The sequence below is a fragment of the Nelumbo lutea genome, chromosome 4 (assembly GCF_056320005.1).
Source record: "Nelumbo lutea isolate HS-2025 chromosome 4, American lotus-T2T, whole genome shotgun sequence".
NCBI lineage: Eukaryota > Viridiplantae > Streptophyta > Magnoliopsida > Proteales > Nelumbonaceae > Nelumbo > Nelumbo lutea.
Genome location: NC_142687.1, coordinates 10232828 through 10304309, shown reverse-complemented (window position 1 = coordinate 10304309; position 71482 = coordinate 10232828). Strand labels below are relative to the sequence as shown.

Below are 71482 nucleotides of genomic sequence, written 5' to 3'. Positions count from 1 at the left end.
ATGCCATGCCATGCCATGCCATGTCATGCCAACCCGTGGACATAATACCCCAGACTCAAAGATAGCGCCAAACTTGACATGACCCACAGACTATCGTAACAAACTGCAGGCGGCACGTTCCAATTTACATCTCTAACAATAACGAGACCGGATATGCTGTCACAGGCGCCATACAAACCCATCCTACCATCGCGAACTCTCTTATACTTATTAATTATTATTCACGGGAGATATCCTCAATGCACGGTGGATATGCATGTGAGGCGTCCATTTGTGAAGAGGAGATCCGGACTCAACAATTACCGACTCTACAGCTTCATTGCATCTCACCAAGGATGGATGATACGGTATGTTATGTCTACGTGGCGCAATCACACTGCTTACTATTTATTAGAAGATGTTGGACCTAGATTCTATTTAAAAAAAAAAAAATAGAGCTTCATATTTTCCTGCACGGTTAAAACTCTGCACATTGTAGTCCTACTTACCTCCCCTGTCCACACTAGTACATCTGAAATTCAACGATTTCAGCTGCTTAAGTTTGCTGTTGCTCATCCCTTCAACGATTTCAACGTTTAGGTTAGGTGTGTCATGCTCTTAACTTCGCTTCTATAAGTAGAACAGAGACCTGACAGTTTTCATTTCCGTTAAGACCTCTCCTGCGTTTCTCTTTCTACTTCAGACTTCATAGGTGTAGTTTCCATGTTCAACTTCTTCGCTTTTTCTAACCAGAGCATGCTGCCATGTCTTCCTCCCTGTGTTTTATTTGTTTTTCTTTATGGCTTTATGATATTGGTCTTTGTTCTACTTGTCTGTCTTTTTTTCCTTTCTTTAAAATTTACTCTTTTTTTTATACAACCTTCCTATTTTAGTTCTCTCACTTTGAACTCCGGTCATCTGGGTTTAATGTCATTTCGAGAATCGTTTTTTCCTCGAAGATTATGTGAACTTGTCACGAGTCTCTGTTTCAGTTCTTTTGTATTTATTATCCTTGATTCTGATATTTCTCATTTCGTTGTTCTATTTCTCTATTCGATTTTTTTCTTGAATTTTTGTCATCGGAATATGCATGCACATCTATTTAAGAAATTTTATTCTCATGACTGACGTTGTCCAAACAGGTTAAAGGATGGCACGGAAGAAGATCAGAGAGTATGATTCGAAGCGGTTGTTGAAGGAGCATTTTAAGAGGCTCTCTGGTACAGAATTAGGCATTAAATCGGCACAGGCACGTCCGACTCCAATATATGAGTGCTGAAATAGAACTTTTGCTTTTTTTTTTTCTTTTCCTTTTCTTTGTTGGGTGATTATAAGGTTAATGCTAAGAGCTCTGCATTTCTATTACCTTACTTGTTTGTAAATATCCTGAGCAGAGTTAACTTTGTTGCTTTACTGTGTCATAACTTTAATTTCAACTAAGTTGCAGCTTCATCACATGGAGGAACTACCTTATATGCTTGTTCTCACGTAATTTCAACTCAGTTATCTATGTCAACTTCATTATGTAGGCATCCTCATCCAACTGTATCTCAAAAAAATATTTTGAAATTTGAACTTCTATCTGTTGTTTTTCTTTTGCTGTGAAAGAAAATTTGATGAATTTAACAAATAATATATGAAGGACTGATTGTGATATTTGGTTCTTCATCTAACTACAAAGATGCCTTTACTTTCTATTTGGTGCTTAGATTACGGAGTCGACTGATTTCAATGAGCTAGCAGAAAGAGAATCATGGCTTTTATCGGGAAAACTGGTTGTGAAGCCTGATATGTTGTTCGGGAAACGTGGGAAGAGTGGTTTAGTGGCCTTAAATTTAAATCTGGCTGAAGTTATTACCTTTGTCAAAGAGAGGCTTGGAAAGGAGGTATTTAATGTTATCGGCTCAATTCTAATGAGTGGTGATTAACCTTGTGCATCATCCTATATAATATCAACCTATTCCGTTTATATTTATCTCTGAACATCTATAGGTGGAGATGGAGGGTTGTAAGGGTCCTATAACAACATTCATTGTTGAGCCCTTCATTCCGCACAATGAAGAATTTTATCTCAATATTGTTTCAGAGCGGCTTGGATGTAGTATAAGCTTTTCAGATTGTGGAGGAATTGAAATTGAAAAGAACTGGGATAAGGTATGTTCATGGCCTGAACATTGTGTACCTATATATCAATATCTGCATGCATACACCCATAAATGCAGTGTACATAGCTTTCATTTGTTGTATGCAAAAGAATGTGGGCTCCTCATTCCATTGAACTCCTAAAACATCAAAGTTGCTTACTGATAATCTTCTGAGATTAGACGCCTGAGAAACAAGCTTTTGGTGATATTTTGCTGCTGAGTTTAGATTATTTTTCTATATTTTGAGTAGAGGACCTGATTGTGGGCATTGGGTAATCATGGGTCTTTTTTTTCATATGCATTATACTGGGGATCTGTACTTTTTCATAATTACACTGATATGTTAATAGACTACTTCTACTGTTTATGATAAAAGAAAATTAATATAATGATTAAGACAAATTTACTAATGTATACAATTTGATACATTTCCTTCTAAGCATCTTAAAAAAATGATTGGAATTTTGTCCTATAATACTTCTTTTACTTTTTGCCTCTTCTGAAGATATCTACTACATTTTTTCAGGTAAAGACTGTATTTATTCCAACTGGGGTGCCATTAACATCAGAAACATGTGCTCCGCTATTTGCAACTCTTCCCCTAGAGGTAATTTCCCTGTGCTATCTGTAACCAGGTGGACTCTTCATCTATTTCTTATTATTTACAATGGGCATGCCTAATATAAATATTATATAGTAAATGCTTTAAACTGGCAGTAGAAATTTTTTCCCCTCTTTTTAATCCAGTGACAAGCCTAAGTTTCTTAATGCACATTTGGAAGTAGTGGTACATATTCCACACATCTTTTGATATGATTCTACATATATCTTTTGATTGCTTGGGAAATTTAAACATACTATTTATAATCTGTAAATTGTAAATTGTGGCGCTTACTCTATTGATACAGATAAAAAATAAAGTTGGGGAGTTTGTCAAAGTGATTTTCTCTCTATTTTCAGGTATGGTTTTTTACTAATTCATTTGACGTTTCATAGAATTATTTCAGCAGCAACTCTAGTAAGTAGAAATTAATTTGCAAATTCAATTTTACCCAGATCTGGATTTCACTTTCCTGGAGATGAATCCTTTTACTTTGGTTGATGGAAAGCCTTATCCTCTGGATATGAGAGGGGAGCTGGATGATACTGCTGCTTTCAAAAATTTTAAGAAGTATAATTTCATTATCCTGTGGGGCTACTGATTTTATCTATGATACATTGTATAAATCAAATAAATCAGTGCATTTCTATTTGCTTTTACAGGTTAAAAGCTCTAGTATCTGTTTCATATCAGTTTACTTGTGCAGGTGGGGTAATATTGAGTTTCCAATGCCATTTGGAAGAGTTATGAGTCCCACAGAAAGCTTTATTCATGGGCTAGATGACAAGGTAGATAATGAAGTTAAAGTATTTCATGTCTTTTTTGGCATTATATGCACCTTTTGTTGATGTAGTGAAAATTTTCTAAGCACATTATCACATCATGAAATAATTGGTTTCAAATTCTCTATGTAGACTCCTATTGGCTTTCTATTTCTTGATAGTCCCTTCTAATTCTTTTTAATTCTTATACTATTTGGGTTCACATAAATCCTACTACCTATTTTGTTCCATGTAGGGCCATATAATTGAAACCTTTTTCCTGTTTCATAATTTTCTGCATTTTTATTTCATTATTTACATGGCTGTAGAATATTCAGATGAATATGTTTAATCTGTTCATCCACAGTTTCATCAGTTGAATAAAGGCCATTACCCAATGCTGGTCCCAGTGGTCTGGGGTATTGGGAGGGGTAGACCTGGTAAGATCCTAAGTTTTCAGAAAGTGACAGCCCTAAGATCCCAACCTTTGTTAACAGGTCCTGTAGCAGGGTGGATTACACCTTAGTTCAGTGAAGGTATGTGGGATCAGGGTTGTTTCCATTTCAGCTTTCCAAGCCGGATTACTGGTTTGGTGGAATCTGATCCCATAGACATCAGTAGAGCGTCCTTGTGTTCATCTACTCTCCGTCGTAGTTAGTTGTTTCTCTTTGTGTTTGTTCTAGTTATGTACTGGTTTTATCTATCTTAATGAATTTCTTTTGTGAAAAAAAAAAAGAAAAAAAGACTTGAACCTGCTTCTCACGCTTGCCAGCCCAAGATTTTACCTACCAGTTGAATTAGTCCTCTAAAAGAAGAGAAAAAAAAAAAGAAAATGTAACTTTTTGATGCTGTTCGAGCTGAAGTGGGCAAGCAGCAGATGAATTTGTTGCTGAGCTGGACGAACTGAGTTGGTTCAACGACCTACACACATAGAAGTCAGAGGCCCTGAGGTGGTTCCCTAGGGAGGAGTACTCCAATGCTCAAGTCAGTGGGAGAGAGTGGTGGTCAGGTAGGCCGATCTGATCTTATCCTTACGAGCTGAAGTAGGTGAGCAGGAGAGCAATGTAGGGAGTTCAAAAGCTAGAGAGTGTGAAGAAAATCTCACCTTGGGTGGCGTGCCCTTATATACCTGTTAGGGAGTGCTGTTGTGCTCTTCATTTATGGGACACATGTCAGCTTCCGAGGTGATTAGCAACTAGGGTTTGAGGGGCGTGCACCCTACGTCCCGAGTGTGAAGCTCTGGGGTGTTGGTGCCAACCTTGGTGGCATGGCAGGCTTCGCCTGGTGTTCGGCACATGTCCCCACTTCACTTGAGGGTTGCAGAGTGAACCAACATTAGCCTTTGGGGCATATGCACCATGTCACTGTTCCTCGGCTCATCCGAGCTCTGGGCACGTGGTGGTCTTCGGCTTGGCCAGGTGTCACTTCATCATGCTTCCTCATGGTGGTCCAACGCAGGCCTGATTCTTGATCCCATCTTTTATTTTTTTCATTATTCAGTTACCTACCGTTCTACTTGGATCTTGCAAGGCTTTCCATTTGGCTGCATTTTCTTTCATGTAAAAGGGGTGGAAGCCATTGCTTTACCTGTGAAGGGTCAGGTATGTAACAGAAATATTTCAGATTGAAAAGCTTTACCCTTTTTAAGGTGAAAAATGGAGACATTAATTACTTCGCAGGAATATATGCCTCTTTGGAGATCAACTTCGAAATTCTTGTCTGCAATCTTGGAGTTCTATATATTTTCCCAATGTCCTATTGCTAACAGTAGAAACAATTCATCCATGATAATGGCATAGAAAAACAGTATAGTTGTTTTGAATAAATTAATGCAATAAAGCCTTTTTAACCTATACATTCATTCTTGTCAGACTAGCGCATCTCTGAAATTCACAGTATTGAACCCAAAAGGAAGAATTTGGACCATGGTAGCTGGTGGAGGTGCTAGTGTCATCTATGCAGATACCGTACAGCTCACATCCTCCTTCATTGGAATCTCTCTCTCTCTCTCTCATTATTTACTTACACCTGAAAATATTTTATAACCAGGTTGGTGATCTTGGCTACGCTACTGAACTCGGGAATTATGCAGAATATAGTGGAGCCCCAAATGAAGAGGAGGTGCTGCAGTATGCCAGAGTCGTAATTGATGTAATTCTTTCCTACTTTCCTGTTCTTGGATGATTTGAAATAAAAAGTCCTCTATATAGTTAACCTACTAATTTGATTACTCTAATTCTAGTATGCTTTTGTTAAACTATATAGTGCACAGATGGTACTAGTTACAGTAATCGACTGCTTCTAGGCATCTAAGACAGACTTAAAAATGTAATAATTGATTTCTCATAGCTTTCTCTTTGAATTATCTGGAACTATACAGTGTGCAACTGCAAATCCTGATGGCCGCAAGAGAGCTCTTGTAATTGGAGGTGGAATAGCCAACTTCACAGATGTTGCTGCTACATTTAGTGGCATAATTCGAGCCTTGAGAGAGAAGGTGAGCTTTTAATCTGCCTCGGTTTCTTGTATGAAGCAACAAATTATTTCATGTATTCAAAGGCAAACACTGAGGATTGTGTTGGAATAACAGGAAGCAAAGCTTAAAGCTGCAAGAATGCAAATATACGTGAGGAGAGGAGGCCCGAATTATCAGAAGGGTCTAGCAAAGATGCACACACTTGGAGAGGAAATTGGCATTCCTCTTGAGGTAATGAAACCTGACATGTGATCTCACAAACCATTTTATTGTTATGGATGCATTGGTGTTGAAACAAACTAAAGTAAAAAGAGCTGCTAATTGATGGTGAAACAAAGTTAATAAAAAAAAGGCTTCTAAGAGACTGAGCGCTTCATTGTCCAACCAGATCCTCATAGATGAAATCAGTTTTTAGACCTCCTTCCTGTTTCATGTTCTATGATACATATTAATATAAACTCTATGCTGCTCACTATATAGCTAATCAGGCTAGATGTTTCATTCTTTGTGTTCCTTTTGGTTTTATCATATGAGTGAAATTTGCTTAAGCAAAGGTTAAAAAAAAACTTCGAAGAGCATTCCAATTTTGTTTTCTTTTACAGGTTTATGAACCTGAAGCAACGATGACAGGCATATGCAAACAGGCAATTGAATGCATCACTGCCGCTGCATAAAATTATCAGAACTAAATAAAAACGCCATTGATTTTTGTTGTTTCTTTTCTTCCATTAAATAAGTTCTTAGCCTCTTACTACCACTCTGTGATCTGTACCGGTATTAATAAGAAGTCTCTGGAAATATGTTCTACACTTCTACTTCTACCCTGTTTATTGCTGGTGCGTCTTCTTTTTGCCATTCAACCAAAGTGCCGAGGACTCAACACTTCCACTGAACTTACGGATTATAATCTAGTGAACATGAAAGAGAACAATATTCATCACTTCATCAGCGGAATCGATACATTATGGAAACCCCAAAATGAAGTCATAACAGATCTTTCTTTTTTTTTTTATTTTTTTTTATTTTTTTAACTTTTTGAAGGGCTATACAATGGGGTCTACCCCATCCTCCAACCCATAATCAGGTGCATGCGGGATATGATCCCACGTCTCCACTACGACCAGCAGAGACCTTACCAACCAGTTGGTTGGCACCTTGTTAAAGTCATAACAGAATTGTAATCTGAGTGGAATTCTCATGGCCCGCGCCCCACATGCGCCCCAGGGCACATCATTGGGAACATCTCCCATAGCCCATTTGAAGGAGTCTGGATCTGTTCTTCACAGAGCGTGCCTCACACCAACCTTACAGCATGTTCTGGCCACACATCTGAAACATCTCTTGTACTTGTATTTATTATTCATACAGAATAGGATGTGATTGTGAGACGCACTTGGTGAGATCCCAATTCCATCTGAACTCAGTAATGGAAGGTCAGAGTGCAATCCATTTTAACAGTAGGGCCCTAAAATGATAATGGTTTGTCATGTGTTAATGCATCATTATTAATTTAAGAATATTATCTAAAACTTATGACTTTTGGTAGTTAAACTCGTCATAATTTTTCAAAACCTTTCGGTGAGCTTTTATTGTTCGAATTTGTCACATGATCATTTAAACAATTTATTTGTCCAAATTACCCCTGAATAACTCGTCAACCTTATTAAATGCTCACAGACATCTTCCCTTTTCCTTTCCCTTCCTCACTCATCTGTTTCCGTTAGAGTTAGGCAGTTTTATGGTTTAAACACTGGCCATGTATCTTCTCGAGGAAATTGAATGATATACCACCATGCCTGGTTTGGATGGGATCCCAAAGCTCTGGAATAGTGGCATAAGTCGTTCCTCACAGTCTTCTCAAATAATGCTATTTGTCCATTGAAGGTTATCTGTGCTCCCTTTAAATCAATAAAAATAAACAGCATTTAAAATGATACGGCCGCTCTGCAAATCTTCATGTGCTTATTTTTGAAATGGAATTGCTCAAATATGCAAGGGCAAAACTTTCCTTAGGATTGACATGTCTTTTACTTCCTATCTTTTCTAAGGTCCGGTTCGTTTGCTGGTAAATATGCATGGGAAAGTTGGTCAAGGGATAATTTTTTTTTCATTGACCAACTTTCCTATGTTCTTTTTACATTAAGCAATGGGCCCTATAGTAAAGTTACCCTTACTTTTTAGGGTAAAACATACCCACTCCCAGGTGGGTAAGTAATTTTTTCAGTTGTGAGAAATTTTTACAAAACATAATATTATTCATTTTAATAATTATTTTTTGTGGGTAAAAATGTTATTTTATTATTTACTTAGGAATCCTAAAAATCAAAAGAACACGGGTAAGTGCACTTACTGAAATAAGTTGCACTCTTACAAATGAAAAAGGCCTAAAAGTAATTCTCTTTCTGAATTAAACTTGCATTATTTTGATGTCCTGTGAAAGTACAAACGAAAAGTGAAATGAAATGAAAAAAGAGAAAAAAAAAAGAGACACAAATCTTTTCTTTTTTAAGAAAAGGGTAGTGATTTATATGTAGGCTCCATTTGATGGTAGGAATAAGGGGTCTAAAATCTGAATGGGCTATTTCGATTCCAACTGTTTGATTGGATAGAAATGGAATCTCATTCTCATTCCTACTAGAATGACATTCCCCCATTTGAGGGAATGACCATTCCTTGCCCTTCCCTTGGGAGTGAAATCTCATTCCTATTATTCTAATTCTCATTCCCATTCCTGACCATATTCCAATTCCGAAAGATTTTGATTCCGATTCCAGCTATAAACCAAAAAGGCTCGTAGTTCTTACTACATTCATCATGGATTCTAGCCACTGTCGATGCATAGTTGATTCCTTTTAATGTTGAACTCAAATTCGATGGTATGAGTTGTAAGCCCAATAACCTTGCTAATATTAATGGAAATTAAAGAGATAGAAAGATACGGTGAGCGATATGACAGAAATGAAGCAGTAGGGAGAACAAACTAAAAAGAGAAAACAAATTCAAAAGAATCTGAATCCAATCACCCCAGGGTCATCGATTTATATTATAGCATATGTAAATGGATGAACTTTTGGGAGTATTTTTGGAGAACAAATAGTAGAATAATTGCTATAGTACATGTCAATATAGTACATTAAGGATTAAATAAAGAGGCCGGATCTGCTCCTTACACCGAACTCACAGCATGTCCTGCCATACATTAGGAATATTTTTTGTACTTGTATTTATTATTCATGGGAGTTGTTTCCAATTAATACACAGTGGGATGTGGCTGTGAAGTTGATGTGAGAGGAGTGCTTTGTGAGGAGCAGATCCCAAAACTAAACTAAATGCTCTTAAAGGTGAGTTTTTGGTATGGAGCGCTTTAAGAATTAAGAGAAAAGTGCTATTGAACGAGCTTTTTCAAAAGTGTTTTTTTTTTCAATAATCACATCTAAGAAAGCACTTTTAAATCTGCTTGATAAGGTGATTTTTTAGGGTGTTTTTTTTAATGAAAATGCATTTTTTTGACACAATGCTTGGTTCAAAACAGGCTTTTGCCAATATAAAAATATCACCCTCCATTGTGTATAAACATAAAAAACATGTATAAACACTACTTATGCCCGCTAAACATCATTTTCTTTGCTGCAAATAAATTACCAAGTCAATAGATGTTCTTACACTAGCTCCACACGGTCTAATTGACCCCAAAACACATTTACTCAAACATGGTTGTAGCGTGATGGGATCTGTTACTCACAAATGGGCGCCTCACAGGCACATCCACCGTGTATTGAGAACATTTCCCGTGAATAATAACTAATAAGTACGGAAGAAGCCAGAAATCGCCCACTGCCTTCTTTTTCGATGCAAAAGAGCCATTTATTGCCTTTTCACCAAACGCTTTTGGGGGTGCTTTTGATTTGTAAAGCACAATATGTGAGAAAAGTGCTTCAACTGTTTCATTACATAAACTAGCCACTTCATCAACTATTTAAGCCCCACAAAACCAAACATGGAGTAAGTTCAATCTAGCCACTTCAACTGTTTCGTGAATAAAACAAACAACAAAGACATGGACCAATTGTGGTCCTCATTACAAAAACTAACAATCCAACTAGGACAATGTAAACAGAGCAACCAACTTCAACAAAGACTTATAACCCCAATTGTTTACAAAATCCCTTATGTTTGGTTTGAAGGAAAAAAATAGGGAAAGGAAAGGAAAGGCAAGAAAATCTTTACAAATCTTGAATAGGTTTTGATATCTTTCCCTACCTTTTCCTTCAAACCAAACATAACTTTATAGTATACAATTCTGTGCATCTGATTGTTGTAACAAGTAACATTTGTAAAACCTAATTTTTCCTTTATCCATCAATGACAACAGAAGTCCTTCAACCAACAACTTGGCCCTTCCAATTGGTGTCGTGGTTCTCTCTTATTTTCATCTTGTTGTTAATAGTTGGTTCTCTCTCTCTCTCTCTCTCTAAATTTTCAAAATGTGCATCTACTATTTTTATATGGAAAAATTGCATTAGTGGTTCCTTTCCTTAGTTGCTTTTAATATTGAAGGTATGCCAACCAATGTGAAGTACTTTTGAAACCATTAGATCAATCAAAGAGTCCAACTAGTCAACCACATTAGGTATTAACTAAAGATGAGCAAATAGGTAGATTCTACTTGGAACCGACCTTGAATTGACCTTGAATTGATCCTATCCAGTCTGTTTTCGGGTAAGATCTGGTTCAAAATTCTTTGAACCAATCCCATTCAAGCTGATTTTAGGGTCTAGGGGTTTTCTCTATCTGAATTGACTCAGAGAAGCAGCTTGATTGGCCTTGGTGAAAACTGCCTTCATAGGGTAAATTCTGGTCCCAAAAACTTAAAACCAACCCTATAGGGTAGGTTCCAAGTTCAACTTTGGTGTCGAATTAAACCAGTCCATACTCACCCCTAATATTAATCCTAGGCCTTTAATTGGTGCATTCTAGATTCAAACAATAACTTTGCAGAAAAAAAGGGAGTGGATTCAAATAAACACACTAAATGAGCTATTCGTCAACCCATTTAGGCTTGATGCTAGACCATTCAGGTACGTGCAGACGTCAAGCCGATTATAATCTCCGCGGATGTCAAAACACATGCTAAACTAATTTCAACCTCGGGAGGCATGTAACCGATCGTGTTGATCTTGACCGTTGATTCCTAGATATACTGGCTATAAATAGGTGCCAAAGGGTCTATTTTCTTCTCCACAAATCTGTGAATCCAAAATCCTTGAGATCGTGTTCAAGTATCCCAGTTCGGTGTCAGCTATTTCTGGGTCTGAGTGCTTTCTTCGGTCTTCTTTTGGTGAGTCCGTCTCCCTTTGCTTTTTGATTATGTTGTCCTTTCTATTAGCATGTCTAGTCTTAGCTTAAATAGTCTTTTAGATGGGAGTGTCGAGTTCATTGGGGCCGAGGTGGGCACCTCGACATAGACCGCGTAGCCTCATCCTACCGAGGTGGGCACTTCGACACAAGATGTCGACCCCAATCCATCCGAGGCGGACTCACCTTGGTGAGAGCGAGAGTCTTATGGAAAATCGGCCTCCAATTCACACCGAGGTCGCTTGTTGGACGGCTTCGGCCCGTCAATAATGACAGTGAATAGGCTCCTATCCTTAGTAGCTTGGTACAGACTCCCAACGACTTCGTATATAGCATCTCCTTAGGCAACTTTCCTTGGGATCATGGTCACAACAAGATCGTGGTCTTCAAGGAGCAGCTCGCAGTCGGTCTGCATCTTCCACTCCACCCTTTTATAGTTGAAGTTGTTAAATTCTTTGACATTGCCATAGACTAGCTACACTCGAACTCCATCTGTAACATTGTAGGTATCATTTCTCTTTTCCACGATTACAACCTTACGCTAGACCTCGACATCTTCTATTTGATCCTTTCCATCAAGAAGAACTCGTCTTGTGTTCTACCCGAGCACAGGCGAGATTACTACTTGTCTCCTCGCTCTGGGTACAAGTTGTTGCACGAGCTCCCTAACAAGGTCCCGACCTAGAAGAGGCGCTACTTCGTGGTCTGCAACACCGATGGGTGGCCTTTCCCAACTCACTGGAGGGCAGCCATCCAGGACCCCAACATCAGACTGGACCCGAAGACAAGGGAGGAGGTCCGATCTTGGGCGTAGCTCGGCCTAAGTCCTCCTGGTAGGTCACTACTTGTACTTTTTTCCGTCTGTTTTACTTCGGTGTTGTATCTGACTTAGCTCATTACTTTTCGCAGTTACCATGGATGGCATCCCTACCGATGAACTCTTCGGAAGCATGCAAAAGGGGAAGAAGAAGAAGAGGGAATCCAAGAAGGCTCACCTCCATATTGAGACTACCACCAATGAGGTCGCCGTCTCAGCGCCCGAACACCCACCCGTCACCGAACAACCTCCCGTAATTGATTTGGTTGAGGAGGACCTGGGCAAGGCCACTCCACCCTACGTACTCAAGGAGACCACGTCTTCAGAGCCCGTTCCAACGACCGCCACTTCTTTGGGCAACGATACTTCAGTCCGAAGCATTTTGACTCCAAAGTTTGGCCTTCTCAAGAGCAAGGATGCGGTGTTCGCTGAGGAGGTTGCTCGTTGGGCTGACTTGCCGGTTGCTCAGCTTGGGGCCCGAACGGCCACACATTGTATGGTGGCATGTACTTAAACTTAGCCTTCAAGTTGCCTTATACTTAGATTTTTCTGCATACTGATGCTTGTTTTCTTCTTTTGGCAGGTGAACTCCTCTATCCACGCCTTGGCATACTAGTCCGAGGTAAACTTAAAGCGAGCACTCGAAGCCGAGGGGTCTTCCCGAAGTGCCCACTCCAAACTTGACTTAGCTCGCAACGAGTTCAGCCAACTGAGAAATGACACACGAGCTAAGAAGGAGCTGCTAACTCTGTTGATGATGGAGAAGAAGGAGCTCGAGGAGCGCAAGGCGGCACTGAAGAGGGAGATTGAGAACCTAGAGGCTCACGTGAAGGAACATACTGAAATCTTGCTTCAGGCGATGGAGGAGGCTAAGTTCAAGGAGGACGAGGAGTATAAGTCTTCGGCGGAGCTTTGAGAAAGATAGGTCGAGGTTGGGACAGCGGGATACCACAAGGGGTTTAAGCTCAGTAAGTGGTTGACCCGACATGAATTTCCCCACCTCGACCTTTGTGCCATCACCATGTCTAAGATCACCAAGGAGATGGCCGTTGAAGCCGCCAAGGATCCGGACTCCGAGGTGGAGAGTGATGACAAAGGAGAGGAGGTTGATGCCACCGAGGACCGTATGGAGACAAATCCGCCTATAGAAGTCTCTATTAAGGATGAGGAGCCCCAAATTGACTAATGCCTCTTTTCTTGGACCCCCCCTATAATACTTGATGTTCTGAGCCTCTGAGCTTAGCTAAACAGTTGTAATTTTTCTCTCTTTCCTTTTTTTTATGTACTCGAAGTTCTTTTCCAATGGAATACAAGTATTTTGCAAAACTCTTTGTGTTCAAAAAATTTTCTAAGTATAGATTACTCCTGAGCTGGCGAGCTAAACCAAATAGGAGCAAATTTTTTTTCTAAGTGTAGATTACTTTCGAGCTAGCAAGTTTGATACAAATAGGAATAATCTGTTCATCATTGTACGCCTGGGTGAACAGACACTGTAGGGTACATGCCCGACCTATCTATGCCCGGGTTACTTCACCTTGCCCATGCCAAAGCGACTGGGTTTTAATTTGCCCGTACCAAAGAGGCAATTGGGTCTTAAGCTGCCTATGCCGAGGAGGCGACTAGGTTTAACTTGCACAAGGCGAACTTTTAGTCCACGGAGGATAGCCCTATTCGTCACTTCGGCCTGCCCGTTTGCTTGTGGATGTGCTAGCGAAGTGAAGTTCTGCTGAATTCCCATCTCGTCGCACCAGTTCTGGAATTTGATGTCTTCAAATTGCTTCCCGTTATCTGAAATCAAGACTTTTGATAGTCCAAAATGGCACACTATGTTTTTCTAAAAGAAATTTTGCACGTTTTGAAGTGTAATGCTTATTAATGGTTTGACTTCCACCCACTTCGTGAAGTAGTCTACTGCCACAACAAAAAATTTCCTTTGCCCAGTTGCCGATGAAAAAGGACCAAGGATGTCAATTCCCCACTATGAGAAAGACCACAAACTAGTAAGATACTTCAAATCGGTAGTGGGCTGATGGTGGATGTTTGTAATGCCTTTGACATCTATCGCATTTCTTGACGAGCTCAAGTGTGTCTGCCTTCATTGTGGGCCAGTAGTAGCCCTGCCTTAATGCTTTTTGGGTGAGGGCTCTACCCCTCAAGTGTCCTCCGCATAAACCTTCACGGATATCGCGAAGTACGAGCTCAACTACTGAGGGTCGCGGGCAGCGTAAGTAGGGGAGCGTGAATGATCTCTTGTATAGTCATCCGTCTATGAGGACGTACCGGGCCGATTGATTCTTTACCCTCTGAGCTGTATTGCATTCTGCAACAAGGGTCCCATGGAGCAGATAATCAATGAGTGGATCAATCTAGCTTGGTTCCGCTTGCAACACAGGAGCGTCCTCTTCTTCCCCCCCCCCCCCCCCGAGAATGTTGGGTTGAGGTAGGTCCTCTATGTACACAGCCCACATAGTGTTTTCACTCGTGCTTGCTAGTCATGATAAAGCATCGGCCTCAGCATTCTCAGACCTTGGGATTTGTCTGATGAAGCAAGAATTGAAGCCTGGTAGAATCTCTCTGACTTTGGTTAAGTAGGCTACCATAGTCAAGTCACGAGCTTCATAGTCACCATTGACTTGTTTAACCACCAATTGAGAGTCGCTACAGATAATGAGGTGCTTCGTTTCCATTTTCTTTGCCAAGTTGAACCCGATAATTAGTGCCTCATACTCCGCCTTGTTATTTGATGCCTCGAATCTGAACCTGGGAGCATACTCTAGTTTCACATCGCTTGGGACATACAATATAAGTTCCATATCGTTTCCTCGCTGGTTGGACGAGCCGTCAATGTGGAGGATCCAAGGCTTCTCATCCCAGGTCGGTACTGCTCTGACCGGGACCGGCGCCGCACTGGTTGACGCCTCCGATGTGCGAGCGGGCTCAGTCAGGTCAGGGGCCAGTGTGCTAAACGTGCATTCTGCTACCAAGTCCACCAAGACTTGGGCTTTGATTGCTGGTCGTGGCTCGAACCGGATGTCATATTCGCTATGCTTGAAGGATCGTTTCGTCAATCTCCCAAACACCTCGGGCTTAGACCTGTTCATGGGCCGGGCCAGGCCGGGCTTTGACTCTTTATTAACAGAAAAATGTTAGGCCCGAGCCTGAGCCCGGCCCGACCAATGGGCCTACAAATTGGGCCCGAGCCCGGCCCTGATAAAAAGCCCGAAGCCCGACCTAATAAAAGAAATTCAAAATTTTCCCTATTCAAATGGACATTTTCTATTTTAATTTAGATGTTTTTTCCCCTATTTAATTGAACAATGGGCGTGAATCAACAACATTCTCAAATCAAAAAAATTATTCAAATGGACATCACATAGGGTTTTTACTTAGGTTTAACTATAGGTCGAACCGGGTTTAATTAGGTTTAACTATAGGTTGGGCTGGGCTATTTTGGCAAAGCCCGAACCCGGCTTGAATTTTATGCGGATCGGGCTTTTTGGCCCGAGGTTAAGCCCGCAGGCCAAAAAGCCTATTCAAGCCCGTCTGGGGGTCGGGCCAGGCCGGGCCGGCCCGTCGGGCCACCCAGCCCATGAACAGGTATACTTGGGCTTAAGTAGGATGTGCCTCAGAGGCCTATCCGTAAGGACGATGGTATGGGCTTGGAAGTATGGATGTAATTTCCGAGTTGCTACCACTAACGCGTAAGCCTTCTCGATGTCGGGGTATCTGGTTTCTGCATCCTGCAACACTTTACTTACATAGTAGACGGGTCGTTGAACTCGGTCTACCTCTTTGATTAGTACCGAGCTGACTACCTCGTCACTCGTGGAGAGGTATAGTTTCAACACATCTCCTTCCTCAGGTCGGGTTAAAACCAGGGTTGTACTTAGGTACCTTTTTAGCTCGTCAAACGTGAGTTGGTTGTTGCACCTCCTTGATTTTGTGGGGTGGTCGCATCTCTAAGATAGCCTTGATTTTGTCCGGGTTTGCTTTGATGCCACGTTGGTTTACTATATAAACGAGGAATTTGCCCGGCGTGACGCTGAAGACACATTTTTTTGGATTTAACTTCATATTATATTTCCTTAAAATTTGAAAAACAACATTTAAATCATTAATTAAAGATCTAGAAAGCTGGGTCTTCACGACCATGTCGTCAACATAACACTCCACTTTATTGCCAATCAAAGGTTCAAATATTTTGTTTACAAGTCGCTAAAAAGTTGCTCCAGCGTTTTTCAAACCAAAAGGGCATAACTTTATAACAACATAGCCCAAATTCGGTTACAAAAGCAATTTTGTCTTGGTCGGCTGTGTCCATCCTAATTTGATTGTAGCTGGAGTAGGCATCCATGAAATTCAGCAACTCATGCCCTAAGGTCATGTCTACCAGGCGGTCAATTCTGGGCAGGGGGAAGCAATCCTTTGGGCAGGCTCTGTTCAGGTTGGTGTAGTCAACGCACATGCGCCACTTGCAATTGGATTTCTTTACGAGCATTGGGTTTGCGACCCAGCTCGAATAGTGGACTTCCCTGATGAAGTCTGTGGCAAGGAGCTTCCCGATCTCTTCACCGACTACCCTTCATCGCTTCGGGACGAGGTTGAGTTCTCTTTGTCTAACTGGCCTAACTAGAGGGTCCACATTAAGTTTGTGAGTTACGACGCTATGGTCAATTCTAGGCATTTCTGTCGCAGACCAAGCAAAAACATCTAAATTGTTAAGTAAAAAACTTACTAGCTGTGTTCAGAGTGGTTTGCTTACTAGTGCACCGATCTGGAGAGTCCTGGTCGGTTTGGTCTTGGGCATCAATATGTGGACCGTTTCTTCCATCAAGGCAGCTCACTCCTCACTGTAGTCTGTTGGTCGCTCTAGTTTAACAGTCTTCTGCTAACTTGAGGAACTTGGTGATGTTCTTTGGCTTGTTGGCCACAACGTGCCACTTGAACTCTTTGTGGGTGATTCCTTTGCACGCTGCGGTGAGACATACTATTGGGTCAAGATCCGATATCTATAGGCATGTCTCATTGAAGTGCTTGATGTAACTCTGAATTGACTCTCCTTCCCTCTGCACCATGTTCAAAAGGCTCTCTTATGACTTCAGACACTTCTTACTAGTGATGATGTGGGCCGTAAACGTATTCGCGATCTGCGCCCAGCTTTTGATGGAACCCGATGTGAGGTTTTTGTATCAGGTCTGAACTACTCCTCTAAATGTGGTGGAGAAAGCAACACAATTACAAGCCTCGTCGGCCCTGGCAAGATGCATTTGGGAATGGAATGCGTTTACATGATTGTTAGGATCAAAGGACCCATCATACTTGCTAGAGGCGACACCTTGAAATCTTTCGGCATCGGGGCCGCTAGGAGCTCGAGTGATAGGGGAAGGCCAGCTCAAAAGAGTAGGCATTGTTCATGTGGCCACCGAGTTCACCTCTTCTCTTTCTTGACCTTGATTTGCGATGGTTGGGCTTCGCTGGTGGATCATTCCTTGCTGATGAATGGTGAGTCTTGCGACGTCGCCGTTCTACTACTTTGGTGGAGCAACATTTGTACTGATGGCCTTTGTGTTGTCAGGTGCTTCAATCTTACTCCGAATAGTAGGGCGAGGTGGTTCAGAGATTCTCCTCACCGCTTCATCTTCGTCATGCACTCGGTGCTGGCTGTTGTGTGGAACCGAGGGGTCTCTTCTTGAGCCCGCGCTTCGGGCCCCGAGCTGACGATCTCCATGAGAAACTTGCTGGCGGCACCTCTCGGGCTGGCTGGGTTTGGGCCTATCCCTTGAGCTCTCTCTTCGGCAAGCAGGGGGAGTACATCGGTCGTCTAATGTACCCCGCGGCAGGGTTCGTCCTGAGGGAGGGACCGGTACTTGCGAAGTTCTTTCCACATAGGGGGGAGACTAGCGAACATTCTGGTGAGCCTGGTGCTGATTCTGGTTCTGGATTTTCCCTTGATGATGGCTTGTCGGTTGGCTTGGTTGTAGTGGTGGGAACTGTTGCTGATATTGTTGGTAAAAATAGTATTGTTGAAACTGTTGGATTTACTGCATTTGAATTTGCATCTTTCGAACAATCTAGACAAGATCATTGAACTAGGAGTGCCCGACCCCAGGGGGAATCACGGAAGGCTCCGAGAATGTGGCGTTCACCTGGGGGAGTGGGATACTCACCTATTGGGTAGTGTGCGACACGGACAGTGATGGGACCCCAGAGGCAGTCAGAGGAATGGTAAACTAGCCGATAGTCACCGAGGATCCTTGGGGAGTGACTATCTGCTACTCTTGTCCCCAGTAATGTTCATGTTACTCTTTTCGTTGTGGCTGGATGACTGTAAATAGAATTGGGATGGCCTTCCGATAGATTTTCCACAGACGACACCAAGTGATGATGCGCAATTTGGGAGCTCCTAGCTGGAGGATTGCTTGTGTGTACTCACATGGAGAGCTGGATCAAACTGCAAAACAGGGATTAGAGTGACCGGGGTGGATGACCCGGGGAGGTCGCTCTGATGCTTAAGTTAGTATTCTTGTTGTGGTTGCGAACTAAAGTTTGAGTGCTAGAGAGCTCGAATGTAAGTAATCGCACGTACCTGGACCCTGGAGGGATTGATGCCCTTATATAACTGAGCTATCATGGATCTCCCGAAACGGTTTTGGGATCTGCGGCCTGAGTGGATGAGATCTGTTTTCGCTTTAGTCGGGGAGTAACGTATCAGTCAATGAAGTTTATCGTCGCCACCCGATCTAGGCGGGGAGAGGATAAGGCTTGTTGTTATGCGGCGTGATCCCGTGGTATTCAGAGTCTGTTGGGAAGCTTCTGGAATTGATTACGTGTCACTTCGGTTCCTGGCCCCGAACTTGATTAAGCGCTGAGGTGACTCTATGCCGAATTGTCCTTATGCCAAGGTGACTTTATGCCGAGGTGGTATTATGCCGAATTGGCATTATGTCGAAGTGACCTTATGCCGAGATGGCAGAACATCCAAACTCTATAAATTGCTGACTAGGCTCCCATTGCTGAGTTGTCATTCTACGTGTAAATCACGTCCACATGACCTTTACTTACTAGGTCGTGCCAAATTACCCCTCATCATTAGTAGCTACCCTTGTTTGTCTCCATCTTTTCTTCTTCTCCATGCACATTCCCAAACCTCTTCTTGGGCACCAATTACTCCTTGATCAGTTCTAATTTAGCTTCTCAATCTATTGGTCAATTGACACCAGACATAAAACCTCTCCTAACAGTCATGTTTCGTTCCTTTCAATAGTACTTTGCACGGGCACCAAGAGAGGTGGATGGGTTGGAGGTTTTATGTCCACGGTAAGAGAGGTGGATGATGATTGTGTGCAAAGATATATTGAAATTTTGAATAATGAAGGGTAATAATAGACATTTTGATTTTTTTTTGTGAGATTTTGAGGGTTTCAATTTAGCTTTGCTATTAGGATATTATTAAAAGTGTGATGTGTATTTGAAAATTTGAAGAATATGAAGGGTAAAACAAACATTATTTCTGTTAATATTTATTACGAATGTCAATTGTCAAAAAAATTTAGGGGTAAAGAAATAATAGGTCTGTACATGCATTGCATGTGACAAATTTTTATGATGATGATGATTATAGTAAGTAATATGTTTCTAGAATTTTCTACATTTTTTTATATTTTTATGTCTTAGAAATTATTCTTATTTATTATACTTATTTTTTTAATATGATGGAATATTTGATATTAAGATTCATTCGTGGAGGTTGAATTGTTAATTTGCCACCAAACAGAAAAATAATTTCATTTTAGGTTGTTTTTAAATTTGTATTTTTATCATTAATAAAAACCAATTGTTCTTTATAATACTTATTCTTTTAATATGGTTAATTAATATAAAATTCAATATAAGACTTAATGAGAGAATTAAATCAATACTTAAAATTATATTTGAAAGACAAAATTAGAAAACAGAGGTATTCTAGTTAAGCAATAAATGTTAATAAAAATTAATAGCTTAAATATAATATAGAAGATTCTATAAAGATTCTATCAAAGAGAGACCAAATTAAAAAAAAAAGATATTTTAGTAAAAATAAAATTTCCACATTATTATTTACACTTTTAATATTTAATAGAATTCATACCAATGAAACATAGGTCGATTTGATTTGAAGAACGAGAGAAAAAAAGGAAGAAAGAGAAAAATGGCAGCTGTTCTTGCAGGAGGAGATGGTATTGTCGTCTCTCGTTCTTTGACCAACAACAGGCCTTCAGGACGCCGGTTTCGAATCCCAAAATGCTTATTCAGTGCCCCGAGTTCCCAGTTCAAACATACGATCTTAAAGGCCCAGGCAACTACTTTGCCTGATCCTTACCAAGCTTCAAATCCGCCGATACAATCCTTCAAGCAGGTATGCAACAAACTACTATCATCTCTATTCTTTCAGAAGTTCGGATTTTTCTTTCATTAGTATTATTTATATGAAAAGAATAGTTTCTAAAAGCTTTTGCTTTTGTAATTCTGCAGTTGATTGAATCTCTAATCAATCGACAAGATTTATCAGAAGTGGAAGCAGAAACCTCTCTCGATTTTCTACTCAAAGAAGCCAATGGAGCCCTCATCAGCGCTTTTCTTGTTCTCTTAAGAGCCAAAGGGGAGACATTTGAAGAAGTACATACAACAGAATTCTCCTCTCTTCCTTTGACCTTGATCTTGCTTGCTAAATGTGCAATAGCTTGGTTTTAGGGGTTGACAAACTGCTTGACCAACATTTTTGCCTGCTATTCCAGAAATCATTAGACTTTATTTTGTTTTGATGAGCAGATTGTAGGATTGGCGAGGGCGATGCTCAAATACTCTGTGAAGGTTGAAGAGGTTGGAGATGCGGTCGATATTGTTGGAACAGGTGGCGATGGGGCAAACACGGTTAACATTTCGACAGGTGCTTCCATTCTTGCCGCTGCTTCCGGTGCAAATGTTGCAAAAGTCAGTCGCCCCCACTCCAACCCCCATTCCAATGACGATCGATTCCTGCAATAAATGATACCTTGTTCTATAATTTATTTGTTCAGAGAGTAGTAGACTGAGCGAACAGAGAATAGTAACAAGAATGAATATGTTGTCTGCCCTGCAGCAAGGAAACCGTTCCAGTTCTTCTGCATGTGGAAGCGCCGATGTGTTGGAAGCATTGGGAGTTGCGATCGATCTGGATCCTGAAGTCGGTACACTAATTTTTGTTTACTGGTTTAAATGTTGGGGTAGATCCGTTTTCATTCTAATATGTGGAATGACTATTACTATATTCTCTATCACCATTATTTAACGGGGATGAACTTATGGAAAACTTTTAAATAACAAAGCTTAGGTTCCAAGTTCCAACTATGAAGAACTAGAGAATGAAATCATGTATGCCATTTCGTCATTTACATAGATCTGTTGGAGCGAAACATTTTGCACCAGCTTGTGAAGTAATTTGCCCTAATTGCATCCATGAATTTGGTAGAATGCATTTTGTATGCTTTCCTCGAGATGTACATTTTTGTAGCTAGATTTGTTCTTCCGAATACATTATTTCATGTAGTTCTTATTATTAGTTCTCATTGTCATGCTATTTCTTTAAATTTCCTAAGCTTCTGTTTTAAGAGGAACTGTTTTTTTATGCAACACCTCAAGATTCTCAACCAAATAATGCCTAGTGTACCAATAGGGTCAGCTTTTTATGCAATATCTTGTCTATAAATTTTCAAGGAAAAATCAAAATTTAATAATTAACTCATCATCAACCACATCTGAAGAATGTTGCTTCCTTTAAACCATCAAAACCCTTCTTTCCATATTCAAGTCTCTATCTACTGAAGGTTTTGCTAAAGTTTCTATGTATTGCTTGTAATTGTTTCCTTTTATCCCCTCTTTCTTGAAATTAGGGGGTAAAGATATGTGTAAAGGAAGCTGGCATTGGTTTCATAATGGCTCCAAGATACCATCCAGCAATGAAAATTGTTGCCCCCGTTAGGAAAACACTTAAAGTGAAGACTGTGTTCAATATCTTGGGCCCTATGTTGAACCCGGCTCGGGTACCTTTTGCGGTCATTGGCGTATACAATGAAGATTTAGTAAGTACTCTCATCATATTTAAGTACTAGACAACTAGCAGGTTTTTCCTTGTTACTTTTCATGCTATCAAATGATAGTCTCCATGTCATATAACTCTTTATAAATTTGCTTCTTTTGTAAAATATGGTCTCTATTACTGGTTTCTCTTGTTCTTGTTTATACATGACAGAAACACGACAATGTTTTTGAAAGAGGGCAAGGAGAAGTGGCGTTTTGATATGACTCAAGAAAATTGAAATAGCCTTTCCTGACAATCTTCTCTCTTGAGAAGGATCATCTACTTTTTAACTTTGAGAATGTCCATTAATTTGTAGCATCTGATACTTTCTTCCAGGTTACATCACTGACTACTAGGTTCAAGTCATGTGAACTAAAGAACCCCATAGTTTCTTTGCTTACCTTTGGAACATTAGTTTATGTTGAAGATGTGCATTAGTTGGTCTTCATATGGTGAGGTTCAATTGCAGATGCCAAGTAAAACTGTCTCAATTAGAAAGATTCTATAAAACTAGGACTTCAAAAAGCATGTGAATGTTTTCTAGAATTTATGACTAGAAACCCCCAATAATAATTCATTTGAGTCTTCAACGTCAATGCACGAAGCTTGTACTGTCATAATAATCACTCTGACTTTTTCATTTTTTTTCCTGGTTGCAAAGTGTAAGGTATCACTCTGGTTTGGTGACAAGAAAATATTGTCACTAAATTTGAGGATTATAAGGTGGAGAAAGACAACAAAATGATTAAAATCTTTTGGAGCTTATGGAATCTCACATGTATGACCTGATTTGAGCACTTGCATCTTATGCATGCTTATATAATATATATGATATGCTCAGTGTCATCAAAACATCAACTAAGCAGTTGAGGGCTAGACCATTTGCATCACCGGCTAGTTGGTTGATACTAATGATGCAGTTGCTGGGGACTACTGAGCGTCAACTAGGTCTACTGGTGGTATATAAAATTGAGACACAACACAGAATAACAGATAAAAGTGCAGGAGAGGTCCTTGAGTTTTCTTTCAATAAGTACTGTGCTGGTATGGAGTTGCCACAAACAGGGAATACATCAAATAGTCAAAGATTGCACTTTTTCTTTGAAAGGAAATGCTATGACTCCCTACCCTAACCTATCTAGCCCAATTTTTTGATGTTTGCAAAACAAAAATTGTAAAGTAATGGTCAGTGTCATTCTTTTACTACATGTTTACAGTTTATATTAACCCATTCATGGGATACCATCAATATCTTAAATTTAGAATAATATCTTTCCTTTTTTTTTATTTTTTTTGGGTTGTCTAGTCAGTGCTTCACCACATTGATCACACTGGACATACTCATATAAATTCACCTTTCTTTTAGTTTGTTGCATCAGTTCACTGGCGATTTCTCCACTGATTTCCCTTCTCAACAATCAACATAATGTCATGTTTAAGTGAATGGTTTCTTCATTTTTGGCCAGGTAATTAAAATGGCCAAAGCACTACAAAAATTTGGAATGAGAAGGGCATTAGTTGTTCACTCAGAGGGTTTAGATGAAATGAGCCCCCTTGGTAAGCTCCCTTCCAGCTGTGCTTATCAAAACCGACTCCAATGTTCTGCACTTTCTAGCTTGGTTTTTGATATTTTCATGATTTAGCTTGTCATATTTCTTAGTTTTGGACAAATACTTTTCCGTTTTTCATTTTTTCCCTTAATTTTACAATAACTTAATGGTGATATTTGTTGGCAGGACCTGGACTAGTCCTTGATGTTACTCCCGAGAAGATTGAGAAGTTCTCCTTTGATCCATGTAACAATCTTAATAACGTCACTTTATAACATCCATTCAACTACATGATCAAATCATCCAAAGTAGTCAATAAAAGAAAGAGACGTCATCATTTTAGGATTTCATGCAATGCATTCCAATGGAAGACAAAACAGTCGTCCTTGTAGAGTTATTTCATTCTATTCATCTTTTATTAAGGTTTAGAGCTACTTAGCAGGTTGCAAAAATCATAACTCTTCCCCTGCTTCTTGTTGACAACATTGCTACTGACTTATCCAGAACATGCACTGTGCAGTGGAATTTGGTATTCAACGCTGTAAAATAGAGAACTTAAGAGGAGGCAACCCAGAGTATAATGCAGAGATACTAAGGCGCGTACTATCTGGAGAACAAGGATCTATAGCGGATGCCTTTGTAAGTAGCTATAATTATCTCCTAAATTAATCTGATCAAAGAAGTACTAAATTATTTCCGAACACTACCATGCAAAACCCCCTCCCTGAGAGAGAGAGAGAGAGAGAGAGAGAGAGAGAGAGACCTTAAAAACCGGTTCACTGGCTGTATTTGAATTGCAGGTCCTAAATGCAGCAGCAGCTCTCCTAGTAAGTGGGAAAGTAAGCAGCCTAGCTGAAGGAGTAACCCTGGCTAGCGAGACCCAACGTTCAGGAAAGGCTCTCAAAACGCTGGAATCATGGATGCGCATCTCCAATGTAAGTTGAACGAAGAAGCTTGCTTCTTTTTTATGGGCAACGAAGAAACTTACTCAAAGGATCATGGTTCTCCAAGTTCTTACCTCCCTTACAGATTTCTAACTTCCCTTTCTTTTTTCCATCTTTATTTGTTCCTCTTCCTCTGGGGTCTGATTGTTGGTTTGTGATGATCGATGCAGAAGGTGAAAAAAGAAGAAACAATGGTGAGATGTAATTGAATTTCTTGTTGACTGTCTTGGTGATGGTGGAGACAATTGCAGCTGAATATTAATGCATCATTAAAACGAAAATAAATTAAATAAATGGATATGTGCCAGTTACCAGACCGCTGCCTTTCATTTCATGTTTGACATTTAATAAGGTGACGTGACATCAACCCCCAAAAATATGGACGACTTGTCTTGGCTCTTAAACAAGCGGTCAAAGCCCTAAAGCATGACAGCTGTATTTAATAAGGTGACGTGACATCAACCCCCAAGGATATGTGCAGCTTTTTTTTTTTTTTTTTGTTCTTTTCTTTTTACCGAAAAAATGAAATTTGTTGATGATAAGCTTCGGGGCTTGGGCTTTTAAAGCCCTAAAGCATAAAACCCCAATTTACAGGTTTGTGCCCGTTTGGGAGGGTTTTCAGACAGCAGTTTTTAGCTTTGTGAGATGGACCCAACTCAGACAGCAGCACAGTCCGGATCGGCTGTGGCATCTGCAGTATTCACTTAAAATAATGACAGCTGTATTTTGAATCACATTTAAGGGTCCGTTTGGTTCTCAATCGGAACTGGAATAGTTTATTCTCATAGTCTGTTTGGCTTAGATGGCTTAGATAGGAATGAGAATGAGAATTAAAATCAATAGGAATAGGATTTCATTCCTAATAGAGGGGCAGGAAAGGCCATTCTCTCATATAGGAGAATGCCATTTCAGTAGAAATGGAAATGGGATTTCTGATTCCATCCAATCAAACAGTTGAAAATGAAATTGCCTATTCTGATTCTGATACAAAACCTCTATTCCCACAAGCCAAATGGGGTCTAAGTTTTATTCATGTGAACAATCTCTCTCTGGTTTGGACATTGCACTTGGTACAATCTCCTGCTATTTCTATCCTCATTCAAACCGAAGGAAAAGGGGAATATTGGCAAGAGAAGAACAGGAATAGTAGTGATGGTTTGGACCGAGAGAAGAGCTGAACGAAGCAGGCTAAGGAGCAAGGTTTTTAAAACCGGACTGGATAGGGAACTGTTCTGGATCTGGTTCCTGGGTTGAACGGTCTGACTGTTTGGTCTTAACGATGGTCTATTCTGACAAAAAAATAAAAAATTTAAAATTTCATAAAGAGTCAAAAACCGTTTCTAGGTTGAATGATTTGACCGTTTCGATTAATGGTTCGCTAACCAAATCAACTACTTTTGCCCAAATAATAATCTTGGAGTAAAACAGAACCAATTAAATGACTGGTTCCCTATTTTTCCAGTTCGATCATCCGATCCAATCTGATTTTCAAGGCATTGCTAACGAGGCTAGGATGAGAGCCGAAGGTAAGAAGAGGGTGTAGATTAAGCATGTCACTGGAAGGCCATCGTTAGCAGAAATCAGGATCAGGTCGATGAGCTGACCACACTACTGTGTTTTAAGCCTAGGAAAAGAAAAAAAAAACAAAGGAGCCCAGAATGCTCTGTCCAAAAACTAACTTCGGTTGTATGACTCTATCTCTCTCTATGAAGGCCGCCTTACAAATTCCAAAGCCCACTCCTCTCAATGTCAATTAGAGTCACAGTGTCTTTATCTTTGGAGCCATATATATCGTATGAAATCAGGGAAACGCAAGGAAGATTGGAGAAAAAAAACAGATATAAATAAAGAGAGAGACACCATATCCTAGATTTTGAACAAGGGACCGGACTCTGAGTTTTGAGCAATATATTTTCTCTCCTTTGAGAAAAGTTATTTATCTATTTTTTTCCATTTTTCTTTTTTTTTTGTTTAAAAATATAAAAAAATAATGATTGCCTATTTTGATTAGATTAATAAAGCTGTGCACTATTAGAAGAGAGAGAAACATTTAGATTTTCCAATACCTCTTGTTTTAATGCATGTTATTATTACATTAAAAAAATGACATTTAAGAGAGAGAGGGAGAGTACTAATAATAATTACTATGTTTTAAAATTTATAGTATTAATAATAATTACAATATTTTTAATAATTATAGTATTTTTAAATAATTATCAGCATTTATTCAAAAACAACATTAAATAATGAATTTACTAAATTAATATAATGTAAGTTATAATTTGTTAAAAAACAGTATTAACAATTACAGTATTTATTAATTAACAGTAATTAATAATTACAGTATTATAATGAATTAACATTATTTATTAAAAATAATGAATTTTTTATTAACAGTATTTTTAATAACTACAGTACCAATAATTAACCATATTTTACAGTTTTCAATAATTGTAGTATTATTAATTATAGTATTTATTAATTAACGGTCTTTATTAAAATACTGTATTTATTAAAAAATACTAATATTTTTATTAATTCATTAATTAACAGTTAATTAATGAAACTGTTAATATTTTTAAATTGTTAATTAATGTAATTTATAATTTAAATTGTACTTTAAATATTATTTAAATTATATTTGAAACTGTAAGTAATATAATTAAACTTTAAATTTTAATTAAAATTAATTATATTTAAATTATTTATTTGGATCTATAAATAGTAGAAAATTACATTTAATGAAAACAAATTATCCAAGAAAATAACAAAAAATAAAGTGCCAATAATTTTGTCATAATTACCAAAACAATTATCCAAGAAATTACCAAAAATGGATTAACACGATTTCCAATAAATATGATAAATTACCAAAAATAAAAAATATAACCAATAAAATTAATTTTTGAGAGAAGCTATTTATCTATTTTCTTTTTTTTGCATTTTCCTATTTTCTTTTGTTTTAAAATTATAAAAAAAGTAATCATTGCTTTATGTATAGATTAGCTTCTCTAGTCATAATTAAATTAATCTAATCACAAGCTCAACATTTAAGACTCCGAGTTAGGCTTTTATTAATTTTATTTATTAGGTTTAAAATTTTCAATTTATTGTTTTATGACAACTAACCAATTAATAAGATTTGAATATGAATAGGGATAGCAATATTCCCCATCCTATTGGGTAGTAACCATCGGGCCAGGGATGGAGATTGCCTTAGCAGGGAAGACAATTGATAGTGATACCCAGCTGAGGATAGGGATGAAGATGGGGGAGCGAATTCCTCGCCCTGTCCTAACCCCAATTATATATATAATATTATTTATGATATTTTTATATTAGAATATATTTAATTATTGTTATACTTAAAAAGATTTTCCTTATTTTAAGTAAATATATTTTATGAAAAATAAATTTAATTTAAAATTTTGGGGACTCAGGTTCCCAACAAAGAACTTGTCTTCATTAGGAATCAGGAATGAAGGGCCATATTTATCCTTGGTGGGGAGTATGGTTCCCACCCCATTGTCATAGTTTTATAATTAACATGGGCGAGTCTGTCCCTATCCCAAGTCCAAACAAATATTATTATGCTTAGGGTGTGGGCAAGGTTGGGCTATGCAACCTATGAAGTTGTTAATACACTACCAAAACCTGGCTTGAGATATTTTATGTTTTTGATTCATTATGTTACATAATGGGAGTATCTCAGCCCCCATAGCTCCTTCCGGTTCAACATTAATAAGTTTTATTTGAAATAGTTAAAAATCCAAAAATAATGTATGCATGGGTTGTGCTTAGATTTGATTCAGTCTAATTACAAATTTCACATTGCTCTTGGGGGTGCAACTTAAGGGGTTGGGTCAGGTTGAGGATCAACCAAAGCTTAACCTAAAGTCTTAAACCTTGAGCTTGGCTGAGATTAATTTAATTATGACTAAAAAAGTTAATCTATGGATTAATTTAATTATTAATGAAGTAAAATAAATAAAGTAGAATACTAATGGATAACATGAAAAAACAATTATTTATTATGTAATTAATAATAATTTATTATTTTTGTTAAAAGCTATTAATATAATTAATAAATTATTTTTTATAACAAATTACTAAAATTATTAATATAATTATCAGTTTCTATTGTTTCACTTTTCCTTGATAAAAAAACATAGATGATGTAAACACAGTGGTTCCATCTGCCATGATTGCATGGAATGGATTCTCTAACAAAGAGAATGACCAGTGGCGTCGTTGTAAGAGATACAGCTGCTCATGCTGTAATTCTATTTACACTAGCACAAATGCAAAGAAGTGTAAATGAAAAGGATGCAATTTCTGGTTTAATTTTGTTATGTGTTTTACTTTATTCTGTTTTAGATCTTAGTTTATTTTATTTGCACTCCAATCAAACAAAATAAGGAAAACTTTGAAATAAAAATAAATCAGAATTTGCATACAAATAATTTATATTATCATAATTTTGCATCAATGCAAATAAATTTGTATTATAAAATTTGGAAGGAATACAAATACAAATATCTATAGTGCAAATGCATACAAGGTTTCGTACTATATATATACTCTTTTCAAAATGAGCCTAAGCAACTTTATCAAAGACAAAATGATAATCGATTTTGGTCAATGCATGAAAGACTAAGATTTCCATTCAAGTATGTGGCATAACGGTACCATGGATTTTCTTAGAACAAGAAATACCCATGTCAATTCTATGATACTTTGATTATTGATTGATGATGTGCAAATCTTTGATCAGGCCTAAAATCTAAATTTTATACGTAGCATGTTCATCATAAGGAATGCCAAATGTAGTCTTAGCCATTAAAGGGGTGGCAATTAGGCAGGATGGCTTTGGTGTGAATTTCAACCTAAGCCATCTAATTTGTCAACGCTTTCATGACATAAATCAAATAAATAGGTTGGGTTGAACAAAAATCCAAACCCAACCCATTAAACTAGTAACAACTTTCCTTAATTTTATGAGAATGGCTCAAAGCTAAAGCTAACTTTATTTTTTAACAACTTGGTTAGAGATGGCTCAATGTAGGTGTGAGTGATCATGGGCCTGCGCAGGCTGGGAGGGGCCTGATTCTGGGCCTCTGTGTGTATGCTGGGTCTGGCCAGGCAGAGCTGAAAATGATCACCCGTTTCCCAATTGTAATTGTAATAATGATTGTCATTAACATGGGTGTTTTAGGTTCAAATCACATCACTTTGTACAATGGGAAATTTAAGTGGAGTCAATCATGCCTCTTCTTGTGCATCTAGAAAAGGTATAAATAAATTAATCAAATTTCTTTTTTTTTTTTTTTTTTGATTTTGAGAGGGGAAAGTTGATTAATGGGATTTTGGTTCCCATTGATCAAGAATCCCATGTTCTTTTTCTAGCTTTATGTGAGGAGCAAAGAAAGTTTATTTTCTTGGGTATCACTTATTCAGGAAAATGATACCCATCTCATAGGTGGGGAAAGTTGTTAACATTTGAATAGGACAAAAACACCCCTTTTAATAATGAATTTCTATGGTTAAAATGGTCATTGCCTTATTAACCTAGAAAATAAAAGAACCCGAATGAATGTTTTCTAAGAAAAATTTATCCAAATGATTATATTTACCTGAAGAAATAATTTATCAAAAACCGAACGGAGCCTAAATTCAACGAGAAAGAAATATGATGTATAGAGATGTATTTTCAACCCATGTTTGAACCGGTCAATCGGACAAATTGGTGGTGTAAAAAACTGATCGGACTATACCAGTTGACTCTATTAATGCCTTTGAAAATTGGCTGATTAATTGGTCAAACTAGTCAATCCTGTCAATTAACCATTCGACCGTCTCATGCTCTATGTAATTCAGGTGAAGTATGAGTTGAACCCTATATGGTGTAACTGCCAAAGCCAATCGTTACCACTCCCACTCTACTCGAATTCAATAACAGCGATTGATTATAAGTTGAGTTAATTCCATGTCTCAGTAGTTTGAGTTAATTATTATTTCTACCAATTAACCTAAGAGGTAAGACCACGCATTAATTATGGATTCCTATGAGTTAATTATTTTAATTCAAATGAACGGACAGTCTATATTTCGGGACTGGATGTAGTATGCACGTTAGGTAAGCATAATGAGTGAGCACGTAATAGCTGTGTGACACATGTTTCAGTTCATATTTTGTTAAAATAATTATCTATTATTTTATTACTTTTGTCAAAATAATTAAAAATAAAAACAATAAAAAAAGAAAACATGAATGAGTCCCAACTCCCAACATATTTAGGTTTTGCTTTTCATTGTTTTTATTTTTAATTATTTTGACGATGATTATAAAATAATGGATAATTTTTATCTAATAGAACAAAAATGTTTGGATGAAAGGAACATTAACTGGGACATGTGTCACACAGCTATTACGGCACGTTAGCTCAATATACTTCTATATCTAATTCTACTTTCCCATAAAAATAGGGACGCCCATGGCCCATGGCACAACAAAATTCATAAACAATTGCTTTTCAATTGTATTATACTACTTTATTTAATTATTGTATATATAAACAATTGTATACATCAAAATTCATATAAAATAAAATTTAAGATTTTTTAAATAAATAGATTTGGCCCAGTCAACGGCATAGCACACAAGGCTCGGGCCTTGGGACGTGTTGGGCCAACCCTCAAAAATATCTCAGTGGAGGGAGGGACGGCCCGCGAGCCAACATGACCTGTTTTACAACTCTACCAATAAACCATTGAAAAAACAAAAAAGCATGGCTAAATTTAATTTGTGAAATATTTTTTATACTTTCAATAATTACTTGATATTATTGAATATTATTCAATAAAGTTTGTTTTCAGAAATGTATTTATTTAAAATAAAGGAAAATTAAAATGCAAATTATTTTTTAAATATAATGTAATAATATAATAGTATAATATTTATAAACAATATTATATATTTAATATATATAGTCGGGGTCAGGGCAGAGTGTGGACTTCACTCCTAGTCCCCGTCCTAGTCCCTAATTGGTTATTCCTATTAATCTCATCCCAGCTTGTTAAGGAGGTCAGATACTCAATGGAGATGGGAAAAATTTTCATCCCTACCCTCGGGTTGTGTAGTCTCATAAAGCAATAAGTTTTAAACCCAATAAATCTTAATATCATTTTGCTGCATCCCATTAGTATAAATTAAGGCTTAATTTAGAGAGAGTAAAAATACAAATATTTACCATATAAATACAAGTTTTAAAAATACCAATTACAAGATTTTATATAGTACATATTTGTATTTACACTCCTCTAAAAAATGGCTAAGCAGCTTAAACGTCAATCATTCATATGTAACTAACCTGATAACTATCACAACCTAATCCGATTATTGAGAATCCATTTAAATTGATCTAAAAAATTTTCTTCTTTCAATTGACAGAGACAGGCCTTAAACGAACGATCATACCATCTGGTCAAATTTGTTTATTTATTAATCTAGAAGGAGCAGGCGTTGGGTCTAAAATTGCAGACGTCACTATTGGCCCAATTGTTGTTCTTTCTAAGCTATTTTTCACAAGAAAAAGAGACATGACTTTGTTAACAATCCACATCATGGTTGGTGAGTTGTTTTTCCATATCATATCTTTTTTTTTATGATAAAAGAAAAACAACTCACCAATAAATTGAAATAATAAACATGATAAACGAATCAAGTGTCATTTATTAAAATTCATGGGTGGGTTTTAATTGATCAAAATTCTTTTTCAGTAGAATAAATACGACTGACCGGATGGTATGATCGTTCGTTGAAAGCCTGTCTCCATCAATTGAAGATGATATTTGAACATGGAACCATATATGTCTCCACCCTGTAGGCAGCAACACTTGTTCCTTTCCTGAAGGGACTAATGCAAATAAAGTGGGTGGCCAATTCCTGATCCCCCCACTAACCAACCCATAGACCATAGTGGCTTTTTTTCTTTCTTTTTTTTTTTTTTTTTGTATTTATTGGGCTGATAATCTCAATCGACAAATGGGAAAGAACTTTGGCCGGAAAATTAAAAACTCTCCAGTCTGGGCTGTTTTGAAACTTTTATGACAAGTTACCTCATTCAGGTAATCACAAATATTCTTTTAACCACAATCATGAATGATAGTGTATCATGCTTTGATGCTGAGCTGTTTTGAATAAAAAACGGCCAAAGTTTTCCTCCACATGGTTCTCCCAACCCATTAAAAGTAGAAACTGAATTCAAATGCCTTAAGTTTTAAATCATTTTAAAACAAGGTTTAAAATTTTGTCATGTATCAATCGATATTAGGACCTTTCTGATACACCCTATAGGGAGTGTATCGGGTCAGGCTATAGTTCAAAGGGTAGCTAAAACTTAAACCGATCCCTCTAAACCGATTTTAAAATAAATGAAACACACAAAAAAACGCATATAATAGTTACGAACCGTTTTTTGGTACACAAATGGACAACACAAAGAGGGTATTAAAACACTCCGGAACTGCTACAGCCCGTATTAAAAAGGTTAAAAGTAAAGTTCTTTAAATGCCAGGTCAGCATAGGTCACATTCTTTTGCAAAAGCACTGAATACTAATACTAATAGGTTGGTTTGGTTATTAACCCACCGGCCACCTTATACGGACTATTGATAATAATTGCTTTTTAAGGTAAAAATAAAATTATTAGTTGTCCTTCGATCTTGTTGGTTCTCTCCTCCAACCTCCTAATTTTTTTTTTTCTATCTTGTTCAGGCCAATGACTTACCTCAATTGTCTGCCACCCCAACTCACTCTAACAATCTGTTGAAGTGGTTGAACCGAAAAGTTTATTGTTTTGTTGTTTAAATTGTAAGATTCCGTAGATAGAGATCCTAGCCCTTATCAAACGGCCCCTAAGTAGGTTGAGCTGTCCCCGTCACAACAAATTTAAAAAAGGGGCCGTCTTTGTACTCTGAATATGAAGCACCTAAAGTAGGGCCTATAAGATTAAGTGGATGGGGTGGTTCTTGACTATTCTTGCATTAAAAAATTTTCTTACCTGTGAGACTCAGACAGATAGATCGCCTGACCTACTATCGTATCACATCCGCCTCAGCTCGTCCCCTGATGGTCTGTGAGCCATTCTACAAGTCAAACATATCCCTCAAATTCTATATCTATATCAATACAGAGAGAGACATGGCCATTGCCATCTCATCTTATCCTTATCCAACACAGAAAGAAGAAAGAAGACTCCTGGCTCGAAATGGCAATAGAGGAGGATAAACAAGCAGCAGTATTAGAAGCTCAAGCTCCTCTTCATGGAGATGTGTTGGAGTCCATCCTGTCTCACGTTCCCCTCATCAACCTCGTACCCGCCTCTCGCGTGTCCAAGGCATGGCGACGCGCTGTAGCCTCTTCCCTCTGCAACTCACCGCGTGCCAAGCCTTGGCTCTTTCTCTACATCCAGAGCCGTCGCAACCCATCCTTGATAACTACCCACGCCTACGATCCCAATTCCCAGCTTTGGATGGACGTCACTACGCACACCTCCGACGACAACCACGTCTTCCCGCTCCGGTGTTCCCACCTCAATCTCCTCTACGTTCTCTCTTCCTCCAAGTTCGCCTTCTCATTTGACCCCCTCAATGTTACTTGGCACAACCCTGACCCTCCGCTCGTTTGGCGATTGGATCCCGTCGTTGCAATCATTGGGTCCCGCGTCGTCGTCGCTGGTGGCACCGCCGAATTTGAAGACGACCCGCTTGCGGTGGAGATGTACGACCTTACTTCGCGGAGATGGGAGATGTGCCAATCGATGCCGGCGATTTTGAAAGGATCGGCGGCCACCACGTGGCTCTCCGTCGCCGTCTCCAACGAGAGACTCTTGGTGCTGGAGAAAACTTCCGGCGCCGTTTGCATGTTTGATCCGGAGACGAGTACGTGGCAAGGTCCGTTCGATTTACGCCACCCGGGACCATCCGTGTTTTACTCCGTGATCGCCAGCTGTTCGGAGGATCATGTGGTTCTGGTCGGGCTGATGGGTGAAGCTACTGGTACTGACAACATCGTCCAAGGCATTGGGCTATGGGAACTGGACTGCGAGAGCGAGACGTTTGACTGCAAAGCCATCGGAAGGATGCCAGGAGAAATGGTTGAGAAGTTGGTGAATGCCGATTGTTCACCTCTGTCGTCGATCGGGGTATCGACGGCGGGGAACTTGATTTATATCTATAATCCATCGAACCCTGAAGCAATAATGTTCTGCGAATTCACCAACGGCGTGGCGCGTGAGTGGGGCCATATTCACAACTCGATCGTGGATGATAGGAATCGGATGGAGAGATTCGTGTTGACATGCTCAAGGGTAGGAATTGATGACCTACAGAGGGTATTGACGTCGGGGAATCGGAGAATTACCGTTAAGTATGCCGGAAATTGATATCGTTTGGTCGTCGTTACTGCTGTCACTTGCCGTTTGGGAGGAGAATAATTTTAAGTCAGAGGACTGGTTGGTTTGATTGGATTTTTAAGTTACGAAAGCACCGCAATCATTAAGTGGTGAATGAAGAAGATATTTCGATGTGCGGCTGCAAGGTTGTGAGGTTGGTGTAGTGTAAGGCGCGCTTTACGAAGGTCAAATCTATACTCTTGCTAATCGATCGTTTCGTTGGGACTTGGCAAAGAAGGTAAACGACCAATGAATCTTCCACGTGGCAAGTAATAAATCAGTATTATTGGGGGAGTTTAGGAAAAGTAATACCAGTCTCCTTTGAATATTTTGCAATATTTACTAAACACATATTATATTCACTGTAATTGTATCCATCCATCTATTAACATCATACCATTTCCAGAGTGGCATCCAGGGAAAATTCCTGATTAGTACGTACTTTGGCCTAATGGCACTTTTAGGGATGAGCATAATTCGGTTGAAACCGAATAACCGAATCTAAATTTCGGTTTGTTTATTTCAAAAAATTGGTTCAGTTTTAATTTTAAAAATCAGTTTGTCAAACTTCGGTTCTTTATTTTGGTTGTGAGATTTAATAGCTGGGTTAATCTAAAAAATCAAATTTTAGGGAATAAATTGGTAAACATGCAGATATAATGAACAGCTCAAAGGTTATTAGCCTTTGGTCAAAACCCAAAATCTGAACATAAGGATAACATGGTAAATATACAAATATAATGAAAAGCCTCAAGATTATTAGCCTTAGGCCAAAATCCATTAGTCTTTGACCATCGACCTTCATCTTCCTCTTAACCTCTAAAGACTAAAGCCATGAGTCCCTTGGGTGAATCGAGGGTCTGACCGGTTCAGGGTGTGGAAAAGGCCTAAACTGGCTCCTCTGAACCAGTTGCAAAGATTAAAAAAAAAACATTAAAAAATTGTACCAATTTGCCCGATACACCCATATTGACGTATTGAATGTATCGATATTTTAAACCTTGCCTTGCAGTAGTGAACCATGAACAAACAAAGTAACAACAAACTACGAGTTCCAGTTCCACTACTCCAAGGTCCAACATCCAACAAACTAACTTTTCCGACAAGTGATAGAACCCAATGAGTCTTCTTTAATCTTTCGTTTTTTGGTTCTTTATGGTTCTCTCCTTGTTTTTTTTAGCCATTGGAATCTCTAAGTGCAAGTATTTTTTTTTTTTCAAATTTTCCCTTTTAATCTTCAATTCTTCATGGTATTTTTGTTAGCCACCAAATCTGGACTATGGAAATTTTTAACCACCAGATTCTTCAGTTTTTAAGTAATTTGCTTGAAGTTTGTACTTTTGTAGTGTAAATTTCATATGCACTTGCACAAATGCATAGTATAGTTCGAGAATAGCAAACAGATTCGTTTAAAACCGAATCAACCGAAGTAACCAAAAAAAAATTCAGTTCAGTTTTTGAAAAGTTTGGTTTTGGTTCAATTTCATAAATTCGTATATCAGTTTTTGAAAATTCGATTTATTTGGTTTGGTTTTTAACTAAACAAAGTGAATGCTCACCCCTATTAACTTTGGTCCCTGAACTTTAAAACACAATCCAAAATCTAAACTTTCAAAACGTGCTAATCCAGTACTTATCGTTAACCAATCGTTAAGTGACATTTGAAAAAACAAAAATGCCGTTCAAGTGTTCATTCTGGTGACCCCAACTTTTGTAAATAGATGAGACAAGGATAATGGGACTATTCATTTTTTGTCAACATTTAGATGGTTAATAAAGAAAATTAGATGACATTCAAGGGGCATTTGTGTCTTCAAATGCCACTTAACGACTAATTAACAACTAATTAACGATAGATGCTAATTTGACACATTTTGAAAGTTCAAATACTGAAAAAGTGGCACTAAGCCCAGAGTACAAAGTACTAATCGGGAATTTTCCCTAATATAAAATTACCCACCTACATGCTTCAAAGGTTTGCTTTTCATGCTTATAGCTATGTTGAGAGCAAAAGAAAGAGTTAATAAAGAAGATTACGATGAAAATGCGAAAAATGCAGAGGTCCAAAGTTGATTTTAAACTAGTTGAACATCTCAAGTAAATAAAAAGTTCATTAAGATATTTTTTGCAAGTCAAATTCAGAATACAATTTTTCTAGAAAGTGAACAAAGAAAAGCCCATGTCTTTCTTTACTTATTTTTCTTTAGCCTTTTACTATGCATAATAAATATTCGAGCCTTTTACTATACATCTTGTGAGGCTCCCAAGCCTAATCGAGCCTAATATATATAATAAATAATTTTTATAATTCTTATTTTTTTTATGCAAACTAAAACAATAAATTTTATATATTTAAATTTTATCTTTTATAGGAAGCTTGGCTCAGTGAAGCTCAAACTAAGCCGAGCATGAACTTACAAGTTTTTGACTCAAGCTGAATTCAAACTCAAATCTTTAACTAGAATTGAATTTGAGCTCAAAACTAACATTGTTTTCGCAAGCCAAACTCAAATAACCAAGTATTCAACTTAACTCGGCTAGAATCCACACCTAATGAGAAGACTCTTGAAAGGATTATTATAAAGTGGCAAGAGAATCTTGGTAAATACCAACTCTTATCTATGCTTTAAGACAAAGAAGCTTGTGTTCATATGGATGCCCAAAAAATCATCGACTCGACAAATATACCACAAGCCAGATTAAATGGAATGAATATTCGTGCCATGGCTACTAGAAATAGAATATTGAACCAAATTTTTGAGCTTCAAGATCCAGCTCCGGATTGGTCGGCAAATCTTTGAATGAATGTTAGATTGGTTGTTCTTTGAGAGAGAGAGAGAGAGAGAGACTTAATGAACTTTTTATTACAAGAGATATTTGCTTGGATAATACCCTCTATGAGTTTTGATGAATACCAAATGATTTAATTAACACTTTTTTGGAATTGGAAGCGCTCCTCACACCGACCTCACAGCTGCATTCCACCATGTATTCGGAACATCTCCCCTGTATAATAATATAAAATACAGGAAATATACCCGATGTGGGGCTGAAACATGCTGTGAGAAACAGATCTAGACTCTTGTGATACTAGTTGATTGATTACAAGTTTATTAGATAGGAGATAGTCGTACCTACTTAACGTACATGCATACATATTGCATACAGATTGATTGGATTACCTCAGGCCACAACCCTATTTTTCAGGTAGGTTTAGACATAACTTGGTGGGTTCTCATATTGGCTGACAAAGCCCTTTAATCGAATTTAAGTGGATGTGTACTTGGCATGACGACCACCAACCATTACATTGTACAGACCCCCATCCCCTATGGCCATATCTCCATCCTAATAAGTGGAGATGTAATCAGACTGGATTCACCAACATATTCCAATCCAATTATTAGAATTTCAAATTCAAATCCAATCCGGATCTGCTATTTTAGATCTCTTCCGATACCAAGATTTTCCGTTATCAGAGATTTTCCCATTTATCATTAAAATAAAAAAGATTTAAAAAATAACTATTTTAAACATACATGTATTCTTATAACAAACGTAACTATAAAATATAACATATACACCTGTTATTCAGACTCGGATTTTTATATGATGAGATAGGACAGATTTACAGATGCAGGTTTTAATATTCAAATCCGAGTACACAGGTCGGACATATCAGATTTTCAGAATCCATTGCCCACCTAAGAGTGGGTGTAGACAAATTTCACACCCATCTATGCATAATCGTGTACAAATGTTAAATGATGACCCACCGAATTCTGGTAGGGGTGGATTCGAACCGAGCCGAACACCTGGCTATTCGAGCTCAGCTTGCCTAAACAATGCCAGGCTCAAGCTCAATTCAAGCTAGAGACTTGAGCTTGAATTTGGCTTGGCTCAAAAGCTCACAAGTTTGAACTCGAGTATGATTCAAGCTTCTTATAAAAAAATAAAAATTATACATATAAAAATATTTTTTTATTTTACATGCAAAAAATAAGAATTATAAAAATTATTCCTAACTCCAGAGTCCAGAAACCAAAGATCATTCTTTATTGAAAGATGTAAGGAAGAAGTTTCATGGTGCATGTTCTTTGTGGATAACATTATTTTAATTGATAAAACTAATGAAAGATTAAATGCAAAATTAAGCTTATAGACAAATGCCATAAAAACAAGAGATTTTAAAATAAGACCAAAACAAAGTATATGACATGTAAATTTAATAATAATGGAGAGGTGCATCTGGACTTTTGTGTGAAAGGAGAATACCACTTAGACTAAAAGGAAAAGTCTATAAAATAGTTGTAAAGCCAGCTATGTTGTATGGAGCAAAGTGTTGGGCAGTAAAACATATTCATAAAATGTGTGTGACAGAAATGTGAATGCTAAGATAGATGGGTGGAAAAACCAGAAATGATAGGATTAGGAATGAAGTTATCCACAGAAACCTAGGAGTAGCTTCAACAAGTGATAAATGAGAGAGTAGACTAAGATGATTTGTTCGCGTACATAGAAAACCACCAATAGTGCTATAAGAAGTGATTTATTACAAGTGAAAGGGGCATGAAGAACTAGGGGTAGACCAAAAAGGGCATGGATAGTCAGTAAGAAATGATTTAAGCAGTAATAATTTAATAGTGGATATACCTTTAAATAGAATGGATTAGCAAAACAAGATTCATGTAGCCAACTCTATATTTGAAATAAGGCATGGATGATGACGATTTTCTTGGGAAGAGACCTGGGGGCCTTTGATACAGATTTTCCTGAAAGTAAGAAGTAGAGCTGGGGAAAATACAAATTTAAACAAGAGACAGGACGGATGATTTTTTTTATGAGAATAAGAAATTGCTTACTGCATCAACAGTACAGTCATTTTATATTGACTTGCATTATTTTCGTGCCTGCAGAATTCTATTAGAAGGGGAGAAAACTATGTCCTACCATTCTACTTACACAAGTGCTGGCACCCGAAGCTTCTCCTCAAGGTTTTGCGCAACAGCATCAACGAATTCTTCAGTATTCAAGTATAATTCCCTAGATACTCTGCAATGTCAAAAAGAACCATAAATGTCACAAGGGTGAATATCATTCAGATTAGGTCAATGTGGGCATTGCACTAATTAAAAACACCAGCTACTCCACCTTTGCAACTAATACAGTGAAGACATCTTCCATCAGAAATTGTATGTTTCAATGTTAATACACTATCTTTATGTACCATATACTTTCAAGTCGATTTGTCTTATTAAACATAGACACATCCTCGTACACTCAGGACGAGACAGACATTTATAAAGCAATGTTCTTATATACTGAACCAGCAGTCAACCATCTGACCAGGGATCCAGGACCCACATGGAATAAAATCCAACTACCATCACTTCTTTTGGATGATGTAGCCAATACTGGAACTTCCTACCAGGACCAGTGTGATCAAAGCCTTGTTTGTTTGTATTTCTAATCATTTGAAATAACATAGAATTTTGTGTTTTTCTATATTCATGTGATGGGAACATGATTGACTGATGGTATAAAGCATAAAATAACAAAAAAAAAAAAAAGTGGTGTTCTTTTAAATTTTCTTCTTCCAATCAGTGATATGCTGGTACAGAGTTGACAAACAATGGGCAAATTGAATAGTCAAGATTGCACTTTCTGTAAAAAAAAAAAGGCTGAAATTTCCTGTCCTACCTTGTCCAGCCTAACTTTTTATATTTGCAAAACAGAGATTGTAAACTAAGGTTGTGTTCGGTATCATTGCCACTTCTACTTGCAACGTTTTAGGTTGGTCAATACAAAATTTTGAGAAATTGCCTCATCACATCACACATCAGATAACCACTTCCAACTAAAAGAAAATATAGGCATCAGATTGGGTGTTTGCATTTATAGTAGAAACACCAAATTTGGCATTTCCTCAAGAAACAGCAATGGTACCAAACACAACCTTTTTTTTTTTTTTTGAGAAAAGTTTAACCAGATTTCATTAAAATAAAAAGGAGTACATGAGAGGATGTACAAAGCAGGGGAGAACCCCAAAGATTACAAAGGAGAAATCCTATCATTATACAGATTTTCTAAGCAAGCACCCAATTTAGCTAAGCCCATCTGCAATAGGATTAAGTTCCCCCGGAATCCAAAATGTGTTTGCATTTAAACTGTCTAATCCCTTGCTTCTGCCAAATAATGGCTTAACCTCCAAGGACCCCCTTCCTTGTCCCTTAACCATTTGATGGTATTTGCTGAGTCCCCTGCAATGGAAAGATTCTGAATACCCAAACTTTTAGCTATTCTGATTCCAGTTAGAGCAGCCAACACTTCAGCCTTAGTTGAGTCAGTGAAACCGATTGGTCCACTCACTATAAACCCAACAAATGTTACCTCTTTCATCCCTTAAGAATCCCCCTATTCCAGCAAACCCTGGATTGCCTGCAGCACTCCCATCAAAATGTAACACCATTCCTCCTTCATTGAGTGAAATTGGATGTCTTAAGGGAGTCTGAGTGGAATGGAGGAGGAAGAGAATAGTTTGTAAGTTTCTGTTAAAGTAATTGATTGAGAGATCTTGGAACAGCTCTGAATTAGCAGCCCAAAAGTTACAGAGATGGGTAATGTCCAAAAGTAACTCTTCTAGAGTTCTGACGCTGTTTTCAAATACCCGCTTGTTTCTTTCTTCCCAGACATCCCACATAACTGCATGTAACACCATTTGCCAGTAGGCTTTGCCTCTTTTGCTTAGGCCACAGCCTTGCCACTGATGAACTAAGTCTTGAATATGTTCTGGGTTGACCCAATGGTAACCTATCAGGTTTAAAAAATGCAGGCAGACCTTTCGAGTGAACCTACAATGGATAAGAAGGTGGTCAGCTGTTTCTCCATATTGCAGGCACAAACAGCAAGCATGAGGAGAAATGTAAAGTTTTCCTAGACTTTTCTTCTGAAGGAGGTCATAGGTATTTATTCTCTGTAGACATGCCTCCCATACAAAGAAGCACACTCTAGAAGGGATGTGTTGATACCAGATTTTCTTGAAGGGGAAGCAGGATCTCTGTCCACCTGTTGAAAGAGCCTTGAACAGAGACTTAGAAGAGAACTCACCATTTGGGTGGAGGGTCCACACTCAGGTATCATGGGAAAGGGGGGAGATGTAGACCTCCTTGATGGTTTGGATGAGGGCCACAAGGTCTGAAATTTCTTGGTCCCTTAATGGTCTTCTGAGTTGTAAGTTCAGGTTGTTGTCGGCAGGCAGGTTAGGAATACAAGAGGAGACAGTTGAGTCTTTGTCTAGGGAGAAGTTGTAGAGTCTAGGGAAGGAGGCTGCTAAAGTAGAATTCCCACACCAAAGGTCCTTCCAGAATTTTATTTTATAGCCATTCCCCAATCTGTATCTAATAAAGGATTATATTAATTTAAAACTAGTCATCACCTCACCACATTGAAAACACTGATCAGGATATGGCAATAGCAATTAGTAGGAATTTATGAACCTTGTCATACTTACAAGATAATTTGCGAAGAACATCTGTTTATGGTGGGATAGTTATTTAAGGAATTTATATGCTTTCAGTCATCCTGTGGTGTCAGAATTACTAAAAATGCAGCAAAACCATAAATCCCTAACTAAACGGATTTTTCCTTCTTTTCAGAAAAATAAATGTAATATTCACTACTTTCACACCAAGAATGATATACAAGAGTGAAGAATCTATTTTATGGCCAAACTTTAAACACAAAAATGTGAAGAAACAGTTCACAGGTGTAACACTGGTTTCTCATTACAGAGAAAAGTCTCTTGATGTACTAGAAAATAGAAAGGCGTACTTAAATATAAGATAAAAAGATGTTACACGACAATCCAAAGTTCATGAATCAACAAAATGAAAGACCAAATACTAAGAAGACATTTGGCTGCATAAAGGGTGATACTAACTTGGGTCCATGGATCAGAAGGGCAAGATCCTTGGTCATTTTTCCCGTTTCAACTGTCTCAATGCAAGCAGTCTCTAGCTTAGAAACAAAATCCAGCAATTTATTGTTTTTATCAAGTTTGGCCCTGCATAATATTAAGCACTGTTATGAGTACTCAGAACAAAATAAGGATATATAAACCAGGTGACTAAAGAAATAATAACTGTTAAATACATAAAATCTGAAGAACCCAAAAGCAGATCTGCTTACTTTAAAAAGGATAAAGAAAAACTTTCTAAAGTTCAAAATAAATAAACAACCGGCTTTCAGATGTAGGACAAGAAAACCAACAACCAGCTTGCTCAATAATAAAAAAAGGGACTACTCAAGAGTAGTAAATTAGGTATATTTCCAAGAACAAACAGCAAAAAGTACCTATGCTCAAGCCCCCGTGTCCATGCAAAAATGGAAGCAATGCTATTTGTACTAGTTTCTTGTCCTTTCTGGTGCAACCGAAAATGCCGAGTTACAGTCCCATGAGCAGCCTCAGCTTCTAATGTTTTGCCATCAGATGATAACTGCAACACCATATGAAGAAAAGCAAACAGATGTTACTTATTTGTATATAAACCAAAACAGAAAGTCACCACGAGAGAGAGAGAGAGAGAGAGAGAGAGAGAGATTTAATACGAACCAAAACAGATTTCATTAGGCCTAGACTACCAAATCCTGCATCAATCGAAGAGCTGGTTAGACAGGAGAAAAAAGAAATGTTCAAAATAGACCAGAGGTAATTTGAAGGGTTCAATTAACTAACATGCAGATGGAAAGAAAGGGTATAATCTAAGTAATGAAAGTAATAGAAAGCACCATCTAACAGAGATCAGAAACACTACATAACATACATTTCGATACCACTAATTCCTCCTTTAATAATTAAAGACTTAATAAACTAAATTGCATAAATAAGAAGCAAAAGAACTAACGAATCCAATCCTTGCTTAACCAAAAAACCAGCATTCACTTACTTAAGTTCTACCTTTGTAGAAGGTGGCTATTACAGAACATGAACCCCAGTGCATTATATCAGTTGAAAGTTGAAACTAGCTCATGAAATCCAAAATTCAATCCTTGCTTAACCAAAAAACCAGCATTCACTTACTTAAGTTCTATCTTTGTAGAAGGTGGCTATTACAGAACGTGAACCCCAGTGCATTATATCAGTTGAATGTTGAAACTAGCTCATGAAAACCAAAATAAAACATTCTTTAAACCCCACAAAGGTCTCACATGGGGGGGGGGGGGGGAGGAGGATAACCACAATCCCTATAATACTACATTAATTTGAGAATTGAGAACTGACCGGACATCAAAGGAAGGGGGAATCAGGTCAGAAATACTCAAAACCCGGTTGCAGCCACAGCCAAAGATTCCTGTTGAAGAGTCGCTGTAGAAATTCTTACTCTGACTTGAAGGTAAACTCACTGGGGTTTCAATGTCTCTAGCCAAAAAACCAACCCAGAGGCTGAACCACTTTTTGTCTACAGGTCACAGGTTCAACCATCCGGGTCAGACAGGTCAGACTGTGGCATCTCATCAACTTAAATAAAAAATAAATATACATAAATGTGTGTGTGTGTATAAACATGTATTTTATCAATTAAATAATGTACAATGCTATATGAGCATCTAAATGTTACATCTTTGACACCTCTACTGCTAAATCTTCATTAGAAGTTTAATGGATTAAAGTATCAAAAAGCAGTCACCTTGAGCAAGTAAATCACTCTGGACATCCCCATCATAGTTTTTGCAAGCCCAAACATATCCACCTTCGCTTTTTATTGCATAGGCCACCATGTCATCAATAAGCCGATGCTCATACCTGAATGTTAGATAAAAATTTCCATTAACCATTAAAAATGTCTCTAAAATTTAAGCAAGAAATCAGAGTCAATTATGTGAACTGACCATATAGAATGCTCCTCAAATTTCGGCTTCCATTTCGTTTCATATACCTCTTGGAATATATCCTTAAACCTGTAATAGGCACATTTTTGTGAAGGTCATGTGCAATCTTTAATGATTGAAGACCCAAACTAAACCATACACGCAGTAAACCATCTATAACTCAAAGTTACCTGCCATCATATGCCTTGAGGATTGTGTTTTTCGTGCTCAAGTAAAGAGGCCATCTCTTTTCATATGCCATTGACATTGATGATTCAGCAAATGCTCGAATAGACTGATAATTTGAACATGTTAAAATCATACCAAGATAAAATACAATTTAAGTTTCTAAACAAAATTGTGGTACAACAAACCTCATCAATGTTGTACATAGCCAATGCAACTCCAGGACCCTTAAAATCATAAACATCAAGCTCCACTGGCATGTCTCCTTCTGTTGGCACTTACACCCACAAGAAACAAGAATGAAATGAGCAATTAGGAAGTGACCCTAATAATTGACAATTAAGCATTTATAATTCTCAAAAAAAATGATGAAAACAGTTTAAACCAGATTACCAAAAACCAATTTAAGCTTTCCCGGTCCCTTGATGACCATATCAGTAGCACGATACTGATCACCAAATGCATGCCTACCAATGCAGATGGGTTTCTTCCAGCCTGAAAACTTGACTAAGTTAGGAGTAATATCCGTACTATTTCAGTATCTTCAAGTTAAGGATGGACTTAAAACATTACCAGGAACTATCCTGGGAATATTCCGACAAAGGATTGGTTCACGGAAAACGGTACCTGCAAAAAGAATCTATCCACCATTATTTTTGAAGTAGAAAAAAAATCCTTAAAAATATTAGATGCTTTTAATTCAGGCAAAGAAAAGTTCTGATGAACATCAAATGAACTCAATTATGGCAAAACTCCATATATGTTCCTTGGTGATGGAAGTTCTTTATAGCAAGTTCATCAAGCTGTATTTGCAAATAAAAACATTGAAAACAAAAAAGTCAGATATATTGATTAGTTCTCTCATAAATGGAAAATAATGCCAAAAGAGGAAAACAGAATAGGATCATTCAAAATTGAGATTATTTTCAATTTTGAATGCCAGATGGTGTTTTATTAATATTTCTAAAACAGGTCAAAATGCTAAAGGCACTGCATCATCTGCACATGGTTAATCAGACAAAACTATTAGGAAGCATATACATGTACAAGTATCACACATCAAATGAGGAAGGAAAATTATTACTTCCTACTGGGTTGTAGATAAAACCTTAAAAATCCTTCAAAAGCATCATGCAATGCACCAAGTTTCTCTTAATATTGCCAATACCTCTCCTTCCAGGTGCAACATCATAAAGGAAAAGGAAACTCTTAAGATAGTTCCATGCCTATTGAAACCTAGCACCAGCTGCGAGGAGCTAAAAGCATGGGCATATATCTTGGAATAATTCATTGTCTCTTGAAAATCCACAGAAAATGGATACCATAGTTTGTAGATGAAAGCACAGTGAATCCCTCACTCTAGACATTAGATATTGATGGTCAGTTCCAGTCCACATGAAGAAAGAAAATTTTGACAGAACATGAGCCTCTAAAATCCATATACACAGAAAATAATAATCAGAAGGGCCAAAGAGAGAACCATAGGGATTGACTTTATTTTCATGTTGGAGTAGTTATTGGATGCACCATTCATAATAAATACCAGATTTGCTTTATATAGTAAATCATGGCTTACTATTTTACGTAAGCCCTGGATTTAACTGAGGATTATTTAGGTTTAATATATGTCATTTGAGGAGTTGAACTAATTTGTTTAGTGTGTCTGTGTAATCTGCAATAGGAGTGGCATCAAACAGAAAACCTTATTATAAGTCAATTCTAAATGAATTAATAGTTGTTTGATTCTAAGTTTTACCCATAGTGGAACCTGCAAAGATCTACAGAAAGAATTCACTGGTTTAACTAATAAATAGAATGAGTTTTATGTTTTCTGCTGTATTCCTTTGGATGCACTACTTTATCCAACAACGAGAATGAGTTTTATGTTTTGTGCTTTCTGTGAGAGGCCAACATAGTTGAGGTGCTAATGCCTTCAAACTCTAGGTGGATACCTATGAGTTCTTATTGGAGCTGTTCTCTCTTTTAAATCTTCATTGTTGCTGCTGAAAGTTAGCTCCTCAGTAAAACAACCAATTTCTACCTTTTCAGCCCTAAAACAACCCTACAAACCCTAGCCATCCTACCAATTCATCCCCCAACCTGCAGCCTCAATTCCCAGTCATCTCCTTTTGAAAAGCTTTCCCTTGACAACATCGTTTTCTCCCAATTTCAGTGCATAATCCAACGCTTGGACACCATTAACAACACAGGTTTCCCCCTAGCTTCCAATTAGAAATTACCCTATATTGTTAATCTCTACAACAATTTTAAGGTTCTCTCCACCATCAGGCACTACCAGTCTACCATGATAAAAGTCACATGACAGTATGAAACCAACAAGGCTAAAGTATCTTGTTCAATTCTCCTGCTTAAAGAAGGAAGGAGATTGATTCCAAATTGACAGTGTCCTATGAAATGGTGAATTTTGACATTTTTTACAAAAATGTAGCATCAATTGATATTTGCTCATATTTTATTGGGAAAGAAAAGTCCCTTCAACCACTGTTGTATCGAACACTCAGTTATAGAATTATTTGGAAAATCAAAAAGAAAGAAGAAATAGTATGCAAATATTCAGCTGCTTACCATAATTTTTGAAGATTTTGACAATAACAATTGACAACAGGCACTAATACTTTGTGGGCATAACCATACCATACAATATTCTTCTTCAAAAAACAAACATCTCCAATACAAGCACATATGACTAGCCTATGAAAATAAAAATATGCAAAAGCAAATGATATGACCAGATAAATATTCAACAAACAATATGTAGCATAAAAGTGGAATCTTTGACATGAAAATGATACATGACTACAAAAGAAGAGCAGTATAATACGAACCATTCAAAATATTTCTTATCGTGCCATTGGGACTCCTCCACATAGACTTTAGGCCAAATTCCTTAACTCTGCCCTCATCTGTATAGAAGAACAAAGGTCAGAATAAACTTTCTAAAACTACTTATGTCACAAGCAACTTAACATTAAGAAGTAAAACATGTGAAAGAGTTCCATCATTGTGTCTTACATTTTTAAGAAAATTCTAGAAAATAATAGCTTCAAGAGATACATTGAGTGCTAATTAATTATTTGATCCTGTCATCGATCCAAAAGGAAAAGAATGCACACGGGGGTAAATAGTAGATATTGCTTTACATTATTCTCCAACTTATGAGTAATGATCATTACGTAAAGGCACATCATATGATGTGTTCAAAAAATGAAAAGGATAATTTGGACATGAATTATTGTCATGCAGAATTATTAGCTACATTTATATGGATAGGGCAAAGACATCTTAACTGGTATTAGATACAATAGCCTGAATGAACTTGGCACATCTACATATGAATGTAAATAATTATAAAAAAAGTTTACATAGAACTATTTGTTTATCAATAACAGAATCAATTAATTAATGAACAATAATATTACAACAATCCGGGAAGAGGTAAGGAGGCTTAACTCTCCCAAAAAAGAGAAGAAAAGAAAATTACAATACAGCCCAAAACATACGTTCCCTTCCCACCACCCTTGTTTCGTCAATGCATCTGAAAAATCATTTGCAGTCCTCTTCACCCATTGAAACTGAACCTCCAACCCTCTAGTTAGTCATTTAGCCTCCCTTCTCTCATTTGCATATTTCCAAAGTCCATTGTCCTTCTGTAACCAGTTTTGAGTCTCCTTCCATAATTAGTCTATGAATACTCAGCTCCTTTGTCTTCCTTAAGCCTTCCATTAAGGCACATATCTCAGCTCTTATAGAGTCACCATTCCCAATGGAGCCTGAAAACAAAGCAATCACTTTACCATTCTCATCTCTGAACACCCCACCAACACCCGAGGGCCCAGGATTACCTTCACTACTGCCATCAAAATTTAATTTCACACACCCTGGGCCTGGTGGAGACCTTAAGGGAGAGGCAACTGATGAGAAAGGAGTTGAATTCAGAAGCACAACTGTAGAGACATTAGTAAACATATCCAGAGACTTTAGCCAATGCACCACCCAGACCATAATTACCTCAATGATACCTTCTTTGCTCCTTTTTTTTATCAATAACTCTGAAAAGATTTCATTAATTAGAAAACTTTAGGATACAACAAGAAGTTATGAAGGAAGCCAGCTTTGGTAAGCTGACCCAGAACAGAATTTACAAATGTGCCCAAAACATGTGTTCTTTGAACCCCTTGCTTTGCTAAGCTATTTGCCAAACTGTTGGCAGATCTCCTAACCAATCCCACCTGGATTGACAGGTTCCTTGACATCCATTTAAGTCTTCAGAATTCATTCCTCAACTGCCATGCCACCCCTTCCCCTTTCTGCAACCATTTTATCACAGTTTTTGTGTCTCCCTCGAATATCAGTCTATTAATACCCAACTCTTTAACCCTTTCAACCCCATATGCTGCAGCTAGAAACTCTGCCCTTGCCACATCACCCTGCTCCATAGGACCGGAGTACAAAGCAATAATGTTTCCATTTACATCTTTAATGCCCCCCCAGTCCCTGAAGGGCCTGGATTACCCACACAACTCCCATCAAAGTTCAGCTTCTTCCAACCATCTGTTGGAGGAGACCATGCCTCAAAAAACTGTTGTCTCGTAGATGATGAGGCAGCAATAAAACCTTGGGTATTAATACAACCATGAAATTCTTCCCAACAGAAAGCACTGATTTTAGGGGGAGTAGGATAGGAGGGCTCCAAATTTCTTTGACTGGGAAAAGATGAGAAGAGGGAGTGGCAACCAACGATTGTAGAAGGGATTTACAAGAAAACGACCCATCAGAATTAGGACCCCAAATCCTAGAATCTGACCCACCTTCTCCAAGAAAACTGAATTCAGCAATCCTAACAGCTCAGACACTGCAAGAAGTTCAGACTCTCTAAGGTTCCTGTTAAAGCCAAAGTTCCAATTCAACCCTAGAAGGTGAGATGGTTGAGTTAGGAAATCTGAAATAGGTCTACCCTTGAACCTGGACAGATTGCAAAGAGAAGGAAATTTCTCACCCAAAAGAGTATCCCCAATCCACACATCCTCCCAAAATCTGATTTTCCTACCAAAAGACAAGTCATACCCGATATGATTTAGGAAGGTAGGGAGAACATCATGGGTGGCCTTCCAGGGAGCAGCCAAGGTAGCCCTACGGAGACATCCAGCATCCATCCGTTGCTCGACATGCCATGAATGTTTGCAACAACTTTGTGCCATACTTTATCATTTTCATTCCGAAACCTCCAAAGCCATTTGCAAAGCAGAGCTTGATTCTTCAGCCTAACATTACCAATTTCCAAACCCCCTTCCACCTTCAATTTCATCACCTTTTCCCATCTAACCAAATGATCCTTCTTTTTTTCCCCTAGCTCCCAAAGAAAATCCCTCATGATTTTTTCAATTTTCCTCACTATCCCTTGTGACATCCTAAACACTGACATGTAGTAGTAGTACACTGGAAGATTTACTAAGATAGACTTGATTAGAGTTAATCTCCCCCACCCCCCAATGAGTTATAGTTCCTTTCCTACCCCGCCAAGCGTTTCTCAATCCTTTCCACCACTGGAAACCAATAACTAGCAAATCTAGGGTTGTCTCCTAGGGGTAAGCCCAAGTATTTCAATGGCCACTCTCCTTTCTCACAGCCTAGGGAATCTGCCAAAAACCTCACTTCATCCTCTTCAATGTTGGTTCCAACCAATAAGCTCTTTGACCAATTAATCCTCAAGTTAGACATCCTCTCAAAGAGTTTCACAACCAGCCTCAAATTTTCCACTCCCTCCCTACTTTCTCCATCACAAAAAATAAGAATATCATCTACAAATTGTAAGTGAGTGACCAAAACATTATCCCTCCCAACTGACCAACCCCTGAATAGCTACAAACAATTTGCTCTCGAAATCAATTTACTTAGGGCTTCAGCAATCAAAGTAAATAGAAAGGGAGAAAGGGAGTCACCCTGCCTAAGCCCACGGAATCCGTCAAAGAAATCATATACTCATGAATCAAAGTATCGATACGCCTCTGCGTATCAGAAGAGGCATATCGGTACTTAGACACACACAGAATTAACTATTTTTTTAGTTTTTTTTTCAAATTTTGGTTTTTGGGAAGTTAAAAAAGGGTTTTTTATTAAAAAAGGGTGGGGTTTGAACCTTGCATACACTATCCCATTAACTATTACTGAATAGTGACTAGTTTGTAAACAACCCTTAATCCATTTACACCACAAATTTCCAAAGCCACACCTCCTCATAATATCAGTCAAGAAGTTCCAATCCACTAAATCATAGGCTTTCTCCAAATCCAGTTTGATAGCCAATCCTTTCCTTTTTAATCTCTTTTGAGCCTCCACACATTCATTGGCAATTAAGATTTGATCAATAATTTATCTATCCTATACAAACGCCCCATGAGATTGACAAACAAGTGGGAGGATCACCTTCTTAATCCTCAAAGATAACACCTTTGCTATCACCTTGTAAATACTAGTGACTAGACTTATTGGTCTAAAATCCCCTAGATGGTTGGCATTGTTCTTCTTTGGGATCAATGCTAAAAATGTAGAGTTCATACCCGAACTTATCACCCCTCTTCTATAGAATTCATTGAACACTCTGAGAAGATCTCCTTTAATTATGTCCCAACAGTCTTGATAGAATGCCATTGTGAAACCATCGGGTCCTGGTGCTTTTGATCTGTTCATAGAAAAGACCGCTTCCTTAATCTTTCCCTCTTCAAACCTTTTTTCCAAAACTTGGGCTTGAGTCTCCCCCAATGTCTCCCAATCAATACCTTCAATCCTCCACCTCTCAACTAGGGGGCTTCTATAAATAGACCTAAAATGCTCTGAGAATGCATTAGCAATCTCACCTTGGTCCATGATCTCACTTCCCCCCACCAATAAAGAAGTAACCATGCACTTCCTTCTCCGTCCATTTGCAATGGCATGGAAAAATTTTGTAATTCGATCACATTCTTTTATCCATCTCTCTCTTGATTTTTGCTTCTAGCATATTTCCTCCCTCAATAAAGTCTCCCCTAGATCTTTCTTCAAACACCATCTCAACTCCGTTTCACCTTTGCCTAAAGTTCCTTCTACCTCTTTGCTATCAATTGCCTCAATCTGAGAAATCAAATCAGCTTTCTTCTCCTCCAATCTTCCAAACTTCTCCCTATTCCACTCCTTGATCTCCTTTTTCAACAATTGGAGTTTCTTTAGGAACTTTTGGCCTTCCCACATTGGAGACGGATCCAAGCTATTCCACCAAACCTTGACTTTCTCTTTAAAATCCGGGTGAGTGAGCCACATATTTTCAAATCTAAATGGAGTTGGGCCACCATCATTGATTCTCTCTCTCAAACAAATTGACGGGCCAATGGTCTAAGGTGATTCTAGGTAGATTTAACTAACCCTTGCCAATGCTCTTCCCAATTGAGTGAAACTAAAAACCTATCAAGCTTGGATAGAATAGGGGTTGTTTGAAGGTTTGACCAAGTAATAGCAAGATCGCCCCAAGGGAATATCTCTCAGCTCAAAAACTTCAATAAAGGAATTGAACTTTCTCATACTCGATGTAATTCTTTGCCTACCCCCAGTTGTCTCACTCACAAATCTTACTACATTGAAATCTCCCCCTAGACACCAAGGTCCTTCCCAAAGTCCCCTAATATTCCCAATCTCCTCCCACATTTTATTCATTTCTTTATACGAGTTTGGCCCATAGACATTCGTGAGAATCCATTCAAATCCGTCCTGCACACCCTTCAACTTAATAGAAACTAAGAATTTGCCCACTAATTCCTCCTAACATTGAATTGCTGCTTCTCTCCACATTGTTTTTCTTTTTCTTTTTTTCTTTTACTAGTAAAAATCTTTCATTACTAATAGAGAGATTAAGATAAATATCTAAAGATTGCATAGGAAATTGCAATCTCCAACAATCAGTTACAATTCTGCCCAATAGAATGAAGATCTATTTTCCCATTGTTTCGCTAGGGTATCCACCATCCCATTTGCATCCCTTTTAACCCAACCAAACTGAGAGTTGAACTTCCTTGCAAGTGTGTCAAATTCTCTAAAAATAAACTTGAGCTTCCAAGGTGTTGACGTGATGTTTTTGGCCCAAGAGATGACCAATAGAGAGTCTCCTTCAATTTCTAAGTTTGTCGTTCCTATCTACTCAGTCATCTTTAGACCTTGAAGTAGGGCTAGAGATTCAGCCTATATTGAGTCACCATAACCTATTGGTCCAAAGTAGAGTGCCACCACCACACCCAAATAATTTCTAAGCACACCCCCTATGCCTGCCCTTCTAGGGTTACCAAGAGAACTCCCATCGAAATTCAGTTTTAGTTTGTTCTGTGTTGGTGGCTTCCATTCCATGCTTACAAGAACTTTGGGTACATCTATTTGTGCTATTTCAGCCCAATTCCTTAGTATCTCATTGGTGGAGTAGTTTCTCAAAATCTCCATGGTTTTCACCCAATGTGCAGTTCTGAATTTTATGGCTTCAATAACTTCCTCCATTGTTTTGCTTTTTCCTGAAAAGATTCTTAGGTTTATTTCCTCCCAAATAGTCCATATTGTAGCTGCTCTCACTACCTTCCATATACATTTTCCCCTTTTCTTTCATTGATACAGGAAAGAGGGGCTGAATAGATTTACCACATCCTGTGGGGGAGCCCATCTGCATCCAAAGAGAGAACAAACAACATTTCACAAACCAGAAGCAAAAGAGCAGGATAATAGTAAGTGGGTTAGAGTTTCACCACATCCCAAACAAAGGACACACACGAGGAGAGAGGCAATTGTTTGGCCTCCTTTTCTGTAGCACATAACAAGTGTTTACCTTCCCTAGGAACACTTCCCAACAAAAAGCTTGTACTTCTCTCCACATTGTTATACATGCTCCTTATCCACTTCTTGTCCATAGTTGTCAAGGTGACGCCTAGGCGACAAGGCATCCTTGGAGTCTCGCCTCGCCTAATCGCCAAGCAATTTTCTATAGCGTGTTATAACAAACTTATATATTATTAATTTTTTGAGGTTATAATTATAAAATAGACATTTTTAAACTAAAATATTCATTTTGTGTGTATATATACTAATTTCTTTTTGTTATTTTCTTGTTTGTTAGGGTTTAATCAACACAAACATTACTAAAATGCTGTATTGAACCCTCAAAGACTTCAAAACCTGAACCAATATGTAAAAAAGAACATAAAATGTTGTCAAATCAACACATTTTCTTCTTTTTCTTTACTAATTTTGTGTTTTTATATGCTAACTTTTTTTTCCACCTTCTCTTTTCTTCTTTTCCTATAACAGAAATAGGGGTTCAGCCCCTATATTTTTCAAATTTTCTGTTCTTTCTTCTTTTTCTTCTCATGAATATGTTGGAATAAGTTGATTTTCTATACTTTAACATGAAGTTTATACTTTTCTTATGACAATTATGGATATTTATTAAGGAAATATGATTATGGAACCTAGGGAACTACCCTAGGACACATGTTTTTAATTTAAAAAAAAAATATCGCCTAAGCGACTAGGTGCCCCCTATCGCCTAGCCCCACCTTGGCGCCTTGAAAACTATGTACTTCCTGAATTTTGGATTCTTGGATTAGAACAAAATCCAGTCTCTCCTTTGCTCCTTTCCCCACATGCTCCTTATCTCTCACCTTCTTTGCTCCTTTCCTTATCAGAAAAGGTCTTGGAGTTCCTTTCTTCCCATACATAGAACTATTATAAGTAATAAATTTATGTGTGAGTACAAGTAAGCAGGATAAGGTTGGGTAACTCTAACTCAACCCTCGTTGTTGAATCCCCCAACCCAATGACTTTGGGTCAGGTCAGTTTCAAATTGGACTGACTTCTTAAATTTAAGATAAGTGAATTAAGGTTGACAAATTTAGCATTATTATATGTACAACAACAAAGTTATGGTTCTTTAGAAGTACCATACTTGTGTTATGCCTTGGATCATTCAAGTGCAGCTCACCTAGTATCTCAGGCATTTGGAAGCCCTTGAACTTATGGCATGCCTCTTGCTTTTAAAACATTGCAAGGATCCATTCTCTAGAACATGCTTCCATTTGCTCAATGTTGGTGCATTTGGAAGGAAAGGAACTCCCATACCTTTGGAGGAAAGAGGGCAGTAATTGAACCTATCATTTGCAAGACAAGAGGAATGCCTCTTGTAGGAGACTTTCAAAATGTTGTCAAAATCTTACGATTTACAATACGATTCACGATTTGAATCATGAAACCAAAGGGTATTGATTTGAATATAATATTTGAATCCTTTTCTATGAAGGCTGAAGTGTTGTAGCTGAAGCAGTAGAAGAGAAAAGAAGTCCAAGAGATGTTGAGAATGTCGAACTGTACTAACCCAGTCGACAATATTGTTATTTATATTAAAATACAGTACAATGTTACATGAAATGACTAGGATGCCCCTGATTAGTGATAGGACACCCATACAACTTAAAACACTAAACAGACTTAGGCCCATTAACACAAGCCCAGTACATAACAAATTAAACTCAAATACAGGCTAAGAAGAACTCTTAACAGTCGAACCATCAATACATACAAAATCTTCAACCTAACACTCCCCCTCAAGCTAAGCATGGATGTCAATCATGTTTAGTTTGCCAAGAAGGTCCATGAACTTTGTTGCAGCCAACCCTTTAGTCAATACATTTGCAATTTGCATCTCAAATGGAGTATAAGGAATGCAGAGTTCTCCCGAGACTATTCTCTCTCTAACAAAATGTCGATCAATCTCAATATGTTTTGTCCTGTCATGTTGCACAGCGTTATTTGCAATGTTGATGGCAGCCTTGTTGTCACAATACAGTCTGAGAGAACCCTCAACTTTAATGCCAAGCTCATTAAGAGGGTCTTGAGCCATAGGACTTCAGCAACCCCGTGAGCCATAGCTCGATATTCTGCTTCTGCACTTGATCTAGCAACTATATTCTGCTTCTTATTGCGCCATGTGACCAAGTTCCCTCCCACAAATGTACAATACCCTGAAGTTGATTTTCTGTCTCCAACAGAACTAGCCCAATATGCATCAATATAAGCTTCAATTTCAATTCTATTGTTTTTCCTGAATAGAATTCCCTTTCTTGGGCAAGTCTTCAAGTACCTGAGAATCCTTTCAACTGTTTTCATGTGAGGGACCTTTGGAGAATGCATGAATCGGTTGACAACATGTACAGCATAAGCAATATCTGGCCGAGTAAGAGATAAGTATAACAGCTTCCCTACCAATTTTTGGTATCTCTCTCTATCATAGTAGTCCTCCCCTACTGATTATTGTAGGCCATGATTATGTTCTATTGGAGTATCTGCTGGCCTACACCCCATCATGCATGTTTCCTCTAGGAGATCAAGAACATACTTCCGCTGACATATGTAGATTCCTTCTCTTGACTTAGCAACTTCAATCCCAAGAAAATATTTCAAATGGCCCAAGTCTTTGATCTCAAATTCCGAAGCTAAAAACTCCTTCAGTCTTTTTATCTCTTCCAAGTCATTCCCGGTAATCACCGTATCATCCACATAAACAATGAGTGTTGTAAGTTTGCTATCATGTCTTCTTATGAACAAGGTATGATCCGAACCACTTTGAGTGTACCCCACTTTCTTCATAGCCCCACAAAGCCTCTCAAACCATGCCCGAGGAAACTGCTTCAAACCATATAATGCTTTCCTCAGTTTACACACCTTTCTACCAAAGTCATAGCCTGGTGGAGGTTCCATAAATACCTCTTCATGAAGATCACCGTTTAAGAAGGCATTCTTCACATTCAGCTGATGAAGTTCCCATGAAAAATTTGCTACTAGTGACAATAGAACCCGAATTGTGTTGAGCTTTGCTACTAGGGCAAAGGTTTCTTTGTAGTCAATTCCTTCTTTTTGAATAAACCCCTTTGTCACAAGTCCGGCCTTGTACCTTTCAATGGACCCGTCCTCCCTATGCTTTATAGTAAACACCCACTTGCACCCAACGGTGCCCTTCCCCTCTGGCAGATCCGCTAATTCCCAAGTTCTTGCTTTCATTAGGGCTTTCATCTCTTCATTCATAGCTTCTTTCCACCTTGGATCAAACACTACCTTTAAGTATCTAGAAAGAACACGTACAGAGGAAAGAGCAGACACAAAGGAGTGATAGGCAAGAGATAAATGTGAGTAAGAAACAAAATCAACAATGGGGTGCAGGGTGGTACGAGAACAGATAGGCTTACGGAGAGCAATAGGAAGATCCAAATCAGAAGTATGTAAGTTAGAATTACCTCAGATTGCAGAGACAGATTGATTCGAGTCCAACTGGTTGTTGTCATGAGGTTGAGGGCCCTTTTTCCTTCTGTTGTATGCGAGTATCTCTTTTTGTTGCCTACTAGAGTCTTCAGGGACATCTGCAGCATCAGAAGAAGTAACCAACACAGTGGGAGCCTCACTAGGTTGACCGGGAATGCCACAACTAGGAGTAGCAAAAGAGGATGGAAGGGCCGAGGCAGATAGAGGAACAAAAAAGGAGGGAAAATGAGAATCCTCTTCCATCCCAATAGTCTCCCCCTAAAGAGGATTCTAAGAAGACTGAAAATAGGGTTGAGACTTAAAAAAGACCACATCTCTCGTGACAAACTTTCTCTTGGAGACAAGATCATAACACTTGTACCCCTTCTGTGTAGGAGAGTACCCCAAAAATATTCCCTTCGTAGCCTTAGAATCCAGCTTGGTCTTCTTTGGATCCTTCACATGTATGAAACATATACAGCCAAAGACTCGTGGAGGGAGAGAAAAGTCTGGAAGAGTAGGACACAAGACAGAGAAAGGGGTTTTCATACCCAATACCTTAGATGGCATCCATTTATTAGATATGATGCAGTAAATGCAGCTTGAGACCAGTACTGCTTGGGAACTTTGTGCTAGAATAGTAAGGCTCGAGCTGTCTCCAGTAGATGTCTATTCTTGCACTCAGCAACCCCATTCTGCTAAGGGGTATGAGCACAGGATGATTGATGTAACATGCCAGCATCTTCCATGAATAAGTTCAAAGATTTTTCAAAATATTCAGCAGCATTATCTGACCAGAATTGCTTAATCTTCTTATCAAACTGTGTTTCAATCATCTTGCAAAAAGCCATAATTATCCGTGGTACTTCATCCCATCCTTTTAACAGATAGATCCATGTGCATCGAGAATAGTGGTCAATAAAACTGATAAAGTAACGGAAGCCATCAATGGAAACAATGGGTGAAGGGCCCCAAACATCAAAATGAACCAAATCAAAAGGAACTCGAATTTCATTACTGGAAATTGGATAAACAGTTATACATTGTTTTGGCATTTGACATACTTCACAAAGTAAACTCTGACTTGAAACACCCTTAAACAATTCAGGAAATAACATTTCTAATGAAGAGAAAGACAAATGACCTAGCCTAGCATGCCACAGATGCAACCTAGCTATTGACTCCACACTCTTTGGACTACTAGCAGTAGATGCTTGTAAGGCTGAACCAATATCTGCATCAAAATAGTAGAGGCCTCCATTCTCATGACCGCTCCCAATCGTTCTCCTCATCAATCTGTCCTGAAAGACACAATAAGTAGGAAAAAATGTTATACTGCAGTTCAAATTTTTTGTAAGTTTTGAAACAGACAAAAGATTTAAGGTAAGACTGGGAACATGTAGAACTGATTTAAGAGAGAGGTCCTTGCTTAGGTCAACCACCCCCTTTCCAGAGATGGTGGAGAAAGACCCGTCAGCAACTCTCATCTTATCCTGACCAGACAACAAATGATAAGAAGAGAATAAGGAGGACATATGTGTAATGTAGTTAGTTGCACCATAATCAATAACCCAAGAAGTAGAGTCAATAGAGCAAGTTGCACTAAAGGCAGAGACTGTACCTGATCTAGCAAGAGAGGTGGAAGCAAAAGAATTATTCCTTAGACGGGCTAATGCCCGGCTAAGGACCTCTACCTCACTAGCAGTGAAGCCCAAAGCACCAGCTCCAAAGGAATCAGCAACCTGCCCCATAGGAGAAGAAGACATTGTTGGTAAATTCTGCAAGTTGTCACCATTGTTGTTGGTGACAAGATTCCCACTTGTCGCATGGCCTTTCTGTTGTTTATTGTCCTTTCTCAATGCAGTTGGATTTAGGTGAGGATACAGGACCCAACACTTTTCTTTTACATGTCTCTCACCACAACAATGAGTGCACTTAAGGTGCTTCTTGTCTGGACATCTGTTTCCCTTAGTGGAGACCAGGGCTGAATGTTCTCCAAATTGTTCAGTTGGTTGAGTCTGAATGTCAACTTGCATCTCCTTTCTCCTGACTTCTTCGTTCCTCCCTAGAATTTGTGACTTTATACCCTCATACACTAGGTCCAGGCCAACCAAGAACTTAAAGGCTCTACTCTTTTCAATATGCTTATCATGTCTCTCCTTGTCCCTGGCATTTTCCCAATCCAATATCAAGTGATGGTCAAGCTCTTCCCAAAGGCCTTCCAGGGTTACAAAGTATGTTGCAACTGTCATATCCCCTTGCCTTAAGGCCGCAATGTCTTGATTCAATCTGTAGATTCTAACATTGTTTTTCTTTTGTCTATAGGTCTTAGATACCTTTTCTCAAATCTTGGCTGCTGTAGGAAAGTGATGAACAGTCCTGGCAACCCGAGGAGTCATAGAGGCAAGCAACCAGGACATAACTGTGGCATTCTCCTTGCGCCACATGGCATACTCAGCATTGCCAACCTCAGGTTCTTTCTTGTTCCCATCTAAGTAGCCTGTGAGATCACGGGAAGTAATAAAAAGCATTGCAGACACGGACCACTCCCTGAAGTTGTACTCATCCAGCAGCACACTTGTAATCTGCAAGCTGTGCAGATTAGGGTTTTCCAGATTTGAAGACCTTGCAGCAGGTCTGCTGTCCCTAGAAGAAACCTCTCCGGATACTGAAGACATCTTGACTGCAGCCTCTGTGTAGATGGCACTGTTTAAGACTAGCTGAAGTGATCACAGTGCTGAAAGAGAGACTAGTTGCAGAGTTGAAGAAGGTTCTGACAGCTCGCAACACTGTTTCAGACTTGCCGAGACTGTCACAGCTCTGAAGTAGTTCGGTTACAGCAGCAAATGAGGTGTTTTGGGCTGGTAACCGACCTGAAACTAAGGGCTCTCCACCACTGTGCTATGCATACTTCACTTGAGCTTCGAGTACTGCAACTGTAAAGAGAGTTCTCCTAACTGTGCCATGCAGACCTCACTTGAGCTTCGAGTACTGCAACTGTAAAGAGTGTTCTCCCCCTTACGGCTACTGTTAGGACTGCTGAAATCAGTCCTCAACTAGGTTTGTCCTATACAGACCTCTCTTAGTAGCCGAATAGCTATTATCTACTAGAAACAGTCTAATAGGACATCTGCATCTAGGTCTTACTTCCCTTGTGCCCTACAACCAAGGGAAACCCTAGGTTCGAACCTTGTTTTGTTCTCCTACAACCCTAGGGTTTCACAGCAGCAACCCAGAAAGGAAAAAAAAGAAAAGAAAGACAACAAGAAAGAAGAGATGGCGTCGGCTGTAACCAGGATGGTGCTTAATGCTCTGTTACCATGAAGGCTGAAGTGTTGTAGCTGAAGTGTTGTAGCTGAAGCAGTAGAAGAGAGGAGAAGACCAAGAGATGCTGAGAATGTCGAACTGTACTAACCCAGTCGACAGTATATCTATGTTTATATTTTTTTGACAGTTTGTAAAAACAGAAATAATCTCATGATTTACAATACCATTACAATTTTCAAAACATTCAAGTAGCAGTAAGTTGGTTTCTATCAAGAGCAGATCCTGATTAGGGAAGTAAAAGCATTGGCTTCCAACCTGAATTGCTCATTCAGGTAGATTCTAGTTCTGCCAATAGCTTGGCAGATAGCAGTTATAGAAGACTCTGCACGAAAGAGGGCAGTAATTGAAACTATCATTGGAAAGATAAAGAAGAATGCCTCTTGTAGGAGACTTTCAGATAGCAGTAGGTTGGTTTCTATCAGGATCAGATCCTCATTAGGGAAGTAAAGGTGTTGGCTTCCAACCTGAATTGCTCATTCAGGTGGATTCTAGTTCTGCCAATAGCTTGGCAGATAGCAGTTATGGAAGAGAAAGATAATCTAGAGTGGGAGATGCCAGGTCCAGAGATAAACTTGCAGTTCTGCTTTTTTTTTTTCATATGAACAGCTAAATAGCTAATGGTAGTATCAGACCTACATCTCTAAGGCTACCTGGAGAGTTTGGAAAGCAAGCTTTGTATTTCTCATTTTTCCATTATTAATGAAGATATTTTGTTCTACTGCTGATGAGATAGGAAGTATGCTAGTGAAAGGAAATCTCATCACTCATCCTGAAAGGTTTCTTATATGATCACTTTAGTTTGTTTATTTTCTCTTTTGATGCACTAAGCACAAGATGCACATGGTCAAGGTTATACGTGTATACCATCATCATAAAAGAAGGCCATCAACAGCACCAGTAAGAAGGAGTGATTATTACAAGTTGAAGGGGATAGAAGGGAAATGGGTAGACTGAAAAGGACATTGGTATAACTCTACCTGGTAAGAAATGATTTCAGCACCAATAATTTAACAATGGATATGGCATTAAAAAGAACAGACTGGTGAAACAAGGTTCATGTAACCGGCCCCATATGGTTGGAATAGGGCTTGGATGATGATAATGATGATGATATATCATAAAACCAGACAACTATAAATATAAGTTATGCGGCAGCTACATCTCAGATGTCAATTTCAACTGGGAGTAAGTGTGGCAGCTCTCAATAATCAGCCATTACATCCAAAAAATGAAGCATGGAAATTACGCAGTTAATACTTTTTTTTATCAATAACACACTTCATTAAATTCATTAAAACTTTCAATGATAATCACAAAGAGGAAGACAAAGTTTCTTATCTTCCAACTATAACTTGAGCCCCAAGAGAATTATGCAGTTAATACTCTGCAGGTGTATTACAGTTTACCCAGGGAAACTTTGATTTTTTTTATAGATAAGGGAAACTTAGATATTTCAATATCCTCTAAAATTAGAGTACACCACTATTCAAACATTTGATGAGTTGTGTTACTCATCAAGAAAAACCACTTGACGAATTGTGTTTGCATAACCTCTCTACATACAAGTGAAGAGTGGTATCTAGTATGAGATATCTATGAGGCAAATCCTTTCTAATGTACCGTCACGTCATTCTGTAATTTGTGTATGTATATGCACTTTTGTCTTTCATTGAAGAAATGATATCTGGATTGATTTTATCATAGCCAATTGTCTGATCTGGATACTCCTTTTGCAAGAATTAAATAGGTAATCAAATGTTGTTGTCATAAGCTTCATTCCTACTAGCAATCTTTTGACACTCTTGGAGAAAGAAATTAGCATTTTGTCAAATATATCAACGGCATAGAACTGAGATGTCTGCATAATTAAAGAAAAAGAGTTCGACCCACCAGGAGTTATAGTTGCACATTTCACAGCTACATTGTACCTGTAATGCATGAGTTGTTAGTATAATCTGAAGAACAAACAGGACAAATCAATCAGTAGGAACTAACAGTTTCTTGACTGAAAATCGGAAGCTAAGGATTTCAACCACAGAACTTAACTCACAGGTGAAATTATTAATATAAGAAAATACAAGTTATCAGGCTTTCTCTAAGAAATCGATAGATCTCGTTAAGTTTCTGAAAAGCTTCTCTTTGTTGAAATTGAGCATGGTATGGATTCAAAGACCATGCAAGGTCGGGATCCAAAAGGTAAATAAGTCAGAAATGAACAACAGAGACCTCTGAAAAGGACAATATTTCCCACCATATCAAGATTCGTCTGAGTACATAACAAAATGTATGTATTCACACATAAACATTTATGGCCATCAGTGGAACAATCGCCCTTATTCTACCGGTCCTCCATAAGTGGACCCACCTGAGCTTAAAAGTGATCAATTAGGTCCATTTTATTTATCGATAGTAATCCCATTCCCAAGCGCCAGTGTTTGTACTTTGCAGACCATCGAGCACTAATAGTAACAGCGACATTCAGTTATAACGATAACCAGTTTTGACTTCTGAGCAAGCCAAACAACGAATTATAAACTAAAGATTGAATACAGAAAAAACATGCGACATTACGAGAGCAACGAACAAGAAGTAAAATATTCCCTTTGTCCTTTCACTTTTCCTTATCAAACACTTAACAAATAAAACTTAAACGGATTACTTTCCACTAGATACAATGGCACTTACTTGAGAGTAGCTTCCGCACTTTCTACAGTGACCTTGTCATCAGTTGCATCGCGATTCAATATCCCTAAATCGTAGTACTTTATATCTAAATCCAAATACGGATAAACAAGCTGCAATTTATAAAACCAAAGAACAAACATTAAGAAATAGAAATGAATAAAACGTCGAATAACATATTGAAATCAAAGTAAGTCCATCAAGTTCTATTCTATTTTCTTCGTTTACCTTGTCCTTTATCATTCTCCATATGATTCTTGTCATTTCATCGCCTGAAAAGGAGGGGAGAGGACAGGAAAAAATAATTAATTAAGCAATAGCTTGAGCAAAGACTTCGAACAACTTTCATGGTTTGTGGGCATACCGTCCATTTCCACGATAGGATTCAGAACTTTGATCCTTTCAACGTGGGACGCGGATGCGAAGCAACGAAGAGATGTGTTGCTGCTGTGATTGGAGAATCTTTTACCGTGGCTTCTTAGAGGAACTCCATCAGAGGTTATCGAATTCGCGGAAGCACATAAGCTAGGGCTTTTTAGGGCTGAGGAAGACGCAGAAAAGAAGGCAGCGCCAGACATGGCGCTCAAGCGAAGCCCCTGCATATTCCCCACTTCTTCAGAGTTCAGATGTCGCTGGAAAGTGGCGTCGTACGGTCGTAGTTCTTCGTGTTCGACTTTCAGAACTCTTTTTCGGAGTTTCAGTAATTGGCTAATGAGGTGCTGCCTCAGTGGGCTCAAAAATCAGCTACTCCCGATGGAGTTAGCGCTTCAGAGAGTAAATCTGACCCGTTTGATATGTATCTTGAGTAATCAGCAGAAAGGTTTGGATCTGCTACCCACAACTTGTTCCCACTACCCTACCCACTAAAATCAAAGTTTTTAAAACCGGACCGGACAAAGAACCGTTCTATGACCGGTTTTGGGGTTGAATGGTCCGACCATCCGATTTGAATGCACAGCCCGTTCTGACTTTAAAAATAAAAAATGCCAAAAACCACTATCTGAATCAACAGTTCAACTGTTCAAATTAGTGGATTGCTAATCAAATCAATGAATTTTAGCCAAAAAAGCAATTTTAGAGTGGAAGGGAACCTACTACCTGATTGGTTCTCAGGCTTTTCAATCCAACCATCCGATTCAGTCTAATTTTGAAAACCGTGGCACAAATACATGGCCATGGTGTTCAGTGGGTAGAGATGTGGGAGCATTATGTGAGTAGTAAATCCAGAGAAGACTAATTAACCAACTTTGAAGGGGCCGTCAAACTCTCTCTATGTTCCATACTATTTATGATTAGGCTGGAGGATTAGCTGATCACAATACTTTTTTTTTTTTTTGAGAGGAAAAAGTTTGGTCAATGTAAACCAAAATACTCATTTTCTTTTTTTAATTATGTAAGGTCTATGAAAATTTTATATTCTCAGGTATTGGTTATCCAATGGATAATTAACTTTCCCATATTGATAAATTATCATCACCACCCACATAAATAGAATGACTTTCGTTGACAATCCAGTTAACTCTTTGATTGCCCTCCCTTCATGTATAAGACTAGTCGATGTGAAGCTGGTTCTCTTCATTGATATAAGGGCGGTATCTGATGTCTCTACCCCCTCCAATGCTGCCCACTCAGCACACTGCCACTAGATTTGTTCATGGGTCGGCCCAGCCCCTGAATAGGCCTGAGCATGCATTTTAGCCTATAGGCTTGACTTTAAGCCTAAAAATCCAAGTCTGACTATTTTATGGGTTGGGGCGGGGGTTTGTTAAAAAAGTCCAATCCGGCCTGACTTTTGTATAAGTTAAACCCTAAATATCTTAACCAACTAACCCTTCTCTTCTCACTTGTCTCTTTCTCTTAGCCGAGCGAACTCACTTCTCACAGTCACAGCTTCATACAACCTAACACTCTCAAGAAGACTAAACCAATGCAATCAATGAACTCCAACGGGTGATTGGTGAGCCCTCCTCCCCATACTCTCTCTCTCTCTCTTCATTGTTCGGTTGTTCCTCTTCTCATTCTCCGAATCTCAGCTCAACTCATTTATTAGACGCAAACTCAAGCATTAGTGAACACAGGCATCAACGGTATGTCATTTCTCTTTGCCCTTTTGTTATATTCCTCTCTTATTGTTTGTTCGTCGGCAAACACAGACACATACATAGGCACCGACCTATCTTTTTGTTAGATCGAGCTTCAGGCTTTTTATTAGGGTCGGGCTTGGGCCCAAGTTGTAGGCCTGTTGGTCAGGCCAGGCTCAGGCCTAACAAAATCTTGTTTATAAAGAATAAAGACCCAGCCCAGCCCGACCCTTGAACAGATCTATCTTCCACATTAATAGAAGTGATTCCTATTTGCCTTGCTTTTACTCTCACATTCCAATTTGAACAATATCTAGCTATGCATCCAAACGAGCAAAATCCATTTGGAAACCGTGAAGCGTGAAGCATCAAAATTTACCTTCAAAGCTCCCACGCTTGGAGGGTTCCATTTAACCCGCTTTTGCTCATTTGCCTTGCCCTCCTTCCCTAATCTCTACCATCGCATTGGCTATTTGATACTCAAATAGGGCATTTGCCGCCAGTTCAACTATCTTTGTAGGCCTCCCCTTCTCTGCCTCTTTAAATAGTATATACAACTCGTAGCAATTCAGCACGAACAACAAAATGGAATCCGGTGATTAACTATTTTTTTTTTCTTGTGCTTTCAAATTGGTGTATAGCGCCCTAAAAATTAATCACAGCGAATAAGCAATATTTTCTAACGCAAAGAATGAGATGATGGAGACCTGGTCCTGGTGGGATTTATAAAGGGACAGATAAAACTACAGTCTACAGGATAACAGGACTACGGACTGATCACCCGCAAATCTGCAGTACTATTTATTTGGCATTTACTCCGTGGAGTTGGTGTTTACATTATTGAAGCCTATCAAATCAAATCAACGGGATTTGGTTGGTATGGGCCGAATCACTCCATGTGCCTGAAGAGCTCTCCATCACGGGCATAGAAAGAATTTATATATCTTCCACCTCGTTGACATTGAAAGGGATCTCTCTCTAATCACACACACTATTGAAGGCTGCCTTTTCTCTTTTTTTCTTTCCTTTGTTGGGTAGAAATTTGTTGGAAGTTTACGTCTTCGTCTAGTAAGGAGGATGTAATCTGGGATGCAAACGGATTGGGTCAAATTTGGATAAGGATATATTCAAATATGATACAATACTGTTCATGTTGGATCCCATCTGAATTAGACTTGAATTGGAATCTTATCGGTAAGTCAGATATTAATTTAAATAAAATAAAAACAACAAATATAAGTACTTTTAATTAGTTTCATCACATATACATGTTTTTTATAAAAATAAATAATATATCAAATTTATAAATAAATAAATAATATATATATATTATATATATTTATATTTATAAATATATAATATACATCGGATCAAATCTTCTTGGATCAGACAATGGGTAATCCGAATCCGATCCAATCTAATCCAATAGAGATGATCGGAATTCGATCAAATAAGATTGGATCGGGTCATGCATTTGCACCCCTGCATGACTTGTAATTTTGTTGGTGACCGTTTGATCCTATGAATCAACAATCAAAAGTCGTGGCCCCGGTGGATGAAGGTTAAGTTCGCCATTCACATTATTACCGGAAGTGAAAGACCTAAAATAATGATGCCATTTGTCTTGTTTTAGCGATGTATTATTGTATTGAAGTTGAGAGTAATCTTATATATGTTTATGACCTTAATAAGGCGGAGGCCATCAACCACACCAAGTGACAAATTAAAAAGTATCAGGATCATGTGCTGTTCTCAGACATGGAATAATATACAAGATGACACACGGAGCTGAAGTGCTATGCTCTAGACCTCTAGCTTTTAGAGAGGCCTACGGAATCGAGTGTGTTTATTTATGTAGATGGGCCTTTCTTTCTGGTCACCCTTGTACCAGGAACTTTTTTTTTTTTTTTTATGGGCTTGGCAGAGCCCATTCATCTTCGAAACAATTCGACATACAACTACTTATTGGATATAGGGATGGGACCCACGTTCTCCGATTGGTGAGGCTAACGGTGCAACACTAACGATCATAATTCAGCCATGCCTTCGCATTGTAGTCTGTAGATCCTGATGCAGGGATTAAATATGACTCGCTTATTTTTTTTCTTTTTCTTGCTAAACAAATAGAAGTATAGGAGGCATGTTCAGATGGGTTCTCATCAGTCCAAACGGTCCCTAACATACAACATCGCATGTTTGTTACGTGGATATATATATGCCTTTGTGCAGCCTTTAGGGTAAATTGCTGAAATCTCCTCTAAAGTTTATATTTGTTGTTCAAATTTCTTTCAAAGTTTTAAAATTGTAATCATTTCCCTTAACTTTCTGACACAACTTCAAGTAGATTCCTTGTTAAAATCTCCTAAAAAGAAAATATGAAAATGTTCAAAATATTAATGTAATTACTTTTGACCAAAATATTTATTTTTCTAAATTTTCTTTTCCTATGAATCGCTAGCTCAAACCATTCCAATCTTTTTTTTCTGAAATTGATTTATTTTCTAAATTTGCCCTTGATATCAATCGCTCAAATGTAATGCGAATTTAAATTCTCTATTTTTTTGCTGTTTATAAAGTTTATGTTGTTTTTTTGTAGAAATCAGTTTCAATAGTAATTGCATGAGTATTTTAGTCGTTTTTGTATCACTTTTTAGAAAATTCTAACAAAGGGTGTCATAATATTCGGGGGAGGTGATTACAATTACCAAACTTCAGAGGAGGTTTCAACAATTTACCCTGAAGTTTAAGGTATTTTTCTGCCTCACCCTCGGCAAGGTATTATATCTGAAAAAACTTTTAACCTTTGACCAAAATAAAAATAAAAAAGAAAATTCTTTAACCAATCAAAAAGCCCACCGTGATTTTGAAATTGATGTCCAATGGGATGAAACAGGTTGATTGTTTATGGATTTTTTAGGTATGATACTTTTAGATTTACCAAAAACAATAGACCGCCTCATTGTTTATGGCTATATTTGTAAGAGGGGTGTGTAAAGCTGAGGTGAGGAGTGGTCTCTTTGAAAGACGAAATAACAATCGCAAGAGGAGAAAGACGAGGATCTTAGGTCAGGGGTTGCACCATGGGGAGTTAGGGTGTATTTGAGAGTATTGGGTGACAAATGCTTGGGATCTGATGAATTATAATGCAAGGAGGATCTCTATTTATGGAGGAGGCCCCGATATCCTAAAAGGTAGGAGATGAGGATATTTGCTCCATATCGGGGAAGTGGAATATTTGATTCACTGTCAATTATTGGCGCTACTGGGGTATCGCCACGTGTCTCATGAGGATTTTCTTAATAATTGGTTTTCCTTATCCTTGAGATTCCTCATTACTCATGCGTGCTATTACCTTTTTCGCACGTTTTAATTAATCCTATGTGGCGACAGTGATGCCCTCGTTTGGCAGTTAGTGTTTCGTCAATTCCACGTGGTGGTCGACATAGTCATTATTGTCGTGGGTTTATGTGTGCCAGGGCTCACGCGGGCCTCACTATGGGCTCAGCCTATTGTTTTCTCTGGCTCGTCGTCTAGAGCGGGTTCGTGGGTTGTGAGTCCATTGCGTGTTGTAGCAGGTGTGGCCTTATAGGTGTGCTTCGGTCTCTTGGCCGGGTCTTCCTGAGGTTTATTTAGGTTTGGGTATTGGCTATACTCGATGGACTACGGGTTTATCGTGGTTCTGCTTAATGCATTGCAAGTTCATTGCAAAGGTGGCGACATGCCACGAGTTCATCGTAGCGTAGGAATTGATTGCAAGCTGTTTATAAGTGCTTATCTGGTATTACTCTTGATGTTTGATTGTTCTTTGAGGGTATGGGTGAGTTGTACATACCTACAATATTAATTGCTCTAAAACCCGCCCATGCATGCAACCAAAGTGTGGTTAATTGAACCCACCCCCTCGGTTTTGTGGGGAGCTAGGCACTCTTGATGCAGGTAGGATGGAAAGGAGTTGGGATCTCTTGTCAATAAAATATATTTAACATGATCCGTACATCTCACCATAAAATTAGACCTTTATAAAATTGGATCCTTAAATGTATAAGATGTATGGTGTCATATCAAGGTGATTCGGACTCAACAGATAAGGGTGTAAGTTTCTTTACTAGTTTATTAAATTTTCAATTAATCCAAACCTAATTGGAGCCTTATACAAATTAAAATTCTTCAACTTGAGCAATTCAATTTGTAGCCCCACAAACAAAGAACCTAGGTTTCCTACTCACTTTCTCTATCAACTCCCTACCCACAAGACACTACAGCCATACATCTCACAATATAAGATGGTGATATGTGATTGCAATTCAAGATGGATAGAGAAGTAATGGACAGAAAATCCCAACGGATCCTTAGCCTCCAATTCAATCAAGTAGCGATTTTACTAATAGGTTAACTAGTACCTTCTTCTTACAATAGAGTGATAATATAATAGGGAGAATGACGGTTCAGCCCAGAGTTAGAATTTTTAGGCCCAAAGTATAATTGAGATGGATGTCAATGTCAACTCACAAATGGGCATTAGTGTGTAGAGAAGGGATTTTTAATATTTTAAATGTTTATAACTCAGCAGTGGAAATCATAAATCTGCATTGGACCTATACTTCTTCGTAATATAATATAGGCAACCGTGGTATTCTAGTTTGGAGGGAATCAACTTTCCCAATGCAACAAAAATACTCCTGGGACGGGATTCACATTTGAGGGCATGAAGAATTATTGTTAAATTATTAGACAGAAGAATATACAAACAAAGTAGCAATTAAAAATGATTCAATGAATCCCTAGTGAGAGATTTGGCGGTATAAGCCTACCGTCTCCTCTCACATCACTCAGGCCTACACGAATAATAGCAAGAAGGAAGAAAGAACGAAGAAAAGGTCCATACACCCAATACCAAATCCATGTGCTTCAAGAATAAATATTATTCCTTCTTATATGATCCTTACAACATACTGGTCGGTCATGCATTTATGCTGCCTCGATGCAATAAAATGTTATTGAGACTCGGCCATGAATTGTCATCAGGACCTAACATCAGGTCAAATTGAAACTGGAATGATTCAACTGCAAAAGTACGCCAAATTGCATTTTTAATTAGTCAATTTGGAAATAAACACAAATATATAAAGTAAAAAATATTGTATTTTATATATATTTGTATTGTACATAATTATATTTATATTCTTAGACTTAAAAAATAAAAGTATTTATGTTACTTTTCAGATTTCAGACATAAATAATATATTTTTTAACTTTTCAAATTTATCAAATGCTACCTTAATTTAGAAAGAATGCAAATGCAAATATATATGATACAAAAACTTTTGACTAATTTTGGAAGGAGTACAAATACAAATATGTAGAGTGGAAAACCTTGTATTTTGTGTGTATTTGTACTCCTTCTAAACTGAGACTTATATATAGTTTTTCTAATACTTTTATTTATACTTGACATATTTGTATTTGCACTCTTCTCAAATTGAACCAAAACTTATGTTTAGAAATTAAAACTCGTTGATTGATAACTTATATGCTTATATATGCAATGCCATTAACAAATATCATCACTCTAAAAAAGGTATTGACAACTTGGGCTAATTCAAAGTGTATCATCACTCAAAGCCAAATTGGGCTTTGAATTAGCTCTGTCTAATGTATTGACAATTTACCAGTGACAAAACCGAAAGCAACTAGCCATAAATATATACAAAACACTTATTGGCAAATAGATGGGAGATATAAAGTGTTTCCTTACAAAACCTATTCTATTTAAACAAATTTTAAAAAATGACAAAAGTTAAATGTAAACATTTTTAAAACAGAAAAAACTGCCACAACAGCAAGAAT

The 71482-nt window shown here is 38.1% G+C and overlaps 4 protein-coding genes and 1 long non-coding RNA gene across 16 annotated transcripts; 3 read left to right on the top strand and 2 right to left on the bottom strand.

Moving 5' to 3' along the window:
- The first annotated feature begins 456 nt into the window (after window positions 1-456).
- Window positions 457-6770, top strand: LOC148853851 (ATP-citrate synthase alpha chain protein 1-like). Of its 4 annotated transcripts, none has more exons than XM_088984498.1 (13): window positions 457-584; window positions 1122-1228; window positions 1689-1865; window positions 1972-2133; window positions 2650-2730; window positions 3032-3083; window positions 3180-3294; window positions 3431-3512; window positions 5357-5452; window positions 5535-5636; window positions 5866-5982; window positions 6076-6192; window positions 6564-6770. In XM_088984498.1, the coding sequence occupies exons 2-13, from the start codon at window positions 1130-1132 to the stop codon at window positions 6633-6635; spliced, it is 1272 nt and encodes a 423-aa protein (XP_088840624.1). In that variant the 5' UTR covers window positions 457-584; window positions 1122-1129; the 3' UTR covers window positions 6636-6770. The 4 variants fall into 4 exon arrangements, with proteins under 4 accessions (XP_088840624.1, XP_088840623.1, XP_088840625.1 ...); XM_088984497.1 differs by having other exon boundaries at window positions 561-691; XM_088984499.1 differs by lacking the exon at window positions 457-584 and adding an exon at window positions 905-958.
- Window positions 6771-20245: 13475 nt separating this feature from the next.
- LOC148853849 (anthranilate phosphoribosyltransferase, chloroplastic-like) lies at window positions 20246-25037 on the top strand. The gene is made up of 10 exons (XM_088984496.1): window positions 20246-20528; window positions 20645-20788; window positions 20942-21103; window positions 21252-21335; window positions 22042-22230; window positions 23696-23786; window positions 23966-24025; window positions 24300-24418; window positions 24580-24714; window positions 24894-25037. Exons 1-10 carry the CDS (start codon window positions 20322-20324, stop codon window positions 24930-24932), a joined length of 1230 nt encoding a protein of 409 aa, XP_088840622.1. The 5' UTR covers window positions 20246-20321; the 3' UTR covers window positions 24933-25037.
- Window positions 20562-24678, bottom strand: LOC148853850 (uncharacterized). Its single transcript, XR_016112910.1, has 2 exons — window positions 24543-24678; window positions 20562-21148 (listed from the first exon to the last, which is right to left on the bottom strand). It is a non-coding gene; the product is annotated as an uncharacterized LOC148853850 (long non-coding RNA).
- An 8141-nt stretch (window positions 25038-33178) lies between the features above and the next one.
- On the top strand, window positions 33179-35601 carry LOC148853848 (F-box/kelch-repeat protein At1g23390-like). Its single transcript, XM_088981945.1, has one exon. The coding sequence runs from the start codon at window positions 33993-33995 to the stop codon at window positions 35166-35168; it is 1176 nt and encodes a 391-aa protein (XP_088838071.1). The 5' UTR covers window positions 33179-33992; the 3' UTR covers window positions 35169-35601.
- A 4197-nt stretch (window positions 35602-39798) lies between these two features.
- Window positions 39799-64325, bottom strand: LOC148853847 (Isocitrate/isopropylmalate dehydrogenase family protein). 9 transcript variants are annotated; one of them, XR_016112640.1, is made up of 17 exons: window positions 63919-64325; window positions 63783-63826; window positions 63558-63667; window positions 62763-62800; window positions 48077-48154; window positions 45804-45857; window positions 45624-45725; window positions 45419-45498; window positions 45236-45339; window positions 45066-45134; window positions 44864-44979; window positions 44458-44635; window positions 43789-43823; window positions 43530-43672; window positions 43117-43239; window positions 40140-40229; window positions 39799-39949 (listed from the first exon to the last, which is right to left on the bottom strand). XR_016112640.1 is itself a non-coding variant. In XM_088983198.1 (17 exons), the coding sequence occupies exons 1-17, from the start codon at window positions 64154-64156 to the stop codon at window positions 39862-39864; spliced, it is 1716 nt and encodes a 571-aa protein (XP_088839324.1). In that variant the 5' UTR covers window positions 64157-64325; the 3' UTR covers window positions 39799-39861. The 9 variants fall into 9 exon arrangements, 6 of the variants coding, with proteins under 6 accessions (XP_088839324.1, XP_088839325.1, XP_088839326.1 ...); XM_088983198.1 differs by having other exon boundaries at window positions 43789-43840; window positions 45419-45507; XM_088983199.1 differs by having other exon boundaries at window positions 43789-43840.
- Window positions 64326-71482: the final 7157 nt, after the last annotated feature.

Bases quoted from the DNA above. Each gene is read 5' to 3' on its own strand.
- LOC148853847 (XM_088983198.1), bottom strand. From the start codon at position 64,156: ATGCAGGGGCTTCGCTTGAGCGCCATGTCTGGCGCTGCCTTCTTTTCT. The intron at 45,508-45,623 runs GTAATCTGGTTT...TGTGGGTGTAAG, and splicing joins AAAGCTTAAATTGGTTTTTG to TGCCAACAGAAGGAGACATG. The intron at 43,240-43,529 runs GTACTTTTTGCT...AATATTATGCAG, and splicing joins ACACGGGGGCTTGAGCATAG to GGCCAAACTTGATAAAAACA.
- LOC148853851 (XM_088984498.1), top strand. From the start codon at position 1,130: ATGGCACGGAAGAAGATCAGAGAGTATGATTCGAAGCGGTTGTTGAAG. The intron at 2,134-2,649 runs GTATGTTCATGG...ACATTTTTTCAG, and splicing joins TTGAAAAGAACTGGGATAAG to GTAAAGACTGTATTTATTCC. The intron at 2,731-3,031 runs GTAATTTCCCTG...CTATTGATACAG, and splicing joins TTGCAACTCTTCCCCTAGAG to ATAAAAAATAAAGTTGGGGA.
- LOC148853848 (XM_088981945.1), top strand. From the start codon at position 33,993: ATGGCAATAGAGGAGGATAAACAAGCAGCAGTATTAGAAGCTCAAGCT.
- LOC148853849 (XM_088984496.1), top strand. From the start codon at position 20,322: ATGGCAGCTGTTCTTGCAGGAGGAGATGGTATTGTCGTCTCTCGTTCT. The intron at 22,231-23,695 runs GTAAGTACTCTC...ATTTTTGGCCAG, and splicing joins GCGTATACAATGAAGATTTA to GTAATTAAAATGGCCAAAGC. The intron at 23,787-23,965 runs GTAAGCTCCCTT...ATTTGTTGGCAG, and splicing joins AGATGAAATGAGCCCCCTTG to GACCTGGACTAGTCCTTGAT.